Source organism: Sorex araneus, chromosome 6, assembly GCF_027595985.1.
Source record: "Sorex araneus isolate mSorAra2 chromosome 6, mSorAra2.pri, whole genome shotgun sequence".
Taxonomy (NCBI): Eukaryota; Metazoa; Chordata; class Mammalia; order Eulipotyphla; family Soricidae; genus Sorex; species Sorex araneus.
The window spans coordinates 161,434,866-161,506,954 of record NC_073307.1 but is presented as its reverse complement, the minus strand read 5'-3'; the positions used below and the strand labels follow the sequence as shown (position 1 = coordinate 161,506,954).

Sequence of the window (72,089 nt, the reverse complement as noted above, 5' to 3'; positions counted from 1 at the left end):
TAAAAACCTTCAATATTTCAACAAAAACTTACTGTTATTATTTGGAGTTCCCCCCCCAAGTCAGACCTGTTCAAATGGAACCGTTTCACATTGCTGACAATTATAAATGTTAAGTCGCAGCGTCCGCGTGGTTTTGGATTTCTGTATAAAGTCCAGGGAAAATTCTGCCAGAAATTACATAGCCCAGCTCACAGTCCCAGTGTATTGCTGTAAGAAGTCTCTGAATTCAAAGTCTTTAGGCACAGAGTGTCCGATTCGCTCTCAGTGGCTCCGGATTTATCTGGGCCGAGGGCATGCCGGTTACGCCCCCTTCCCATGAGTTCCTGGGAGCCCCAAAAGTAAAAACCGAATACCTGTGGGTTTGGAGTCACGGAAGATGGCGCCTGCCACGTGGGTGCCGCCAGGCCGCTGCTTTCCGTGCAGGAAGACAGGGTGGGGAGGAAAAAAATCCACCCCCGGCAGCACAGAGTTGTAGCCCAGTTCGGTGTCCCAGTGCATCGCTATCGGATGCTGCGCTGGATGCCCGAATGTGTTACATCTCTGGAATCAAAGTCTTTAGGCGCAGAGGGTCCTTGAGGAAGTTTATTGGGTCACTTAGTATCTGCAATCCTGTGTCCTCACAGGTGGGCATCATGAGTCTTGGCACTCTAGCTCTATCGGTGGCATTGCAAACTCTGGAGCAATCTTGATCATCTTTGTTCTTGAACAATTGCAACCAGGTGCACGTTCCTGTCAGCATCAGGATACAAGGAAGACAGAAATCAGTTCCTTGGGTTATTGTTCTTGAAGTCAGAGCACTGACAAAATTCCCACTTCTCCCCCCAACCCTGACCCCGCCCTGCCCTGAAAAAGACAGTAGTTGAAGGATTTTCTCCAAACCAAGTTTTATCGTGTAGACGTTAAGAACTCTGCATGGATAGAATAGAAAGTTCCATCAATTTTTTCTACTAGGAATCAAGTGGCTTAACATTTGCACGAGTGCAGAAATCTTTTGTTAGGGGCTAGGCATCCCAAAAATATTTCACAGGATCAGGGTTTTGTCTCAAATCAAGGAGTCTCTATTAGCTGGCCAGCTACTGCTCTCTTAAGCCCATCCTAGTTGAGAGAGGTTGCACTGGGAGCTACCAGTACCTCATAAAGCAAGGCCTCTTTTTTATGGGGCAAAACCATATCCTGGAATTCCACTAAGCAAGCAAGCAAGCAGGCAGGCAAGCAGGTTACAAAAGCAAGACAGAGGGGCTGGAGCGGTAGCACAGCCGGTAAGGAGTTTGCCTGGCAAGCGGCCAACCCGGGTTCGATTCCCAGCATCCCATATGGTCCCCTGAGCACTGCCAGGGGTGATTCCTGAGTGCAGAGCCAGGAGTAACCCCTGTGCATCGCTGAATATGACCCAAAAAGCAAAAAAAAAAAAAAAAAAAGAAGCAAGAAAGAATAGCAGTTAATGAAACATACTTATTTAAACAACTCAGTTTAAATAATTATTCAAACCCTATTTTGCAAACAGGCACTGAAGGTTCTTTTGTTCTGGGAACAGGGCATAGCAAATTCCAATTCCTCTTTGTGTGTTAATTTCCTCCTTGTGTTTTTGTGTTATTTTCCTGATTTAACACTTTGAACTTCTTTCTGCATTTCTCATAGAGAAATTTGAAACATTTATTGTTAAGGTTGTGTCTTTGTGAAGAAAAGAGGGCTTAAAAAAATTTTTTTTTCGGGGCTGGAGCAATAGCACAGCGGATAGGGTGTTTGCCTTGCACGCGGCCGACCCGGGTTCAATTCCCAGCATCCCATATGGTCCCCCGAGCACCGCCAGGAATAATTCCTGAGTGTATGAGCCAGGAGTAACCCCTGTGCATCGCTGGGTGTGATCCCCCCCCCCAAAAAAAAAGCAAAAAAAAATTTTTTTTTCCTTAAGGCTGGAGCAATAGCACGGCGGGTAGGGCGTTTGCCTTGTACCTGGCTGACCCAGATTTGATTCCCAGCATCCCATATGGTCCCCCGAGCACCACCAGGGGTAATTCCTGAGTGCATGTGCATGAGCCAGGAGTAACCCCTGTGCATCGCTGGGTGCGACCCAAAAAATTTATTTATTTATTTATTATTGATTAACTGTGAGAACAGTTACAAAGCTTTCCGGTTTAAGTCTTGGTCATACAATGATCAAACACCCATCTCTTCACCAGTGCACATGTTCCACCACTAAGAACCCCAGTATACGCCCCATCCTGCCCCTCCCCCTGCCTGTGTGGCAGATGATTTCCACTTTACTCTCTCTCTACTTTGATTACATTCAATTTTTTGACAGAAGACCCACTACTATTATTTGGAATTCCCCCCAATAATCAGACCTTCCAAAAAGGCATCATTGGATAATTTGTTTTCTATTGCTGATAATGAATAGCATATGAGGTTGCACAGCCACAACAGTGGCCACGCAATTTTGGATTTCTGGCATTTTAGTAATTAAGTTTGGAGGAATTTCTTCCAAAAGCCGTTGGGTTCTGAGATTGGTTTGTGTGCCTCTGGGATCATGGCCGTTCAGGAGCCAGAGGAGGCATTTGTGGGCAGCAACTCAGGGTCTCATCAGGGTGGGGAGAGGGACCGGTTCCACCCCCCGCATCCCAAGAGGCCCCGCCTGCCTCGTCACTGTAAGCTCGTACCTCTGTCCAATAGGCTCTGAAAGATGGTGGTCACCATGCTGCCACCAAGGGGAAAAGGCAGAAGGGACCTTTCCCAACCAGAGTGGTGCGGGGCTGTAGCTAATTCACAGTCCAGGAGCATTTCTTCCAAAAGCCACTGGGTTCTGAGATTGGTTTGTGTGCCTCTGGGATCGTGGCTGTTCAGGAGCCAGAGGAGCCAGTCGTGGACGGCCTTTTGTTTTTTAAGTTTTCTTATCTGGCTGATGCTACTCTCAGATCCAGAACACTTTAAATAAATCCATATGGGCAGAACCACTGCTACTTTGCTCAGAAACTGACAGAGACTGAACAAAATAAAATGAGACCATCAAATCACCCACATTCTACTTTCAATAGCAGATTGACAAATACAGAGTTTTAACCACAAACTAATTTCAAAAAAGAAGGGTTTCTTGTGAGGAGAACTCAGAGTCCAAAACTTGAGCCCAACAGCCCAATAGCCATGGTGGGTGGGCTGGAAGGTCTTGGACTCTTTGATTGTGGTGAGGTGCGGTAATAATATACATCGAAATCATAAACTTTAGTACAAATAAATGTGTTATCGAGAGAGTCTCTTGCCCACACGCTTGGCTGTCTTCCCCGGGGCCCCTTGGAGGGGCTGGACTCCAGCTTCCCTCCCCACCTCGAGCAGAGCTCCCGGCGGCCGAAGACCACAGGAACCTAGCTACAGCCATGCTCAAGGCCCCTCTCCACACATTTGGACAAGCCTCACGCATGAAGGTACTGGCAGAGGAACCCAGGTGTATGTAATCCCATCAATGGCCAACATCCAGAGACTTAAAAGCAAGCTCCCAGAAGAGAGCGATGCAGAGAGCCTCTTTCCCACACACCTGGCTGTCTTCCCTGGGGCCCCTCGGAGGGGATGGGCTCCAGCTTCCTTCCCCGCCCCGAGCAGAGCTCCGGGTGGCTGAAGACCACCGGAACCTAGCCACAGCCATGCTCAAGGCCCCTTTCCAGACGTTTGGACAAGCTTCAGGCATGAAGGTACTGGCAGAGGAACCCAGGTATGTGTAATCCCATCAACGGCCAAGATCCAGAGACTTAAAAGCAAGTTCCCAGAAGCAAGTTCCCAGATATATTATAACCTACTTCTCCCTCTGGGAGAAACTAGCAAGCTGCTGAGAGTTTCCTGCCCACAGGGACAGCCTTGCAAGCTTTCCATGGTGTATTCATATGCTAAAGTAAGTAACAAGCTGGATCTCATTCCCCTGACCCTTAAAGAGCCTCCAATGTGGCATCGGTGAGAAGGCCGAGTGGAGAGAGACTTCTAAAATCTCAGGGATAGGACAAATGGAGAGGTTACTGAGCCTGCTCTAGAAATCGACGATCAATGGGATTTCGTGATTCGTGTGATTCATGTGAAACGTGTTATCTAAAATATAATAATTAAAATTTAAAAAACCTAACACATAGACTCTTCATCAAGAAGATCCAGCATTTCCCAGTTGGATTTCTGAACTTCTATGTAGCAATGACTTTTGTTTACCTCTTGCTTCTCACTTAAGAATGAGACTGTTTATATCAGTTATGTAATGGCTGTCTCACCACTGTATGATTAATTTTTAGGAGGCAGAAACCTTGTCTTTTGTTTCACAGGTCTCAGATCAAGAGAAGCTATTCAAAAGACTTATTTAAGGAAACACCGTGATCAGCCTCCTCCATTCCCTTAAGCAGCTTTAGGTGATAAAATTCTAGGCTTTGAGATAATTCTTTAGTCCGTCTGATGAAAATTTAAGGATTCTAAAAGGTGAATATAGTTCCCAAATAAGTAGAATGTAAAGTATGAGTGGTGAGAGGAAATGATGTTGTGGTTTTAAAATTCCCATAGATGTTGTATTCCTCCTTCTAGCAAGAGGTGGGGGCTAATTCCACTTCTCTTAAGTGTGGGCTGAATGAAAAGGTTTGACATTGAAGAAGAGAATAAAGGAGATATTATATGCAGGACTTCGGAGATTAGACTCTAAAAAAAGATGCCATAGCTTCCCTTATTGACACACCATCTCTCTTGATTGCACCCTATCTTGGGGGTGGAGGGATACAGCGACCACCTGGTAGGAATCTTCAGTTATCCCTTTGAGAGGAGTGTCTGATGAGAACTTGATGTCTTTTTTTTTTTTGCTTTTGGGGTTACACCTGGTGATGCTCAGGGGTTACTCCTGGCTTTGCACTCAGGAATAACTCCTGATGGTGCTCAGGGGACCATATGGATGCTGGGAATCGAATCCTGCTAGGCTGCACGCAAGGCAAATGCCCTATCTGCTGTGCTATTGCTCCAGCCCCGAGAACCTGATGTCTTTTACAGAAGGAAAGGTACTATGATGTCTCTTGCAAAGTCATGGTCTATCTTGGAAACAGATTCTCAAGCCTCGACGTTTTTTGGAAACACACCTTCCATATGACCTTGAGAGTTTGGCCAGGGCTGTGAGTTTTCTCTGCAGAGTTTGGCAGAGAAAAACAGAAAATCTTTAATAAAATTGCAATTGTAGCTCGAGATTTCTGGGTAGAAGAGGCCCAAGGTGGCTCAGTAATACGGAGTCTGAGCATAATCATCTTATGCATGTGGCGTGCTCTGTCGTGGTGCTCTGGGGCACTGGGTGAACACTCCCAGAAATCCTTGGCCTAGCTGTGCTGGAGGTTTGATGGTGGTTCAGGCTGGCTGTGCAGTGCTTCGCTTCTCAGGCTTGAAGTGGAGAGTCCACCAGCGTCACACAAAGACCTGGAAATCCTGGATAACAAGACAGAGCTGTGGATCACCGTGATTATGCTGAGTAGTGCTCAAGGGTCAAACTCAGGGTCTCAAGCAAGCGAAAGATAAAAGCAATGTATATGTCCCTGGGAGATAGCTCTGCAGCTCTGCATTAAACAGGCCATTTTCACCATCAGCCTATGGTCCCAGTCTCCCCTCTCTCTGTCTGTTTGTTGAGGAGCCCTGGGAGGGAGGTGGGAGGCGGGAAGGCAGCTCAGGGCGCATCAACAGCAGCAGCCCCTGTGATTTATTTTGTGAACTCACAGTCAAAGGCTATAGTAAAAATTTTTGGTGGGAATGTTGTCTGGTTCAGTATCTATGACAAACAGTATGGAGATTTCTCCAAAGAGCAAGAAAAAAACTTCCATATCTCAGTAATTCTGCTTCTTGAAGACATCTACCTCAAAATACAAAAACAATTAATTAGAAAAGCTATATACATGCCTATGTTTCTAGCAGTGCTTAGTGCAGTAACCAGGATATGGAAATAACCCAACTATCCACGGGTACATGTGTGGAAAAAGAAGTTGTGGCATATATGCATAATGGAATACTATGCAGCTACAAGAAAAGATGAAATCTTAGGGGGCTGAAGCGATAGCACAGCAGGTAGGTTGTTTGCCTTGCATGTGGCTGACCCAGGTTCGATTCCCAGCATTCCACATGGTCCTCTGAGCACCACCACGAGTAATTCCTGAGTACAGAGCCAGGAATAACCCCTGTGCATCACTAGGCGTGACCCCCCCAAAAAAAGGAAAAAAAGATGAAGGAATAACCCCTGTGCATCACTAGGCGTGACCCCCCCAAAAAAAGGAAAAAAAGATGAAATCTTACAATTTGCTGCATATTGGCTGGAACATAGGGTATTGTTTAATGAAATTAATCAGAAGAGAAGGACTACTACCAGATAATCTCATTTTGTCATATAGCAAAACAACAGCAAAAAATTGGAATAGAAGGGGTCAGATTAAGACAAACCATTGACCCTGGATTATTGAACTAAATATACCAAGCAATGGTGGAGGAAAGTAGTAGAAGGAGTGATGAGATGGGCTGGAAGCAACCTCTATTTCATGCTTAGCATGTAGAATTTCTGATCAGAATGAAGATAACTATATAGTGATATCTTTGATTGCTATCTGTCCTTTAATATTTTTCTCTTTTGTTGACTTCTGATAATTTTTAAACAATGTATCCTATAAAAATTGTTGCTTTGGGGGCCAGACAGTACAGCACATAGGATATTTACCTTGCATGAAGCCTACCTGGGCTCAATTCTTGGGACCCCATATAGTCACCTGAGCATCACCAGGAATGATTACTAAGTACAGAGCCAGGGGTAAGGCCTGAGTGCTGCCGGCTGTGACCAACACTCCCCATCCCCCCTGCAAATAAACATGACATATAAATGGCTTTCCCAGATATGAATCAGAAGTCCCTATAAGAAAAAATTCTTCAACATGTAAACAAAAAGAGAAAAAATCCAAAATTCTGAGCAATTTTGAGCAACTGATAGGTATCCAGAAGCATAAATAATACTAACATAAACCAATAACTCTAGTTTTTTAAGCAATGTGAGATGAATACTGTAGTGTTCATTGTAATATTCTCTTCAGGGGCTGGAATAATAGCACAGCAGGTAGGGTGTTTGTGTTGCACATGGTCAACCTGGGTTCAATCCCCGGCATCCTATATGGTCCCCCAAGCACCACCAGGAGTGATTCCTGAGAGCAGAGAAGGACCAACTCCCTGAGCATCGCTGGGTGTGACCTAAAAAAAGCAACAACAAGAAGAATATTCTGCTCAAATTTTTATATCATCATCATCATCATCATCATCATCATCATCATCATCATCATCATCATCCCATTGTTCGTCAAATTTCTCGAGTGGTCTCAGTAACCATCTCCATTCATCCTAGCCCTGAGATTTTAGAAGCCTCTCTTTACTTGTCCTTCCCAATGATGCCGCATTGGAGGTTCTTTCAGGATCAGGGGATTGAGACCCAACATTGTTACTGGTTTGGGCATATGAATACACCATGTGGAGTTTGCGAGGCTCTCCCATGTGGGCAGGAAATTCTTGGTAGATTGCCAGGTTTTCCCAGAGGGAGAACTAGGCTATGAGAAGTCACTTTCGGGAGCTTGGTTTTAGGTCTCTGGATGTTGGCCATTGGTGGGATTACAAGGCACTGGGGGCAGTCCCTGGGTGTGACTGCCTAGTTACTGGAGAATGGGAAATCTGCTTGGAAGAGGTCCAGTCCCGATCTGAGCAGGCTTGGAGGTCTCAGTCCCAGTTCCCACACACCTGGGTTCCTCTGCCAGTACCTTCATGCATAAGGCTCATCTGGACATGTGGAGAGGGGCCTTGATTAGCATGGCTGTGGCTAAAGCTCCAGAAGTCATCGGCCACATATATAAATTTTTATATATGGAAGATTATATATAATTAGAGAGTCTCTTGCCTGTGTGTCTGGCTGTCTTCCCTGGGGCCTCCTCAGAGGGGATGAGCTCCAGCTTCCCTCCCCGCCCCAGGCAGAGCTCCCGGCAGCCAAATCCGGAGCCTAGCCACAGCCATGCTCAAGACCCCTCTCCATATGTTCGGAGAGCTTCATGCATGAAGGAACCGTCAGAGGAACCCAGGTGTGTGGGATCTGTGGCTGAGATCTCCAAGCCTGCTTGGCTCAGGACTGGGCCTCCTCCGCCCAGATTTCCCATTTCCCAGTAGTTAGGCAGTCATATCCAGAAACTGCCCCCGGCGCCCCGCTGTGTAATCCTGTCAATGGCCAGCTTCCAGAAACTCAAAATCAAGCTCCCAGAAGCGCGTGGCCAAGAATATCTTATAGCCTACTTCTCCCTATGGGAGAACCTAGCAAACGACTGGGAGTTTCCTGCCCACATGAGAGAGCCTCACTAGGTCCCCATGGTATATTAATATGCCAAAACCAGTAACAAGCTGGGGCTCATTTCCCTGACCCTGAAAGAGCTTCCAGTATGGCATCGTTGGAAAGATGAGTAAAGAGAGGCTTCTAAAATCTCAGGGCTTGGACGAATGGAGACGTTACTGAGACCGCTCGAGAAATTCGACAATCAACGGGATGATGATGATGATGATGATATGGAAGATTAATTCATAAAATGATATTTTGTTTTGATTCTTTGTGCCATACCTAGTAGTGCTAAAGGGGCTACTCCCAGCTCATTGTTTGGGGTACCATATGGTGCTGGAAGGTCAAATCTGGGCCTCCTGCATGCAAAGCATACTTTCACTTTATTGAGCTCTCTGCAGCCTAACATAGCAAAACGCTAGAGGAAAGAAAGAAAAGGACAGGCTCTCTGAGGTCAACGTTGACAGATTGATGGCAGCGCAAAGTGTTATCTACTTTTTAAATTAGTTTTCAGATAACGTAATATATAATGGTGTTAATATTTATACTTTATGTATGAAGTTACTGCACCATTACAATCACCAAAGCACTTCACCAATGCCCCTAGCTTTCTTTGAGTTGTGCCCCTTTCGACTCTCCCTTTTATAGAGTTAGAATCCAAAGGTTTTTCAATGAACACTCGATTCTCTTGCTTTCTTTCCAGACATATAAATGAGATAATTGGGCATTTATCCTTCCTCTGACTTATTTTGCTTAACACAACATCCTCCAGTTCCAACTTCGTGGATGTATTTTCATGGATTCTGGTCTAATCTCAAGGTCTTTAATTAACTTTTGTATATGGTATGAGACAAGGAGACAATTTCATTTTTCACATGTGATTCTCCAGTCTTTCCTTGTTGAAGAGTTTTTCCTTGATCTAATTTCATGTAGTCATACTCCTTTGTCATTTGTGATTTATATGTAAATCTGAGGGTTCGTTTCTGGCCTCTTATTTCTATCCCCCTGGTATTCTATTATCACACAGTTTTGATTATGATTACTTTATACCTGCTACCCTCCACCACTGTGCTTATGCAATCTCTAGTCCAGTCAACATTTCTTTCCCCTACTGCTTGATAATAAATGTTGTACCCAGGTTCAAGGTTTTGTTGTTGTTGGATATTGTCCTGTGAATTCAAACTGTGGGTGCACAACGTTTGTGTTCAGGGTCAAATCACCGTCTGCCCACCCCAGTCCCAGTGACGACAAGGTGAACGAAGGAGAGAACAAGGGCCGCCAGGCTGGTTGGTAATCAGTTGCCGTTTATTCAAGTCTCCAGTTTGTAGACTTGAATCATGAAGGGTTGGGATAGCAATTACACATAGTTGTGTGTAAAAAGCTAAAGGCACACCGACTGGCGTGTGCACTCGCAGGCTCTCCGGGCGGCTCTGTCTTACCGCCCGTGTTCAGTGCTCTGGAACCGCTGTGTGTGGCTGTTGGTCAAGGGCAGGTGACGGAAGGAAGAAGGCCAAACTGTTTGCTCGATCAGTTTATTTCATTCTCTCTCTACTGCTTCTCTCCCGGTTCTGGATCTCTCTCTCTGGATCTGTGGATCTGGCTCTGCAGTTTCTGGCCCAGTGGTTTCCCTTCTTACACCTGGGACAGGGCCCAGGAGGTGTTCTCACAGTAGCACTGCCTGGAGGTGCCCTGCAATTTTTCCGAAAGTGGTCTGGTTCTCCACGATTAAAACCTCCTTTCTGATCTTGTCCCTGTACTGTACAGGTCTCAACAGTCCTAGTCTGCACCCCATGCTAAACAGAACCAACATTCCTGCATGCTTTCAAGTATCCCGTTATGTCTTCCTTCTCCTTAACAGAGCACAGAATGGCCTGGCAATCCTCATTAGCATTTTCAAAGGCCAATTGTTTAGTCAACAATTTCTGAGTTTCCTTACCCTTAACCTGTCTTTCAATGACTTCCATCAACCTTCCTATGAAATCTGCATAAGGTTCTGAGGCTCTCTGGACAATCTTTGTAAAACTTCCCTTAAATTCTGCATCTGCATCAACCTTCTCCCACACATGCAGGGCTGCGTCAGGTGTGGTTGAATGTTAAGTCCTTCCTTCGGGGGAAGCTCTTCTAAGAGATATTCATACTCATGGGTGAGGCTTGGCCAGAGTGTGTGGAGAGTGGCCGTGGGCATGGCAGCGGCTGGGTTCTGGGGGTTTTCAGCTACTGTGGCTGGGTCCCTTGGGGAAGGCAAGGGTCTCACCCCCCCACCCCCCGCCCTGGGGCACCCTGAGTGAAACAGCCTAGTGCGGGGTCTGGTGGCATGGTTATGGTGAGCGTCATGTTATACTCCCTTCCAGGAGAGAAGGACGTGCAATGAGAACTCTGGATTTTGTATGTCAGTGAAATATTGCTTTTCTCTTTTCTTTATGTCTTTTGCATAGTTTACTTTAGAGCAATGTCCTTTTTGCATAGACACAAGAAGACAGCTAATGCTATGCTTTTGTAACTTGGGAGTTAATTGACTCTGAATAACATTTACTCCTGGGCATCTGTCATATTTATTCCACTTAAGCTTCAGTTGCCCTTAGTTCCTAATACCCCAAAAGGAGTGTCCCGGTGAGGGACTTGGATGGACCCAGGGCAAGCTGTAAGCTACCTTGGCACGAAAAAGGCACAGGCTAAGCACCATAGAAAGTATAATAAGTTAAGAACACTGTCATGGAACAAACTCGGTCATGATCCAAAAAGAAGTAACTGAATAAGGACCCTGTTGGGGTTAGGAAAGACTGACCTGGCCTGAGGACTGTAGTCTGGGATATATAGTGAGAAGTCCCCAGGAAGAGCCACCCTTTAAGCTTAATATGTCTCTTAGTGTGTCCATCCACAATTACTGAAAATATTATTAAGAAGTAATTTTAAGGGGCTGAAGTGATAGCACAGCAGATAGAGTGTTTGCCTTGCATGCGGCCAACCCAGGTTTGATTCCCAGAGTCCCATATGGTCCCCTAAGCACCGCCAGGAGTAATTCCTGAAGAATGAGCCAGGAGTAATCCCTGTGCATCGCCAGATGTTAACCAAAAAGAAAAAAAAAAGAAGAAATTTTAAGATGACTGTTTAAATGGATATGGAGTAAAGAAAGGAGATAGTAATACACCCTTAGATGGTATTCTACCCTTGGGCAGATCTCCCAGCAGAATGAGATTTTGTCCTTGAATATCTCTTAGAAGAGCTTCCCCCGTTGATTTACTTGAGCTGGCACCAGTAACGTCTCTATTACATTCAGCCCTGAGATTTTAGCAGCTTCTCTCTACTCGTCTTTCCCAATGGATTGGAGGCTCTTTCAGGGTTAGGGGAATAAGACCTATCGTTACTATTTTTGGCATATCGAATATGCCACAGGTAGCTTGCAGGCTCTGCCATGTGGGCGGGATACTCTTGGTAGCTTGCCAGGCTCTCCAAGAGGTATATATGTCTTTTACTGTATTTGGGATACGAATACGTCACGGGGAGCTTGCCAGACTCTCCCGTGCGGGCAGCAGAGTCTTGGTAGCTTGTCAGGTTCTCTAAGAGGGAGAACTAGGCAGGGCAAAGTCAGAAGAAACTCTGGTGGAGGTCCGTAGTGGTCCTGACGTGCAAATCAGTCGTCCGACCTGGGTATAAGAGCGAAAGACTAGTCCAGCCATCTAGTAGCTGGTTCCCTCTGAAGTTTCCCTCAGGATAACTGTCACTCTCGCACAACCACCCACACTGTTTTATCCGGTAAAGTGAATGATTAGAGATCTCTTATAGAAGGGCTTAATAACCCCTGAGTGAAATAAAACAATATCCACACTCTTTCCTCTAAGGATACTTTTTTGTAGCATTTTCAGTGGTTTCTCATAACAAACAATACAAAATATATTATTTCGGTTCTGCTTTGGGACAGGTATTGGAGTTCGGGATGAAAACATCCAAAATATGGTGGTGGGAAGGTATAATGGTGGTGGGATTGATGTTTGAATATTAAATGTAATGAAGTATTGTGTACTACTTTATAAAATAAAAAATATTTTTAAAAAGGGGCTGGAATAATAGCACAGCGGGTAGGGCATTTGCCTTGCACACAGCCAATCCAGGTCAGATTCCCAGCATCCCATATGGTCCCCTGAGCACTGCCAGGAGTAATTCCTGAATGCAGAGCCTGGAGTAACCTATGTGTATCACTGAGTGTGACCCAAGAAGCAAAACAAAAATAATTATTAAAACAATCCAGAGTTCTCCTAGAACTAAAATAATATTGCCTGAGTTCTACTTATATCTATTTTCTCTGTCCCTGATAAGTGAATATGACAAACTTATCCCACAACATCTGTAGCACTGCACTGTTATCCTGCTGTTCATCGATTTGCTCAAGCAGGCACCAGTAGTGTCTCCATTGTGAGACTTACCACAAGATCACTATCACTGTCACCCTGTTGCTCATCAATTTGCTCAAGTGGGCACCAGTAACGTCTCCATTTTGAGACTTGTTATTACTGTTTTTGGCATATCGGATATGCCATGGGTAGCTTGCCAGGCTCTGCCGTGCAGGCCAGATACTCTTGATAGCTTGCCGGGCTCTCCAAAAGGGGCAGAGGAATTGAACTTGGGTCGACCACGTGCAAGGCAAATGCCCTACTGCTGTGCTATCACTCCTGCTCACCACAGGATCATAAAGTCAAAATATATTAACAGGGAAGAGGTTGATTTTTGCTAGCAGTAGATATTTTCTTATATACCAGACACAAATGTCATCAATACAGCCTGTATACAGCTATGATATTCTTTTATTCTTTTATTTAAATGTGTAATATTGCAAACAAGTAGTCTTTATATATTTTTTATCAATTTAGCAAATAATGAGAGCATATAAAATGAGTAATAGCACAAATGACTACGACAAATACTACACAAATTCAACTGTTAGAAGTTGGAATGTGTCTCTATGCCTTTGGTGGTTATCTGGTTTGGCTCCAAAATAGTGTACTGTGGGATGGAAATGAGGTTTTATATAGAACCCACGTGTTGCCTGAATCTTCAATGGCCTTTTCATTTATATTTACTTACGTGTGTGCATAAATTACTATACATCTCTATCTAGAGAATGTATTTTGAATTCCTGATCCTCATTTCAATAGGTAAACATACAAGACACGTTAATCATCAACAATTAAAAGCAAACCAAAAATTTAAATCTCATGTTTCTCTATATTTAAACATTTCCTGACAATAGTTGTATTAAATATTACTTGAAAATTATAATTTTAAATGTGTTATTGTGTTCATTTTAATAAAAGAATGCCCTTTAATAAAAAAAAATCCAGAGTGATAAGAACAATTTGACTTTATAATTCACAGGGTTTGCTTGGGGGATATTAGTGATTAACAGATAGAGGAAGTAGAGCACAAAGGAGAGGTTAAAGATAAACACAGAGGATTAAGAGTGCCCGATGGAATTGAGAGTGTCTCGGGAGCACTGTGATGGGTGTAACTCAAAAAACTTGAGCTCCTTGTGGGGGAAGAAAGGACAAACCAATATTACCCAACATTGTCCTTTTTCTTGTTTTGTCTCTCTATATTCCATAGATGAATTAGATAATCCAGTATTTGTCCTTCTTCTGATTTATGTAGCTTAACACGATACTCTACAGTTCTATTTATGTAGAGCAATGTTGTGTGAATAGTTGGAGGCGCTGAGACAAGGAACGCAAGAGAAATTATTTTTCACAGAGGGCCCGGATTTGCTCAGACCCTGTGACAAAGGCAGTAGTACATCCTGAGATCTCCTTTTATTACCATCCTACTACCCTACACACCTCTAAAGGGTTCAATATAGTGATGTCATTAATAAAAAAGTTACAGGAAGAACATGCAAAGCCAAAAGCTTTTTTTTTGGGAGTGGGGGAAGAGGAGGGACCTATAAGTACCTGGGAACAAACAGGCTAAGTACCTGAGATCTACATACTGAAAACGAACAGGCTAAGAAAGCACCTGGGGTCTGTGAGAAGAGGAAGACCGACTGTTTCGGTATAGTGAAATTTATGTTATTTAACTGAAGCCAGCTTAAAGAATGAGATGTTCGGCCTCATCCAAACCAGTCTGGACACACTAGTAATGTCGCCCATTTTAGTGGGTTCCGTGTTCCTGGATATTTGCGGGACAGTCTACACAGGCTCATCCTGATGGCCTAGTCCAGTCCCAACAAGCAAATTGTATGATCTCATATTTTCTTAGAACTACATAGTATTTCATGGTGTTTACAAAACATAACTTCGTTATCCATTCATTTATTGTTGTACGTTCGGGTTGTTTACATATTCTCGCTATGTATTTACTGATCTAATGAGCATTGGTTCTTACTACTTAGGTCTTTTTGAATTAATACTTTGATGTTTTGGAATCTGAATGAAGAAATTTTTGGCAGACATAATTATGTAGGGATATCCCCTCTTCTACACCATCATCATCATCATCATCATCATCATCATCATCATCATCATCATCATCATCATCATCCCATTGATCATTGAATTTCTCAAGCCGTCTCAGTAACATCTCCATTCATCCTAGCCCTGAGATTTTAGAAGACTCTCCTTACTTGTCCTTCCCAACTATACCACGTTGGAGGCTCTTTCAGGGTCAGGGGAATGAGACCCAGCATTGTTACTGGTTTTGGCATATGAATACGCCACAAGGAGTTTGCGAGGCTCTCCCATGTGGGCAGGAAATTCTCGGTAGCCTGCTGGTTCTCCCAGTGGAAGATGTAGGCTATAAGATGTCTTCCAGGAGCTTGGTTTTAAGTGTCTGGAAGTTGGCCATTGATGGGATTATAGGGCACTGGGGGGCAGTCCCTGGATGTGACCGCCTAGCTATTGGAGAATAGGAAATCTGGGTGGAGGAGGCCCAGTCCTGATCCGAGCAGGCTTGGAGGTCTCAGCCCCGGGTCCCACACACCTGGGTTCCTCTGCCAGTACCTTCATGCATGAGGCTTGTCCAGATGTATTGAGAGGGGCCTTGAGCATGGCTGTGGCTAAGGCTCCGGAGGTTTTCGGCCACAAGCGCTCTGCTTGGGGTGGGGAGGGAATCTGGAGACCATCCCTTCCGAGAGGCTCCGAGGAAGACAGCCAGGTGCACAGGCCAGAGACTCTCTGTGTCGATCTTTTCTGGGAGCTTGGTTTTAAGTCTCTGGATGTTGGCCATTGATGGGAAATCTGAGTGGAAGATTTCTTCTTCTACACCATTATTGCTAAATCTCCAAGGCAGAACCTCAGACTATGTTCCTGATCCCAGTAGACAGGGATGCCATTTGCTGTATTGGTTTGCAATCCTAGCAGAATGTTTTAGGTGTAGAACCTAGTCTCAGACATTTGAATTACTCCTTTTCTCCTTGGAATTCCACTGGGGCCCTGGATGGAAGTCTGGGTACGCCTACAAGTCCTGCTCCTACCCTGATTAATCTGCAATTCTCAATTCAGCAGCTTCAACCTCCTCTGTCTAGGCAACAGTAAAAGGTCTTCATTTTGCTAACACCACAGGTTATTAGCTACCTACTTTCAAATGTATTGGTGCTTTGATGCTGAACTTATGAGTGCTTTATATATTTTGGATATTAGTCCTTTATCTGATATATTATGTGCAAGTATATTCTCTGATTTGGTAGGGTATTTTGGTTTATTTTTATTTTTTTGTTTTATTTTGTTTTGGCCACACCCTGCAGTAATCAGGACTTATTCCTGGTTCTGTCCTCAGAGATCACTCCTGGTGGGGCTCAAAGAACCATATGTGGTTCAATTTAACCTACATCTGCCCACATACAAGGCAAACACCCTACCCATTGTACCATCACTCCTGACCCAATGGTAGACTTTTTCTTTTCAGTTTGAACTTCATTTGCTTCATAAAGACTTTTTAACTTTATGCAGTCCTAATTGTTTATTTTTTGTTTATGTTATCTTTGCCAGCAGAATCAAGTCACTGAAAACTTTGAGTTCCAGATTCTTTAGAGCTCTGCCTACGTTATTCTCAACGTATTTTATGGATTCTGGTTTAATATTGAGGTCTTTGATCCACTTTGGATTAACTTTTGTGTAATAAATAAGAAAAGGATATATTTCAGGTTTTTATTTTGGTATGTGGTTAATCGGTTTTCCCAACACCACTTATTGAAGAGACTGTTCTTGCTCTGCTTCTTGAATCCACGTCCTTTGTCATCGGCCGCTGTCCATAAAGATTTACCACTGGACTTTGATTCTGATACATTGCTCTGATAGTCTATCCTTACTCCAGTATTGTGCTTTTTTGGATTACATTATCTTTACAGCATAATTTAAAGTGAGGAAAAATAATGCCTTCCAACTTCTTTTTTCCTGAGATTGTCTTCTACTATTTAGAAGTTTTTAATGCCATGCAAATTTTAATAGTGTCCTTTTTAAGATATTGAAAAGTGTTATTGGATTTTGATGTGAATTGCATTGAATCTATATGATGCTTTGGGGAGGATGATAATTTGACAATGTTAATTTCTCCAATTTATGAACATAGAATACTTTTCCAATTACTAAAGTCCTCTTCTGTTCCTTCATAAGTGAGTCATGGTTTTCAAATTACAGGTCTTCCATGTACTTTATTTAGCTGGTGTTTGGGGATCCTATTTTAAATTAAGTAATCTACACCATCTCTTGTTTGTTTTCACATAGAAGTTTTTATGTATTAATTCTGTGGCCTGCTCTTTGGCTAGTTAAATATTTCTAAAAGTATTTTATCAAAGTCTTCTATATATTACCACATCATCTGAAAACAGGAATGATCTAACTTCTTTTCCAATTCAGATTCCTTTGATTAATTTTTCTTGCCTAATTGCTCCAGTGAGGAATTCAGAGACAATATTGAAAGCAGTGTGAAAGTGACCTCATCTATTTGTCACATAGAAAGAAATAGATCAAAGGCATAGACAATACATATCAGACTCTCTGCACTGGATTAAAAAACTGATAATAGAAGTGTTTGGAGAGGGGCTGGATCAATAGCGCAGAGGGTAGGGCGTTTGCCTTGCACGCGGCCAACCCGAGTTTGATTCCTAGCATCCCATATGGTCCTCTGAGCACCGCCAGGGCTAATTCCTGAGTACAGAGCCAGGAGTGACCCCTGTGCATCATCAGGTGTGACCCAAAAAGCAAAAAAAAAAAAAAAGTGTTTGGAGGAAGTTGCTGGGAAAATGACAAGATGGATTAGAAGTAACAAAAGGGCATTAGTGGAGGGTGTTGGTCACTATGGTGATGGTGAGCATTTATATTAAAATATTTTTAAAATAATATATTACATAAAATATAAATAGAAATATAAGATGTACATAAATTTATATATATGCCTACACTAGTGTAAGCATATCATCTAAACTATAATGATTTAAAACTTCAGTGGCTCAGTGACATATACAGTTCAGAAAATCACAGCATATTATTTTTTCAAGTATGTATATCTAGAACATATTTGGAGAAAGGAGAAATCGAAGAGAATGCACCTTTTAAGGGGCAGGATGTAACTCGCATTCCAGGAGGGTAAGGGAGAAAACTTCTAATTGCCAGGGTCCCATTTGTGAAGCAACAGGCAGTTATGTTCTCTCAGCTGCCTCCTCCTTTCCCTGGTTAATTTAAATTCATTTTTACGGCGGGGAGGGGAGGGTGTCTTATGTGCATAAAACTTATTAACTTTAGCTTTGGGTATCCTTGGAATGGGGTGAGACAAACCTCCGACCAACTCCCCACCATCAGAAAACCCAGAAGCCCTCGTACACACTCACCATCTTGTCTGCAGAGAAATGGCCCAGCTGCATACTAATTTCCATAAAAACATGACACAGACAAATCTCCAGGGCTGAGAACTCAGAGCCTTTTCGGAATGGTGGTGGGCAGATTTCCCTTTCTGCCTGAAGGGACAGCAGCCCACATCCACATCTGATGCTCTCTGGCTTAGAAACAGCCTGACTTCACAAATGAACGTCATCAAACTGTCAAGCCACCAAACTGTTCCAGATCTATAGGTCTTGTATTGTGCGACCACACATGTAACCACATGACACCTCAAAAGTTCATAGTCAGCCCTGAGTGATCAGAGCAAATCTGATGGGAAAGTTGCACCAAAGACCACCAAGCTCAATGAGCATAAACAATAACACAAAAGGCTCAACTAGCACTAACCAGCACAGTAAATCCTCAGACAATGACTGTTAGCAACACTGTTAAATATAACTGTAGGATAACATAACCTCAGGTAGTTTAGGTTTATTGGGTTACTCCCATCACAGTGCTCCCATTCCTGTGCTTATTTGTAACTTCTTTCTTTGTGTGATGTTGACTTGTAAATATTGTTTTTCTCCTTTCCTCAGTCCAAAAACTCTATCAACATCTCAATACTAGTTATTTTTGTATGGTCAAAGTAAGAGATACATTGAGGCTTGCAGGGCAGCTCTCCTGGGAACATCTTGCAGACTCAGACTATAGCACTCGGGCCAGATTAATCATTCCTAATCCTAGCAGGGTCCAAATCTAGTTATTATTTTTGGATCATGACAGCATTTGTCCACGACCCAAGCTCTTAACTTATAGTTAGGCATTAGGCACTTTGGCCAGGCCCATCTCGATGCCAGGGTAGCACATAACTCACTGCTTGCCCTGGGTCCATCTCATCCCTCGTCGGGACCCTGCTTTTGGAGATACTAGGAAGTAAGGGCAGCTGAGGCTAAGGTCAAGAGAACAGATGCCCAGGAGGAAAATAGCATGTAGAGTCAAATGGCTCCCAGGTTACAAGAACATAGCATTTGCTAGTCTTCCTGTGCCCATACAAAAGGACATGGCTCTGAATAAACTATGCAAAGGACTCAAGGAGAAGAGAAAAACAATATTTATAAGTCAACAGCACACAAAGAAAGAAGTTACAAATAAACACAGGAATGGGAGCACTGTGATGGGAGTAACCCAATAAACCTAAACTACCTGAGGCTATGTTATCCTACATATGACAATATTTTATATATTTTATATAAATATAACAAATATAACAATCATCACCAATTGACTCCTATTGATCTAAATTTTGATAATTCTTTTTGCCTTTGTGTTGTAACAAACAACATAAAGTAAATTTATTTGTCCCTGCAAGGGGGAAGTGTGGAGTGGTGGGTGGGAAACTGGGGACATTGGTGGATATGAAGTTCACACTGATGGTGGGATTGGTGTTGAAACATTTAATGCCTGAAGTGTAGTAGAAACAATTTGGTAAGTCATGGTGTCACAATAAATATAATGTCAATTTTAAGCATACATAATGATCAAATATTTGTGTATATTGTGAAATGATTATCATGATAAATTTAGCTAACATCTGTTCCCATGTGTAGGTTGTGTGCCAGGGATTTGAACCCTGGGCCTCACATATGCACGGCAAATATTCTACACATCCCCAGTCCACAAAAAATTACTGTTATTATGATGAAATCTGTTAAGATTTGTTATTTAAGCAACTGTCAAATATGTAATATGATGTTGTTAATTATGACCATCACACTGTAAATCTCTGTAGTTTACATATTTTTGTTTTTTGAGCAACACCCTCCTGTTTTCAGGGATTACTCTGGTCCTGTGCTCAGGGACCACTTCTGATTGAGTTCAGAGGACCATGTATGTTTCAGGGGTTGCCGCATGCAAGGCAAATATAATATAGAGTATTATACTCTAGCTCATATTTATTTTATAACAGGGAATATATACCTTTTATTCTTCACTCATTTTACCCAACTCTCACCTCACAATCTTTGACAACAACAATTATAATCTCTGTACTAAGAGTTGTACTTTTTTGCTTTGTTTTGTTTGATTCTTAGACTCCACATATAAGATTAGACGATATTTATCTGTCCTAGTTGATCTGTTTCTCTTAAAATAAAGCTCTCATGGTCCTTCCTTTTTATAACAGATATTTCATCATTTTTCTTGACTGAAAAGTATTCTATTATTTATTTGTGTATAAATATGCATAAATACTGCATATACGTATATATACATTGTATATGCATATACATGCTATAATGAATTTTATTATCATTATAATGTTACTATATAGCAATATGTATGCTATATGCCTTAGGACTACAAATCACTGTATCTTACTATTTATTTATTTTTATGTATTCTTTTTTTTCCCAATTGAATCACTGTGAGATACACAGTTACAAAATTGTTCATGATTGGGTTTCAGACATATAATGTTCCAACACTCATCCCTTCACCAGTGTACATTTTCCACCATCAATGTCCCCATTTCACCACCCCCCATGCCTGCTTTTATCAAAGGTACTTTTCTTCTCTCTCCCTATTCTCCTCCCTCCCTCCCTCCCTCCCTCCCTCCCTCCCTCTCTCTCTCTCTCTCTCTCTCTCTCTCTCTCTCTCTCTCTCTCTCTCTCTCTCTCTCTCTCTCTCTGTGTGTGTCCCCTTCCTTTTGGGCATTATGGTTTGTAATACAGATACTGAAAAGTTATCATATATATCCCTTTACCTACTTTCAACACTCGGTTCTTGTCCAGGGTGATCATTTCTAACTATTATTGTCATACTGGTCCCTTCTCTATCCTAACTGCCCTTTGCCCCACACACACTTGTTGCAAGTTTCCAAGTTTGCAAGTCCTCTGGCCCATTTTTCCTGGCCTTGGATATTAGTCTCATACTATTTTTTCTGACTTAGTATATTTAGATAACATTGGTTTACAAATTTACGTGTTTTAGATGTACAATTTCATATCTCTTCCAAACATATGGAATGTTGAGTGCCACACCATACCCACCACCAATAACCTTCCATCACAGACCACAGGACCCCTATTTGTTCCTATCTGCTCTTCCATTCTAGTAATCTTTGTTCTGCAATCATAGTTCAAAGGGTTGGATATTAACCCTAAGTATTTTAGGCTTCATCAGAGAATTTCCCTTTTTTGTCTGCCCAGAGAAGCTCACAGTCCTCTTGTGAGCATCCCTAATCCTCTGAGTTAGTCTTTAACCTTTCTTTTGTGTTTTGCACCTCATTGTCACAGTTACCCAAGTCAATCTTGATTGCTTATAAGCCAAACCTTTCTGGTAATTCTGAACTTTGTATTAGTACTGCTTTGTATTTGAAGTGCTGTGTATTTGTACCTGCTTTTCTATTTCCCCTATAGCCTTATATTTTACTATAAAGCAACGTTCTTTTGGTTAAACAAAGAAAGACCATTAAGGCTATGCTCCTAATATTTGAGAGTTGATTGCCTCTGAAATATATCTACTCCTGGGCATAATTACTTGGTCATAATTACTTGACTCAGGATTCAGTTGCTATAGTTCCTAAACACCCCAAAAGGGAGGTCCTACCATGCAACTGGGATGGACCCAGGGTGAGTGGCAAAGCTACCCCAGCATCAAAATGGAACATTCTAGAAAGCATAAATGCATGATCTTGATGCAAACTGTTATGACTTAAGAGACAGGACCCTCATGGGGAAGGACAAGCTGAACTAACCTGAGGACTTAGTCTGGGATTTGTGGTAAAAGTCTCTCTTGCTCTCAGAGCCCAAAGAACTAAGTGTTGATATCTTTATCTCTTACTGTGTTTATCCAAACAACTACAAGTATTGTTAAGAAGTAGAATTTATTGTTTAACTGTTTGACTTAATTGTCTGATACATATGACTAGAAGGAAAGAGAAAAGCAATATAGGTATCCCTGGGAGACAGGGCGTCTCCTCGAGTTTATCTCCCCCAGAGAATTACCTCTGCTGGAATAGTTTACCTCTGCAAATCACACGGACATGCAGTCCTACACCTCTGACCCCTTGAGGTGTTCTATAAGTATGCTAGCAGCTCTGCATTAAATACACCGTTTTCCCATCAGGCTGTGGTCCCCATCTCTCTGTTTCTTTTCTGGGGAGGCCTGGGGAGGATGGGAGGTGGTTCTCAGTCACCAAACACACACGCGTCACAGAAGCATCTGCACGCTGCTTGTGAACTCACAGCAAGGAATTGCTTTGGTTTGCTTTCTCTGTTCCTTTCCTTTGTTCCTTTATATTCCACCCATGCTTGAACCCATTTTGTATTTATTCTTCTGCTTTATTTTATTAATTATAATGTTGGATAACATTGGTTTGTCCTTGCTCCTCCCGCAGGGAGCTTATGTTTATTGGGTTACTCCTACAACAGAGCTCATGAGGCACACCCAATTCCATTAGGCGCTAATGATCCTATATTGCTTTTATCTTTCCTTTATATACTTTGTGTGGTTTAGCAATGTACTTTTTGTGTAGACACAGGAAGACAGTAGATGCTATACTTTTGTAAATATTTACTCCTGGGCATCTGTCATATTTACCTGACTTCAGCCTCAGTTGCTCTTACTTCCTAACATCCCCAAAAGGAGGGTCCCAGCAAGGGACAAGGATGGACCCAGGGCAAGATGTAAGCTACTCTGGCATTGAAAAGGGACAAGCTAAGTGCCATAAGTAATATAAGTTAAAAGCATGGTCATGAGACAAACTCTGTCATGACCCAAAGAGAAGTAACTGAATAAGGACCTTGCTGGGGTTAGGAAAGACTAATCTTGCCCGAGAACTATAGTCTTGGATATATAGCAAGTTGTTCCCTGGAAGAGCCACCATTTAAGCATAATATATCACTTACTGTGTTTATGCAAAATGATTAGAAATATTAGTAAGAAGTAAATTGACTATGATTGTTTAAATGGATTACTAACGGAGGAAAGGAGAAAGCAATATACCCTAGATGGAATCCCGCCTTTGAGCGGATCTCCTACTAATCTAGAATGCTGAACCCTCAGATGAGATTTTTTTTAAATTTATTTATTTTTAATTAGAGAATCACCGTGAGGGTACAGTTACAGATTTATACACTTTTGTGCTTATACTTCCCTCATACAAAGTTTGGAACCCATCCCTTCACCAGTGCCCATTCTCCACCACCCGTAAACCCAGTGTCCCTCCCACCCTCCCCAATCCCATCTCCCCCCCACCCCACCCTGCCACTGTGGCAAGGCATTCCCTTCTGTTTTCTCTCTCTAATTAGCTGTTGTGGTTTGCAATAAAGGTGTTGAGTGGCCGCTGTGCTCAGTCTCTAGCCCTCATTCAGCCCGCAACTCCCTTCCCCCACATGGCCTTCGACTACAATGTAGTTGGTGATCGCTTCTCTGAGTTGACCTTTCCCCGGAACGTGAGGCCAGCCTCGAAGCCATGGAGTCAACCTCCTGGTACTTATTTCTACAGTTCTTGAGTGTTAGTCTCCCACTCTGTTATTCTATATACCATAGATGAGTGCAATCTTTCTATGTCTGTCTCTCTCTTTCTGACTCATTTCACTCAGCATGAAACTTTTCATGCCCATCCACTTGACTACAAAATTCTTGACCTCCTTTTTTCTAACAGCTGCATAGTATTCCATTGTATAGATGTACCAAAGTTTCCTCAACCAGTCATCCGTTCTGGGGCATTCGGGTTTTTTCCAGATTCTGGCTATTGTAAACAGTGCTGCGATGAACATACATGTGCAGATGTTGTTTCGATTGTACTTTTTTGCCTCTCTGGGATATATTCCCAGCAGTGGTATTGCTGGGTCAAATGGGAATTCAATATCTAATTTTTTGAGAGTCGTCCAAATTGTTTTCCAGAAGGGCTGAACCAGTCGGCATTCCCACCAGCAGTGAAGAAGGGTCCCTTTCTCCCCACATCCTCTCCAACAGCGGTTGCTTTTGTTCTTTTGGATGTATGCTAGTCTCTGTGGTGTGAGGTGGTATCTCAAAGTTGTTTTGATCTGCATCTCTCTGATGATTAGTGATGCAGAGCACTTTTTCATGTGCCTTTTGGCCATTCGTATTTCTTCCTTGGTAAAGTTTCTGTTCATTTCTTCGCCCCATTTTTTGATGGGGTTGGATGTTTTCTTCTTGTAGAGTTCAACCAGTGCTTTATATACCATTGATATCAACCCCTTATCTGATGGGTATTGTGTAAATATCCTTTCCCATTCTGTGGATAGTCTTTGTATTCTGGTCACTGTATCTCTTGTGGTGCAGAAGCTTTTTAGTTTAATGTAGTCCCATTTGTTGATCTCTGTTTTTACTAGATTGCTTAGTTCCGTGTCACCTTTGAAGATACCTTTATCTTCAATATCGTGGAGGGTTTCGCCGACCTTGTCTTCAATGTACCTTATGGTTTGTGGTCTAATGTTGAGGTCTTTAATCCATTTTGATCTGACTTTTGTGCATGGTGTCAGGTCAAGGTCTAAACCCATTTTTTTGCATGTGGTTGTCCAGTTGTGCCAGCACCATTTGTTAAAGAGGCTTTCCTTGTTCCACTTCACATCTCTTGCTCCCTTATCAAAGATTAGATGGTCATACATTTGGGGTTGTGTGTAGGGATATTCCACCCTGTTCCATTGGTCTACGGCTCTGCCTTTGTTCCAGTACCATGCTGTTTTAATTGTTACTGCTTTGTAGTAAAGTTTGAGGTTGGGGATGGTGATGCCTCCCATCATCTTTTTCCCAAGAATTGTTTTAGCTATCCTTGGACGTTTGTTATTCCATATGAATTTTAGGATTGCTTGATCCATTTCTTTGAAGAATGTCATGGGTATACTTATAGGGATCGCATTGAATCTGTATAATGCTTTAGGGAGTATTGCCATTTTGACAACATTGATTCTCCCTACCCACGAGCAGGGTATATGTTTCCATTTCCTCATGTCCTCTTTGATTTCATGGAGTAGCGTTATGTAGTTTTCTTTGTAAAGGTCTTTTACTTCCTTGGTTAAGCTGATTCCGAGGTACCTGATTTTCTGGGGCACGATTGTGAATGGGATTGCTTTTTTCATGTCCCTTTCCTCTGCCTCATTGTTTGCATATATGAAGGCCATGGATTTTTGGGTATTGATTTTGTAGCCTGCAACTTTACTGTATAAGTCTATTGTTTCTAAGAGTTTCTTAGTAGAGGTTTTAGGCTTCTCTAGATATAGTATCATGTCGTCTGCAAATAGTGAGAGTTTGATTTCTTCCCTTCCTATCTGGATGCCCTTAATCTCTTTTTCTTGTCTAATAGCTATCGCAAGTACTTCCAGTACTATATTGAAGAGGAGTGGTGAGAGTGGGCATCCTTGTCTTGTGCCTGATCTCAGAGGAAAGGCCCTCAGATGAGATTTTGTCCTTGACTTAATCTCCTAGAACTTCCCCTGAAGGAGTGGCTTTACCTCTGTTTGTTGTTAGGACCATGCTCAACCCAACCTCTGTGCACCCTCACCCTTCACGATTTCTATATAACTATGTTGTAAAAGGGAAAGAAAAATAATGACAGTGTAATAGGGGGAGAGGAGAAATAACTATGTTATAGGGGGGAATAGATCAAATTGTGCTGGGGGGAAAAAATAACTCCGCTGTGAGAGAGAGGTGCAGGAGAATGAAGTTGTAAGAGAGCAGGAGAAGAGAGAAATAAGCAGTCACTGACTACCAACCACCCTGGGACCCTGTTCTTCCGTCCCCGCATAACCCCAACCTCCATTCACCCGTCACCGTGGGCGGGCCAGGGGACGGTTCTCGGCCACCAAACACTCGCATCCTGCACGCCCACGCTCTTTGAACTCATAGTAAAATTCCCTCCAGTTTCAGCCAGGTGCAAGTTTATCTTCTAACAATTTTTTTTTTGCTTTTGTTAAAATTCAGGAAGGATCAACAAGGATTTTGACAAGAATTCTAGTACCGAAGCAGATTCCAAAAGGCAGTTTTGAAAGTTGATCCTTTCATTTGATTTCATTAGATCTCTGGCCAGTGACACCTTTGAAAAATCAAGAGATGGATTAAAAAAATCTTAAAGGACTCCACAGCATTTGACAAGAGTTCAATTGTGTCCTGAAAAATTTCCACATGAATATTATCACCCAATATTTCAGAACCTCTGTGTCAAGATTAGGAAAAGTCCCAGGCAAAGAACTGGTGTCTTAGATTCTAAAGCACTCCAAACCCTTTGTTCTGAAAACTGATGAGCTCCCAGGACTTGACTAGAATGTGAGGGATTCACACGCAGGACACTGACCACGTCTCACTCTTGTGCCAGGAGACTCTGCATGGGAAGCTGCCACCAATATGTGACGACCTCCTGGACATACCACAGATAAGGACAGAAATATAACCAGAGGTATTTTCTCTCTCTCTCCTCACCCCCACAGGGCAGTCTATTTGCTTTCTACTCCCTTATTTATTTATTAATTTTACTCCCTTATTTATTTTACTCCCTTATTTAATTAAGGCATAGTCACCTTGATAGTCATACATTTTGCTCTTTTTTATTTTATTTTTTATTGAATCACTGAGATACAGTTACAAAGTTTTCATATTTGATCCACCACCAAACCCCCGCATACCCCCCTCCCACTCCCCCATCTGCCTGTGTGGCAGGCATTTTTCACTTTACTCTTCCCTTACTTTGATTACATTCAATTTTCAACAAGGATCTCACTATCATTATTTGGAGGTTTTCCTCCAGCAGGCAGACATGTTGGATGGCAATAAAAGATTGTATGTTTTCATTTTTTGCTCACCAGAACGCCCGGATTCTTCTCCTCATACATTTTGCTCTTAAGGACATGATTTTATCCCTTTTTAAATAGCAGAGTAGTATCCCATAGAGTATATGTACCACAGCTTCTTAATTCAGTTTTCTGTTGATTGGTATTTAGGTTGATTCCATGTTGTACCATGGATAATGTGTCTATAAACACAAATGTGCAGATATAATTTGAATCGATGTTTTTTCAAATCTTTTGGATCCATGTCTAATAATGGTATTACTAGATCGCCTAAAATTTCCAATTTACTTTTCATGGTTGTTTTTTGTTTTGTTTTGTCTTCGGGGCCACACCCTGCCATGCTCAGGCTCTGCCCTCAGGGATCTCTTCTGGCAGGGCTTGGGGGGACCACATGGGATGCCAGGCTTGAACCCAGGTCAGCTGCATGCAAGGCAGGCGCCCTACGAACTGTACTATCACTCTAGGCTCCCAATTTACATGGGCCTTTTTTTTTGTTTGCTTGCTTGTTTAAGTTGAATCACCGTGAGATACAGAGCTAAAAGTTGTTTATCACTGGGTTTCAATCATACAATGTTTCATCACCCATTCCTTCACCAGTGGAAACTTCCCACCACCACCAATGTCCCCAGTTTCCTTCCTGCCCCTCCTCCACCGATTCTTCTTCTTCTTTCCTTTTGGGCATTCTGGTTTGCTACACAAGTACTGAAAAGTTATCATGTATATCCTTCCAACACTCAGTTTTTGTTCAGAGTGATCATTTCCAATTATCATTGTCATAGTGGTCCCTTCTCTATCCAAGCTGCTCCCTCCCCACAACTACTTGTGGCAAGCTTCCAACCGTGGACCATTCTTCCTGGCCCTTGTTTCTACTGTCCTTGGATCCTTATACCATATTTCATATAGGCTGCACTAATTTTACATTTCCAACCACAGCCATCTCCTGTGGGTTTTATTTTCTTTCTCTGGATGTTGATTGTTTCTTCCAAAGCCTATTCTATAGAACAAGCTATGGAAAATGGGCTAGTAACTGTAGTCATATTCTTACTCTTTAGAGGTGATGCAGAATCAAAGATTAACTTTGTGCTGCCCACTCTCACATAGAAATGTACAGAGATAATTAAAATTGTGGGATTGGACCTAATGTGATTGTCTTAACATGGGTTATGTATTCTTCTCTTGATCTGCTGAACAAAATCTGTTACTAAAAGGATTTATAGGAAAGAAATTTGAGTCCATTCAGACCATAGCCATTAAAATTCCAGTTTAAAGTAAATTATTTTCCCTAAAGAAGACTTTGTAATTGTCACTTGGGATTTACATTCTTCTACCCCATAAGAAATCATTTACTATTCTAGTTAATTCAAGACATGAAGAGGACTTTAGATCATTTTATGTTCAACTCCCTAAGAGACTTGTTGTAGGACCTTAGATTATTTTATGTTCAACTCCCTAAGAGACTTGTTGTAGGACCTTAGATTATTTTATGTTCAACTCCCTAAGAGATTTCTCTCTACATTTTCTTCACTGTTATGTGCAAATAATAATCATATGATCTAAAATATGCTGGGGCTAGAGAACTAGATTCATAGGTAAGACTCTTACCTTGCATGTGACAGTACAGGTTCAATGGCTGCTACACATGGTCCCCTGAGTCTTCCAGGAGTGATTCTGAGCACAGAGCCAGGGGTAATCCCTGAGCACCATCTGTGTCCCCAAACCAAAAAACTTTTTAAAATACTTTATGTGTATGATGCTCAGTTGTGGGCTATAATTTTCTATTGCAAAGATGGGAAATTTTGATTCTCCTAAGGGTAGGTTCAGTTATTTCAAAAAATTGAAAAGCAGGTCAGAAGTTAACATAAATCATCCAACAAAGTATGTTCATTGAAGGACTATTTAAAATAGCCAGAATCTGGAAAAAAAAAACAGAATGCCTGAGAACAGATGACTGGTTATAGAAACTTTGGTGTATCTACACAATGGAATACTATGCATCTGTTAGAAAAGATGAAATCATGAAATTTTCATACAAGTGGATAGCCATGGAGAATATCATGAATGAGTGAAATGAGTCAGAAAGAGAGAGACAGACATAGAATGACTGCACTCATTTGTGGAGTATAAAATAACAAACATAAATTGAGACTGACACCCAAGGACAGTAGATACATGAGCCAGGAAGACTGCTCCATAGTTGGAAGCCTGCCTCATGAGTGGGGGTGGGGGGGAGGAAAGCAGTTGGAATAGAGAAGGGATCACTAAGAAAATGAGAGTTGGAGGAATCGGAAGGGGTGGGAGATATGTGCTGAAAGCAGATAAAGGACCAAACATGATAACCTCTCAGTATCTGCATTGCAAACCATAATGCCCAAAAATAGAGAAAGAGTATAGGGAATATTGTCTGCCATGGAGGCAGTGGGAGGGTGGGAAAGGGGGAGTATCCTGGGGATATTGGCGGTGGGGAATGTGCACTGGTGGAGGGATAAGCACAGCAAGAACAAAGTGTTGTGTAAAGACAGGAAGATGAAACACTAAAATTTCAAGCTCTTCCCCTTGACAATACCACAGCAATGGACTCATCCACATAGAATGCCCCACGGGGGAACAGTTAGGGAGAAAACTTATAAAACCAACACTGCTAAGAAAAGCAGGGTGCTTCCCCGTTCTGGATAAGGACTCTCAGCTCTCTCCCGTTGGAAAAGCCCGTATTCCCTCTTGAAAGAGAAAGCATAATCTCTAAATAAAATTGTTTTCACTGCACAAAGTATTTCAGATTAAAAATAAATTTGAAGAAGATAAAGGAAATTGCAAGAATTTAAAAACAGAGTGAGACAATGTTGTGTTATTCCAAAGAAAATAGGCACACACTCTGTTGGATATTAACCCTAAGTCTTTTAGGCTTCATCAGTGAATTGACCCTTTCCTTCCTCCGAGAGAAGCTTATAGAGCTCTTGTGAATACCCTGAACTTACCTTTAAACTGTCCTTTGTGTTTTACTTCTCATTGTCAAAATTCTCCAAGTCAGTCTTGGCTACTTATAAGTCAAAACTTTCTGGCAACTCTGTTTTTGTTATTAATTTTGGCTTTTTGGGTCACACCCAACGATACACAGGGGTCACTCCTGGCTTTGCACTCAGGAATTATTCCTGGCAATGTTCAGGGGACCGTATGGGATGCTGGGAATCAAACCCGGGTCGGCCATGTGCGAGGCAAACGCCCTACCCGCTGAGCTATCGCTCCAGCTCCCTTTCTGGTAACTCTGGACCTTGTATTTTATTGAATTACCTGCTTTCCTACTTCCCCTATAGCCTTTACATATTTTACTATAGAGCAATTTTCTTTGCCTAAATACAGAAAGTGCTATGCTGATTAGTGCTATGCTCCTAATAGTCAATTAGGAGTTGATTGACTCTGAAATATATCTATTCCTTAGCATCCTTCATAACTACTTGACTCCATTGCCATAGTTCCTAACACCCCTCGAAGAGAGGTTCCACCATGGGACTGGGATGGACCAGGAGCGAGTGACAAAGCTATCCTCGCATCAAAATGGGGCAGTCTGTAAAGCATAAAAAGCACTTTCTTGATGCAAGCGTTAGGATTTAAGAGACAGGACCCCCAAGAGGAAGGACAAGTTCATCCTGCCTGAGGATCTCGTCTGGGATTTAAGGTAGAAGCTCAGAAGCCTTTTCTTGAAACCCAGAAAACTAAGCTTTGGAACCTTATCTCTTACTGTGTTTATCCAAATAACTGCAAGTACTAATAAAGAAACTTAATTGTTTAATAACATCATCATCATCATCATCATTCCGTTGATCGTCGAATTTCTCAAGCGGTCTCAGTAACGTCTCCATTCGTCCTAGCCCTGAGATTTTAGAAGCCTCTCTCCACTCATGCCTCCCAACAATGCCGCATTGGAGGTTCTTTCAGGATCAGGGGAATGAGACCCAACTTGTTATTGTTTTTGACATATGAATACTCCACGGGGAGCTTGCAAGGCTCTCTCATGTGGGCAGGAAACTCTCAGTAACTTGCCAGTTTCTCCTAGGGGGAGAAGTAGGCTATAAGATGTCAGTTCCTGGAGCTTGGTTTTTTTTTTAATTTTTAAAAAAATTTTGAAATTTTATTGAATCACTGTGAGATAGTTACAAGCTTTCATATTTAGGTTACAATCTCACAATGATCAAACACCCATCCCTCCACAGTGCACATTCCCCACCACCAATATTGGTTTTAAGTCTCTGGATGTTGGCCGTTGATGGGATTACAGGGCACCGGGGGCAATCCCTGGGTGTGCCCGCCAAACTACTGGAAAGTGGGAAATCTGGGCGGAGGAGGCCCAGTGCTGATCAGAGCAGACTTGGAGGTCTCAGCCCTGGGTCCCACACACCTGGGTTCCTCTGCTGGTACTTTCATGCATGAGGCTTGTCCGAACATGTGAAGAGGTCCCTTGAGCATGGCTATGTTTAATATGTGCAACTAAAAGATTCTGTCCCTTTCCATTTACTTTGCCATATTAAATCTTTGCCATATCCACCGTTTGATCTACTCCAGAAAAAGAGGTGGAGTCCTTTGCTCTAGCTATATTCCAATAGCCAAAACACTAAAGCTATGCCATATTAATAGAATTGCACCACAGTAAATTACACGCTGCTCACACTTATATTTCCTGTCTTTGGTGAAGGCAAGTAGAGAAGGAAGAGAGCAATCCTCCATATAATCTCTCAGCAAATTCCAGGGAATCTAACTATAAAGACTCACCCCCAGCACAGCAAGAGCACTAGAAAACCAATGGTAAAAACACATAGACGCCCACCAAGTTCAATAAGCATAAATAGTATCACCAAAGGCACAATCAACACCAACCATCTCAGTAAGTCCTCAGACAATAAATTTAGTGGCACCATAATGAAGTAGGGGGAAGTATTAGCAAAGTTAGTCAGCAAAGCACAAGAATGTTTGAGTCAAAGTGGAAAAACTATCACAATAAGAAATGACAGAAATTAAGAGCATGATGGGCAATATTTTAAAACTCAATTAAAAACTATGAGCAGCAGAATAACAGCAGCTGAGTAAAATATAAAAGAGCTTCAAGATGAGAAGGAGGAAACCACTAGGAAACAACAGAAGGTATAAAATAGTCTGAAAAGAAATGAACAGCATCCCAGAGAACCATTGGATGAGTTCAAGAGGAACAACACAAGAATCATCGATCAAGGTAGCATATTGTATTTGTCAGCAAGGCAGTCACTAGCTGGTTCTGTGACTAGACAAGTATATATATATATATATATATATATACATACATATATGTATATATATATTTAAGTCTACAATTGCTCCTGGTTTGCTATTAGACCAGGATACAGGATTTCAGGTTGGGAGATTCAGCTATTACCCACAGTGGGATAGACATAGAGCTTGTGTGTCATACCATGGTTGGTTGGAGCACTGTCTGGTCTTCCTATTATGGAATGCAATCTACAGTTTACAGTTATGAAGAGTCAGTAAACAAAATAGCTATGTTTGGCAATTGGACACAGCCATTTGACATGCTGCAGAGTATGATTATTGTCTGGGGTCCATGACAGAGTGGCACCCTAAACTCTGAGGCATCCCAGGGTCCCTATTCAGCATCACTGGTTATGTGAGGCCAGAGACATAACACTTAAATAGAACTCTGAGTTGGGGCTGGAGAGTTAGTACACTGAGTAGGGCATATGGCTGAACCACGTTTGATCCTAGCAGCCCATATGGTCCCCCCAATCCCTGCCATAAGTAATCCCTGAGCACAGAACCAGGAGTAAGCCCTGAGCACCACCTTTTGTGGCCCAAAAGCAAGCAAATTAAAAGAAATCTGGTTTATTCTTCGCCCAACTGGAGCTTATACTCATCATTCAAGTACTAATAAACCTTATGTGTGAGTACTACTTTCTTCCTTCAGAATCTAAACTTTAAGGAATTAAGTTATTTGGGTTAATAGTATTATTTAAAGTAAAGCATAAATTCAGCAAAAATTAATAATCACACCCCATTCAAATGTGTTCCAGTGGAATATATAGGTTAGATATATCAGTTCTTTTTAATTTACAATTAAACATTAAAAAAATGCTTTTATGCAGATGTTGGTCAAGTTAAAGGTCTATTTAAAAAATGGTGGTAATTAATCAGAGAGAGAGAACAAAAGGGAATTCCCTGCCATAGTGGCAGGGTGGGGTGGGGGGAGACGGGACTGGGGAGGGGGGGAGGGATGTTGGGTTTACTGGTGGTGGAGAATGGGCACTGGTGAAGGGATGGGTTATCGAACTTTGTATGGGGGAAACATGAGCACAAAGATGTATGGATCTGTAACTGTACCCTCACGATGACTCTCTAATTAAAAATAAACTAATAAAAAAATAAAATAAAATAAAATAAAAATAAAAAATAAAAATAATAAAATAATAAAAAATTTAAAATGGTGGTAACGATGTAGCTTATGTAGAAATGTTTTCTAAATCACTGTGGGATCTGTTCATGTAATCATAGATTGGAAAGTGTGTGTGTGTGTGTGTGTGTGTGTGTGTGTGTGTGTGTGTACGTGCACGCAGGGAGGGGGGAGGAATCTATGGGGAAATGCTCGAGATAAAACAAGATGAGATAAGTGGAGAAGGCAAGAGTTGAACTCAACAAAATCTTGGTCATTTATCACATGAATCTTGAACTTTTATTAAATCCTTTGAATTGCTGGGAAAAAGCTTTCATAAAAGTATCATAATGCATCATATTACATTTTTTTTTAATTGACTGAAGATTGTCACAGGATTTTCTTCTTAGTTAATCAAGAGTTAGAGATTCAAGGCTCAAGTTCACCTAAAGTCAATCTCAACTATTTAACAAAAATCACTGAACTCAAACAACATAGAGTCAACCAAGTAAATATTTAAACATAGACATTTCTCCAATAAATGATTTTCTCTATGAGAGTACTAAAGCAATTACTAAATAATGCTTCTTGATTCTGAAAGGATTGGGAAACCACTTACATTTCTTGCTCCAGTAGTGAGATCTTGATTTGACTTGTGTTAAATCACACAGATTTAATGTGAAGTCACATTTTAATGAAAGGATACTTGCAGCCATTGAGTTTATTCTCATAAAGGCCTCGTGCATACTCCTAAGGATCAGCTGTTCACACACAATGGCTTTTGAGGAACTCCTAAATCAAGTTGGCAACTTCGGTAAATTTTATATCTGTCAGACAGCTGTAGCTGTTTTAATATTTATGACAATTTCCCCTCAGTTCGTGTTAGAGAACTTCACTGCAGCCACCCCGGAGCACCGCTGTTGGGTCCACATCATCGACAATGACACTCTCTCTATTAACAACACCGCGGTCCTCAATCAAGATGCCCTCCTAAGAATCTCCATTCCACTGGACTCCAACCTGAAACCAGAGAAGTGTCGTCGTTTTGTCCACCCCCAGTGGCATCTCCTTCATTTCAATGAGACCTTTCTCAACATGAGTGAGCCAGACACAGAGCCTTGTTTGGACGGCTGGGTGTATGACCGAAACAGCTTCCCCTCAACCATTGTGACTGAGGTAAGAGACCCCACTTACCTCTAAATGTTCTGATGGTTTAGCGTAACATAAACTAAGCAGGGTTCAAATCTTCACTTACTAGATAGATATTTTAGTTCCTTTTTCATTTCAGCAAATGGTGGTTACTTAACATTTTAAGTTCCAAGCACTTGCTTTGAATTTGAGACCAATTTAGTTAGCTAACCACATATGAATTCTTCTATCAAAGGGTTTCAAGTCAATTGAGAAGACATGATTGCACAATTACCTACTTGATATTAGGTATATTATTTTCAGAATAATTTAACTAGCTGTACTAATTGAAAATTTATCCAGGCCCATGCTATTTTTTTAAAGAAGCATGTCAATGTATTTTTCTATGATAATGAAGCGTAGACAATAATACTTGAAAAAGATGAAAAATTTTATTCTTGTTTTTTCAGTCACACACGGCGATGCTCAGGGGTTACTCCTGACTGCATCTCAGGAATTACTCCTGGCAGTGCTCAGGGGACCATATGGGATGCTGGGAATCAAACCTGGGTTGGCCGCGTGCAAGGCAAACGCCCTACCCACTGTGCTATTGCTCCAGCCCCAAAGATGAAAAATTTTTTAATTTTTTTAATTTTATTGATTCACCATGAGATAGTTACAAGCTTTCATGTTTGGGTTACAATCTCACAATGATCAAACACCCATCCCTCCACCAGTGCACATTCCCCACCACCAATATCCCAGGTATACCCCCCTTTCCCACCCTCCCCCTGCCTCTATGGCAGACAACATTCTCCATATTCTCTACTTTGGGGCATTAGAGCTTGCAACACAGACACTGAGAGGTCATCATGTTTGGTCCGTTATCTAATTTCAGCACACATCTCCCATCCCAACTGGTTCCTCCAGCCATCATTTTCTTAGTGATCCCTTCTCTATTCCATCTGCCTTCTCCCCTCCACTCATGAAGCAGTCTTCCAGCTATAGGGCAATCCTCCTGGCCTTTGTATCTACTGTCCTTGGGTGTCAGCCTCATGTGATGTTATTTTATGCTCCACAAATGAGTGCAGTCCCTCTATGTTTGTCCCTCTCTTTCTGACTCATTTTACTTAGCATGATACTCTCCATGTTTATCCATTTATAAGCAAATTTCATCACTTCATCTCTCCTAACATCTGCATAGTATTCCATTGTGTAGATGTACCAGTTTCCTTACCCAGTCATCTGTTTTAGGGCACTCGGGTTGTTTACAGATTTTTGGCTATTGTGAACAGTGCTGCAATGAATATATAGGTACAGATGTTATTTCTACTGTGCTTTTTTGCATCCTCAGGATATAGTCCCAGAAGTGGTATTGCAGGGTCATATGGAAGCTCAATTTCTAGTTATTGAAGGACTGTCCATATTGTTTTCCAGAAAGGCTGGACCAGTAGGCATTCCCACCAATAGTGAAGGAGTGTCCCTTTTTCTCCACATCCATGCCAGCACTGGTTGCTTTTGTTCTTTTGAATGTGTGCCAGTCTCTGTGGTGTGAAATGATATCTCATTGTTGTTTTGATTTGCATCTCCCTGATGACTAGGGATGTAGAGCATTTTTTCATGTGCCTTTTGGTCATTTGTATTTATTTTTTGAGGAAACTTCTGTTCATTTCTTCTCCCCATCTTTTGATGGGGTTGGAGGTTTTTTCTTATACAATTATACTAGTGTCTTGTATATCCTTGATATTAATCCCTTATTAGATGGGTATTGGGTAAATATTCTTTCCCATTCTGTGGGCTCTTTCTGTATTTTGGCCACTGTTTCTTTTGAAGTGCAGAAAGTTCTTAGTTTGATGTAGTCCCATTTATTTATGTTTGCTTCCACTTGCATGGTTAGTGCTGTTTCAAAGATGAAAATTTTTAACGTGCCTCAAAGATTAAGAATCACATTGATCTATGAAGTCCTAACTTGACATATATTTTCCTAAGAAAACTTAGAAAACTTAGTTGAAAATTAATTTCTTGAGAAAACCATCCTTATGCTGAGACTAGAAGAATATTAGCTAGTAAATGTAGTAAAGGATGCCAGGGAATATTTTCACTAAGGAATGAGTAAATATTTCACTAGAATGAGTAAATATTGCACTAGTATAGCCTGCTAAGAAAGCCCTCAGTCCTGTCTTTCTTCTTTTCCAGTGGAACCTAATATGTGGTAATAAAGCAAAGAAACAAATGGCTCAATTCTTATATTTGATGGGAATGCTCATTGGAAGCGTCATCATTTGTCCTCTTTCAGATAGGTGAGTGTCTCCAGACCACTATGTGCCCTTACTCTATGGTGTTTTATCAGCTTGGTCAGTTCTTCCACAGAGAAGTTTTTAGTGATTCCAGTGTGCCATTTACACCATTGTAAGTGGCTGTGGTTCCCAGGGAGCTAAAGATGGGAATGGAGAGTTAGAGTCAGGGTGATGAACGCCTGTGCCAGACATAGAAATGACATCTCCATAAGCTCTGGGGGATTTCAGTACAATATTTAGAGAGTATGCCTAAATACTTTATTTAGGAAGGAGAGGATAGGCATCCTGCCACAACATAGTAGACACTCCCAGACAGAGTTCAGCCTATTTGAATACATAGACAAGGTGCACCACTGTAGGCTGTATAAAGGTTTAGTCCCAAGGATCAGAATAGAAACCATAAGCCTAATTGGCTCTGCCAAGGAGGATACCCAGAACAACCCAATTCTGAACTCCTTGATTTCGATGGTCCAACTTAAGACTCCCATGTATGCAGTTAAACTTTCCTTTGTTTGAAGGTAGAGTACAAGACCAGGGAAAGGGCTGGAGTGATAGCACAGTGGGTAGCGCATTTGCCTTACATGCGGCCGACCTGGGTTCGATTCCCAGCATCCCATATGGTACCTGAGCACCTCCAGGGGTAATTCCTGAATGCAGAGCCAGGAGTAACCCCTGTGCATCGCCAGGTGTGACAGCCCCCCCCCCAAAAAAAAAGACCAGGGAAACACTGTAACTCCACCTTCTGAGGATTCAGGGCATGTGCAGGACCCTAGGTTTACTCTGTGACCTCAGGCCAGAAAGGGTCATGAATATACTTTTCTATAAAATTTAGTGATCATTGGAAATGATCACTCTAGATAAGAATTACATGCTGAAAGTAGGTAAAGGAACAAACATGATAACCTCTCAGTACCAGTACTACAAATCATAATGCCCAAAAGGAGAGAGAGAGAGAAAGAGAGAGAGAGAGAGAGAGAGAGAGAGAAAGAAAGAAGAAAAGTATCTGCCACAGAAGCGGGATATGGAGGGTGGAGGGGATGATAGAAGGAAAACTGGGGACACTGGTGTGGGAAATGAACACTGGTGGAGGGATGGGTGTTGGAACATTGTATGACTGAAACCCAACTATGGACAGCTTTGTAACTGTACTGTGGTGATTCAACAAAAAAAAATGAAACTGAGAACACCAAAGTAGTGAGGAAGTAGATGGACTGGGGGTGACTGAGAGGCATATGTGGGAGTTCTTGGGGTCTTAGGTGGTGGTGATGCAAGGTAACTGCAAATACCAAGACCATAAATGCCAGCATATTATAAACAGATAACCTTAACTATAATAACTTTAAAGCTAAGATACATAGGAAGGTAGTCGCTGAAGCTGCATTAAGAAATAATATTAAATAATAGCTCTACTTGGTGATCTATACTGTGGATAAAGAAAGTCTTTATCTGCCAAATAGGTCTGTAAAAATTGTAAAGATTGTCTGATCCTTCAAATGCAGAGACACAAATAATACTAGATCATGAAGAATCAAGTAAACATGATATCTCCAAAGGAAACAAAGCCCCAAGGACTGAAGTTCTTGAGAAAGAATTAAAAACAATGCGGCACTGCCCATCTCTACTCAGGAAGCCAAGGGTTCACTCCCCATGAGAGTATAAGCCAATCAAAATATTCAACGTGAGGGTGCTTCTGAGAGCCTGTGGGACTGAGAATTTCCAAAACCGGGACCCCAGTGGTGCTCAAGGGCGATTAGGATCACACCTTGTGAACCTTGTGGTATATGGAGGCTGTCAGGACCACACCCAGTGGTACCTAAGTGAGAAAGAATCAGCTCTTTTCTAACATTTTTTTATAGATTGATTGGTTCTGTGATTTATGGTACTGTTAACGACAACTTCCTATGGACATAACTCCAATACCATACCCATCACAGTGTACCCACCTCTCTTCCACAAGGTCCCAAGTGCTCCTCTCATACAGCTCCCCCTACCCCCTATACGCACACTAACTCAGTTTCGGGGAATCCGTTCTCTCATTGTGTTGCCATTGCCCTTCATTGCTTCCATGCTGAGTACCGTTAAGTCTCATATATGAGATAATCATTCTGTATCTGTCTCTTTCCTTATGATTGACTTCACTTGGCATTATATCCTTTAGTTCCATCCATGTCATAACAAATTGTATGATTTTTTTATTCTTAAAGCTGCATAACATTCCATTGTGTATATATACCACAATTTCTTGATCTGTTCTCCATAGTTGGGCATATGGTTTGTGTAGAAGAAACATCTCAGAGAAACTCTGTGAACTGCAAGAGATCACAAACAGTTCAGTTAAAAAAAAATAAAAACAGGGAACAATAAATGACCAAAAGTTTAACTTAAAAAAAAGTTTAACTTAAAAAAAAACCTAAACACTAAAAACTATTCAGAAAAGATATTTGCATGCCTATGTTAATTGCAGCACTATTAACAGTAGCCAAAATATGGACATACTCAAAAACAAATGACTAGATAAAGAAACTATGGTACATATACACAATGGAATACTACTCAGCTTTAAGAAAAGATGAAATCATGCTCCTTGCTGCTACATGGATGGATCTGGAGAATAATCTGTTAAGTGAATCAAGTCAGAAGAATGGGTCAGACACAGAATTATCTCTTCCATATGTGAGATATAAATAAAGAAAGAGAGAGAGAAAGATAGAAAGAGAAAGAGAAAAAGAAAGAGAGAAAGGGAAAGAGAAAAAAGAAAGAACAGAAACAGACAGGATTATCTTTATTTTTTAAAATGGTTGCAGGGATTTTTTTTTATTTTTTTAATTAGTGAGTCACCATGAGGGTACAGTAACAGATTTACACATTCCCATACTTGTGTTTCCCTCATACAATGTTCGAGCACCCCTCCCTCTACCAGTGTCCATTTTCCACCACCAGTGAACCCAGTATCCCTCCCACCTCCCAATCTCATCCCTCCTCTCCCCCCACCATGCCCGCCTCTGTGGCAGGGCATTCCCTTTTGTTCTCTCTCTCTCCTTTTGGGTGTTGTGGTCTGTAATAGGGGTATTGAGTGGCCATCATGTTCAATCTATAGTCTACTTTCAGCACACATCTTCCCTCCCAAGCAGGTCCTCCAACCTGAGTTTACTTGATGTTCCCTTCTCTATCTGAATTGCCTTTTCCCCCAGCATGTGAGGCCAGCTTCCAAGCCATGGAGCAAACCTCCTGGTACTTATTTCTACTATTCTTAGGTGTTAGTCTCCTACTTTGTTATTTTATATTCCACAGATGAGCGCAATATTTCTATGTCTGTCCCTCTCTTTCTGACTCATTTCACTTAGCATGATACTTTCCATGTTGATCCACTTATATGCAAAATTCATGACTTCATCTTTTCTAACAGCTGTATAGTATTCTATTGTGTAGATGTACCAAAGTTCCTTTAACCAGTCATCTGTTCTCGGGCACTCGGGTTTTTTCCAGGTTCTGGCTATTGTAAACAGTGCTGCAATGAACATATAAGTGCAAATGTCATTTCGACTATACTTTTTTGCTTCTCCAGGATATATTCCCGGAAGTGGTATTGCTGGGTCAAATGGGAGCTCAATTTCTAATTTTTTGAGAAGTGTTCATATTGTTTTCCAGAAGGGCTGAACAAGTCGGCATTCCCACCAGCAGTGTAGAAGGGTCCCTTCCTCCCCACATCCCCTCCAACAGCGGTTGCTTTTGTTCTTTTGGATATGTGCCATTCAACAGAGCAGTATCTTGAACTCTTATGAGACCTGTCAATTCTATTCAAGATGATTCGAGTGAATAACTTATAGACGGACAACAGGCAGATCGGGTGATAGTTGCCAATGTCATGGATGTCTCCCTTCTTGTACAACAGGATGGTCCCGCTGGTTTTCCATTGGGGCGGAACTTTGCATTCAGACAGGCAGCGTGTGAAGAGCCGAGCCAGTGTATTGACGAGTACTGGCAGCTGATTCTTCAGGTGTCTGGGTCTGATCTTGTCTGAACCAGGTGCTGTATGCATCTTTACCAACGAAATGACATATCGGATTTCAGAAGGGAGAACGCTGGGAATTTGGTATGTGGGCAGGTGAACATGGCTCTCAAAGAGATCTGAGTAGAAGTCATGGATAACCTTTTCCATCGCCCTTCTGGAAGATGTAATAGATCCATCAGGACGTCGGAGGGCAGTCATTTTGGTCTTATAGTTGGTGAAGGACAGGTGGGCGTTGCGAATACTTTTTCTGGCTTCCGCCACATCAGTCAATACTGCTGCTCTTTTCTCTTTGAGGTCTTCCTTTATCGCTTCTTTGCACAGCTTTGTGAGCTCAGACGTTAGCTTGTGATTGCCTGAGGCTCACGCAAGACCACGTTGGCAGATGAGCTCGAGAGTTTCCGAAGACAGGCGAACTTTTGTGGCTTTCTCTCTGTTTGCATTCCTCGCACAATCATGGAGGTGTTGAGTCAGTCAATCATATTCCTTGTTGATGTTGTCAACAATAGCATCTTCCCATATTGCTGCAGTAGAGCTAAAGAGCTCCCAGTTGGTGGTCGTTATGGGAGATCTCTTCTTAAACTTTGTAGCCCTTTCTCCTCACTCCGTGAAGTAGAATTTCACATGAAGGAGACAGTGGTCTGACCCTGTTTGAAATTTGGGGACAACAGCGACATCGATCAAGCAAAATCGTCAACTGAATATGATGTGATCAATTTCGTTGTGGAACAATTACAAATAAATTGCCATAATTTAATTATAGATCATTTGAAAGAAGCAAAAAAAAAAGTGATATGTTACACAGCCGGGGGTTCCTAAAAGACCGTAATTAGATTTTACAACAGAAAGTTTGCAGGCCAGCAGGGAGTGGGAAGATATATTCAAAATATTGAAATTTTTTAAATCTGTCAACAAGAATACTTTATCTGGAAAAACTGTCCTCGCATAAAGAGAAATAAAGTCTTCATGGAATGAGAATGAAAAGAATTCATCACCAATAGATCCTCCCTACAATAAGTACTAATGTTAATTCTTCTAGTTGAAAAGAAAAAGATACCAACCAACATGAAAACATATATCTCACTGCTAACAGTAAACAAAAAGAATATTATACTACTGTACAAAAAAATTTTCAATTCTCCTGTACAAATAAAAAGGCAAAATTAGAAACTAGGCCATGGAAGTAATACACAAAGAGCTAAAATTTTATATAAGCTACTGAATTATGTGTGAAAAATGTTGAACTTGAGCCTGTGATTTTAGTTGTATAAACTTAAAATGGGCTGGAGTGATAGTACAGCGGGTAGGGCATTTGCCTTGCACGTGGTCGACCCAGGTTCGATTCCTCCACCCCTCTCGAGAGCCCGGAAAGCTACTGAGAATATTCCACCCACATGGTAGAACCTGGCAAGCTACTCGTGGTATATTTAATATGCCAAAAACAGTAACAACAAGTCTCACAATGGAGACTTTACTGGTGCTCACTCGAGCAAATCGATGAACAATGGGACAACAGTGCTACAGTGCTAAATTTAAAACAGACTGCCTAACTATAAAATATTATGTGTAAGCCCATGGTATCCCCCAAAATGTTACAGTAGATACATAAAAATAAAATAGTGAAATCACAATACCACAGAAATAATCAAATCACAAAGAAACACTATAATAGTAATGAAAGCAAAAGGAACTACAAAACACATACAAAAGAATTATTAGCCAGAGAGAAAGTATAGGGGTTGGGTAAGGCTCTTGCCTTGCGTGTAGCCATCCTGGACATGAAGGGTCTCTTGAGTACAGCCAGGAGTGACTCAGAGCACAACATGGGAAAAACTCCCTGAGCACCGTCGGGGTGTACCACAACCCTCCCCAAAAGAATGGATAGAAGAGCAATACTAAGTTCTTACCTAATAATACTCTAAATATAAGTGTATTAAAATTTCTAATCAATAGTTACAGAGTAGTGGAACTGATATATAACCAGATCAAAATTTATGTTGTGTAGAAGAGATTTAATCCCATTAATAGCCAAGATCCAGTGACTATAAAACAAAGCTCCCAGAAGAGAGCAACGATGCAGAATCTCCTATATCTCCTATATCTTCTACCCCTTATGGTCTAACCCACTGATATACCTAAAGCAGCAAACATGTGTTTGGTTTTAACATACTTGCCTATATTCTCTTATATACATTCTCCGTCCCTCTCAGAGAGCCCAGCAAGCTACCGAGAGTATCCCACCCACACAGCAGAGTCTGGCCAGCTCACTATGTGTGAAAAATGTTGAACTTGAGCCTGTGATTTTAGTTGTATAAACTTAAAATGGGCTGGAGTGATAGTACAGCGGGTAGGGCATTTGCCTTGGCATATTCGATATGCAAAAACAGTAACAATAACGGCTCTCATTCCCCTGACCCTGAAAGAGCCTCCAATATGGCACTGTTGGGAAGGACAAGTAGGGAAAGGCTGCTAAAATCTCAGGGCTGGGACAAATGGAGACGTTACTGGCTCCCACTAGAGCAAATCGATGAACAAAGGGATAACAGTGCTGACAGTGACAGTGATGATAATAGAAGAGATTATATACTGAAAGAAGATGTAGAGAAAAGTATTTCATACTGAGGCCAGAGCAATAGAACGGATAAGGTGCTTGTCTTTCATTCAGCCGAGATTTGTTTAATCCCTAGCACCGGATATGGTCCCCCAGCACTGCCAGGAGTGATTTCTCAGTGCAGAGCCAGGAGTAAGCCCTGACCATAACCAAATGATGCTCTTGGTGGTGTTTTGGATATAGCACCAAAACCGAATATATATATGCATACATACATAAATATATACATATAAATATATATTCCATACTTATAGTAACTCAAGGAAGAATTGATTGTCCTGGTATAGCTGCTCTTCTATCAAATGATGTAGACTTTTAATCAAAGGTCAAATAGCATTTTATAGTGAGAAAAGGGTCATCAACAAGATGATATGTACCTCACACGAGTGAGAATGGCCTACTTCAACAAGTCTGGAAACAACCTGTGTTGGTGGGGATATCTCAGGATTAAGGAACTCATTCACTATTGGTGGGACTGTTGATTAGTACAGTCTCTATGAAACATATCTGGCCTGTCAAAAAGTTAAAAATTGAACTTTCAAATTATGCATAAGTTACACTCATTGTCACCTCTCCAAAGAACACAATGAAATAAATTAATGAAGATACACGGACACCTATGCTCATTGCAATGCTATTTAGGTAATTAAGATCTGGAAACACTCTAAGGTCCCTATAACAGATGAGTAAATAAATCAATCTTGGAATATATACAAAACTGAATGCAACTCAGTCATTAGTAAAGAAATATTGCAATAATACAATCAGAGGGCATCATGCTAAGTGATAAGGACAAATACAAGATAAAGGAAGGAAATATAAAATGGTCAATGGACCCACATCCGAAAGAACAAAAGCAACTGGTGTTGGCACGGATGTGGGGAGATAGGGACTCTCCTTCACTGCTGGTGGAAATGTGACTGGTTCAGCCCTTTTGGAAACAGCATGGACACTTCTCAAAAAATTAGAAATTGAGCTTCCATTTGATCCAGCAATACCACTTCTGGGAATGTATCCCAGAGAGGCAAAAAAAGTAAGTATAGTCAAAATGACATCTGCACTTGTATGTTCATTGCAGCACTGTTTACAATAGCCAGAATCTGGGAAAAAACCCAAGTTCCAGAGAACAGATGACTGGTTAAAGAAACTTTGGTGCATCTACACAATGGAATACTATGCAGCTGTTAGAAAGGATGAAGTCATAAAATTTGCATATAAGTGGATCAACATGGAAAGTATCATGTTACGTAAAATGAGTCAGAAAGAGAGGGACAGACATAGAAAGATTGCACTCATCTGTGGAATATAAAGTAACAGAGAGGGAGACTAACACCCAAGAGTAGTAGAGATAAGGACCAGGAGGTCTGCCCCACAGCTTGGAAAGTAGCCTCACATGCTGGGGTAAAAGGCAGCTGAGATAGAGAAGGGAACACCAAGTAGAGGATGTTGGGAGGACCCATTCGGGTTGAAATATGCCGAAAGTAGACTATAGACCAAACAGGATGGCCATTCAATACCTCTATTGCAAACTACAACACCCCAAAGGGGGGGGGGGAGAGAGAGAGAGAGAGAGAGAGAGAGAGAGAGAGAGAGAGGGAGGGAGAGAGGGAGGGAGAGAGAGAGAGAGAGAGAGAGAGAGAGAGAGAGAGAGCAAAAGGGAATGCCCTGCCACAGATGCGGGGCAAGGAGGGTGGTAGGGTGGGAGTGGTGGGAGGCATACTAGGATCATTAATGGTGGAGAATGGGCACTGGTGGAGGGATGGACACTTGATCATTATATGACTAAAATGTAACAACAAAAGTTTGTAAGTCTGTAGCTGTACCTCACAGTGATCCATAAAAAAAAAAGGAAAGGAAAGGAAAGGAAAGGAAAGGAAAGGAAAGGAAAGGAAAGGAAAGGAAAGGAAAGGAAAGGAAAGGAAAGGAAAGGAAAGGAAAGGAAAGGAAAGGAAAGGAAAGGAAAGGAAAAAAGAAAAAAGAAAAGAAAAGAAAGGAAAGGAAAGGAAAGGAAAGGAAAGGAAAGGAAAGGAAAGGAAAGGAAAGGAAAGGAAAGGAAAGGAAAGGAAAGGAAAGGAAAGGAAAAAAGAAAAAAGAAAAGAAAAGAAAGGAAAGGAAAAGAAAAAAGAAAAGAAAAGAAAAGAAAAGGAAAGAAAAGAAAAGAAAAGAAAAGAAAAGAAAAGAAAAGAAAAGAAAAGAAAAGAAAAGAAAAGAAAAGAAAAGAAAAGAAAAGAAAAGAAAAGAAAAGAAAATGGCCAATGGAAACAAATGCTGAGAGTCTTCTTACAGAACTGAGTCTGCCAAACAGAATCGTTGTGAGAAAGTCTTTAGAGAATGGTGGAGGAACGTTGCCATTCTGCTGGTGTGTGTAGTGACATATTATGTCTGAAACAGTAATAGTAATGCTAGGACTGGAGCGATAGCACAGCGGTTGGGCATTTGCCTTTCACGTGGTCTACCCGAGTTCGATTCCTCCACCCCTCTCGGAGAGCCCGGAAAGCTACCGAGAGTATCGAGCCCACACGGCAGAGCCTGGCAAGCTACCCATGTGTATTGGATATGCCAAAAACAGTAACAATAAGTATCTCAATCAGAGACGTTACTGGTGCCCGCTTGAACAAATCGATGAGCAACGGGATGACAGTGACTGTAAATCATAATATCTTAGTAAAAATAAAGTTGAATAAAAGTATACACAAGTATAAATATATATGGCTCAGTATCAAGGCACTATAAATCTAGAGAAAAAGATCTAGAGAGAAGATAGCAAGGCAATGATACAGACTTTTTTTTAATTTTTATTAGTGAATCACCGTGAGGTTCAGTTACAAACTTATGAACGTTTCATGTTTGCATTTGGTTTATATACCTCCACCAGTGCCCATTCTCCTTCACCAATGTTCCCAATATTCCCCCCACCACCCCCACCCCAACCCCCACCACCCCACCCTGCCTCTACGGCAGGGAATTCCCTTTTGTTCTCTCTCCTGTTGGGTGTTGTAATTTGCAATAGAGGTAGTAGAAATGACATCTGCATTTATATGTTCACTGCAGCACTGTTTACAATAGCCAAAATCTGGAAAAAAACAGAGTGCCCCAAAATAGATGACTGGTTAAAGAAACTTTGGTACATCTACACAGTGGAATACTATGTAGCTGTTAGAAAAGATGAAGTCATGAAATTTGCATATAAGTGAATCAACATGAAAAGTATCATGTTGAATGAAATGAGTCAGAAAGAAAGAGCTTGCACTCATATGTGGAATATAAAGTAGCAGAATGGGACACTTACACCCAAGAGTAGTAGAGATAAGAACCAGGAGGTCTGCCCCACAGCTTGGAAACTGGCCTCATATGCTGGGGGAAAAGGCAGCAGAGATAGAGAAGGGAACACGTAGTAGAGAATGTTGGGAGGACCCACTTGGGTTGAAAGCTGCGTACCAAAAGTAGACTATAGACCGAACATAATGGCCACTCAATACCTCTATTACAAAGAGACTTTAGTGCTAAACTTCCTATAATAGATAGGCCATCCAGACAACAAATTAATCAGGAAAGATTGAACTATAACACCATCATAGACCAAATAGACCTACCAGTCACCTGCATATTATTCCACTCAACAGACATAGCATATACTTTCTTCATGAGCATTCAAAGAATATTATCCAAGATAGATATACTTGTTAAGTAACAAAACAAAACCTAAGAAACTTAAGATTACAATTATTTCGGAGGGCTGGAGAGAGAGTACTACAGGTAGAGAGCTTGCCTTGCACACAACCAGTCTGGGTTCGATCCCTGGAATCCCATATGATCTCCCAAGCAACACCAGGAGTAATTTCTGAGTGAAGAGACAAGAGAATCACTGGGTGTGACCCCAAAACAATAAATAAATAAATAATGGTTTTGAGTCTCTTCAGACCACCATGAAATCAACAGGAAAATAAAATCAATATTCGTGAGAGGAACACCTGAGATACTTCATAATAAGCAGCAAACAATAAGTCTTCATTCACTTTAAGAACACCCAAGTATCATAATTCCGACTAAATTAATAATAAAAACCACAAGAGCAAGATAAGAAAACAAAGCAGGTCTTGAAGTGATAGTACAACAGGTCGGGTATTTGTTTTCCATGTGGCCTACCTGGCCGTTCCATCTGACCCCTGAGCCTGCTAGGAGTGATCCCTAAGTGCAAAACCAAGGGTTAGCTCTGAGCACCACTGCATATGGCCCAAACCCCACCCCACAAAAAGGGAAAGGGAAAAAAAAGTATTCATAAAGGAAGAATGCATACATGAGATATATACATGCGTTCACATATATACATATATATGCATACATAAATGAATGCTATTCAGTTATAAGAAGATAAATTCTATTTACAAGAAAATAATATGGCATTTTACTTAATGTCAGACAGAGAAAGACAAATTGCAAGAGCTAAAGCCATAAAACTTCCTTCTCTTGGTTTTGGGGCTCCAGCTTACTCCTGGCTCTGGATCAGTCTTGGCAGGGTCTTGGGGACCCTATGGGATGCTGAGGGTTGAATGCATGTCAGCTGCACAAGGCAATGGCCCTACTCCTCGCTGGACTATCTCACAAGCCCCTATTCTTTTTGTCTTATCTCTCTCTCTCTCTCTCTCTCTCTCTCTCTCTCTCTCTGTTTTTCACTGTTTGAGCCAGCTGTTCTCTGTGCTTACTCCTACATCTGTGCCTATCTGGCATTTGTTCTTGTCCCTGTAACAAATTTCCTTTGAACATGGAGCTACAGTACCCTCCAAAACATAGCAGTTACATCCAAGTTGCATAAAACGCCAAGATTTTATCTCTTTTTGTGATACCTTTTTGTATATGTATTTAGCAACAAATTCTTTTTTCAAATTTTTTAAATTAAGTCACAGTGATATACACAGTGATATACACAGTGATATATACATTTTTGTGTAAACACAAAAAAAAAGGGGGGGCACAGCAGGGCTCTATCTCTCCCACCGCCCACATTCAGTGGTCTCATGCCGCTTCCCCCACCCCAGGGAGGCCAATGACGATGGGCAGGCAAAGGAAGGAATGAGGGCCAGGCTGGTTGGTCTCAGTTGCAGTTTATTCCATTCCCATCTCCATTCTCCTCTGATTCTCCTCCTGCTTCTTCCTCCCCCTGCTACTTCATTCTCCTTCTCCTCTGGATCTGGATCTCCATCTGGCTTCTCTGGATCTGGCCCACTAGCCCACTGTTACAGCCTAGTTAAATCCCCCAGCATGAGGGGTTGGGGCTTACACATAGGTGTGGTCACAATCAATAGGGGTAAAGTTCTTTCCCTCAGGGGATGCTGCTTCTAGGACAGAGTCTCTTTCAGCAGGACGATCCACCCAAGAGCAGAATCCCATGAGTGTATTTCTCCTCTCCTTGTCCAACTAACATATATGCATTCATAATATTAATCATTTTGTATGGACATAGTAAGAGATGCATTAAGCTTATAGAATTGCTCTCCTGGGGCCATCTCGATCTCAGACTACAGTGCTCAGGCCAGATTAGTCTTTCCTATCCCTACCAGGGTCCTAATCTCATCGTTGTTTTTGGATCATGACAGCATTTGTCCATACTCAAGCTCGTAACTTATAGTTAAGAATCGTGGTGCTTTCGCCTGGCCCATATCGATGCCAGGGTAGCTCACAGTTTGCCCTGGGTCCCTTCAGTCCCTCCTCAGGACTCTGCTTTTGGGGTGCAAGGAACTAAGGGCAACTGAGGCTTAAGTCAAGAAAGCAGATGCCCGGGATTAAATAATATTCAAAGCCAATTAAATCCCAAGTTACAAAAGCATATTAACAACTGTCTTTCTTTGTCCATACAAAAAGGACATTGCTTTAAAGCAAACTATTCAAAAGACACAAAGAGAGGAGAAAGGCAATATTAACTTACAAGTTCAGTGTCCTAGAAAGTCTGACCTTACAAATTAACAGAGTCTGATTAAAGGGAAAGCTGATTAACTGGTTGGGGAAGAAAGCATAGAGAAGAAGTTATAGACAAACAAAGGAATGAGAGTGACTAGGGAGCACTGTGATGCATGTGACCCAATAACCCTAAGCTCCTTGTGGCAAGAGGGAATGGACAACCCAATGATATCCTACACACAGTTATAAAGTTGTTCATGATTGGGTTTTAGTCATATAATATTCCAACACCCATCTCTTCACCCGTGTACACCCATGGTCCCAGTTTCCCTCCCACCACCTCCTCACCCCCACACCACAGCACCTGCCTCTATGGCAGACACTTTTATTCTCCCATCAACAAATTCCTAAAAAATAAAACCAAAATCAACAAAAGAAAAACAGTTAAATTGAACTTTATCAAAATGAGAAACATTTGTGCATTGAAAGATGTTATCCAGAAAGTAAGATCACCTATATGGATGAACATTTAGTAAATCATATATGTGATAAAGGTTTAATGTCCAGAATATATAAAGAGCTCATAAACTTAATGACAAAGTTATTGCCCAAGTAAAAATTGGTTAAGGACCAAGATACATATTTTTCAAAAGAAGAAGACCTATAAACACATAAAAAGATCCTCATGATCAATCGTTAGGAAAACTCAATTTAAAACTATTTATGAAATCAAACCCACCTACTAGGATAGTTATAACAAAAATAAAAATTAAAAAATTGAGGTAATAAAGAACATTTGGAGAAATTAAAACCATTATATGGTTGTGATGAGATAAAAATGAAGTGACAGTTTCTCCAAAATTAAAATAAAAACTTTCACATGAATAGCAATTACCCCCAAAATTGAAGTTAACATTCATTATAGCATTGCATAAACCAAAGGTTAAAAAAAAGCCAAGTATCAATAAATAGTTTATTGGGTAAACCAAACTAGTTAGTTTGTGTAATGGAATATTGTTGACCCAGGAAAAAAATAAGAATTTTGATATATGGTACAATGTAAATGAACCTCAAAAAATATGTTAACTGAAATGGTCCAGGAATAAAAAGACAAATATAGTATTAGTCCCCTACATAACATCTAAAAAAGACAAGTTAATGTAAACAGAAAGAAGATTGAAGGTTATCAAAAAAGGGAAAAGGGAATGGGGAATTATTTTATAATAGGTTATAGTTTGTTAGTGTAGTGGTCCTGCAACCACAGGAAGACCTGGGAGCACAGAGATGCTTACACGATGTAGAGCTAATGACTCAAAGATCCCCACACCACGGATAAGCTGGGAGATACCATCACTCGGGTCACAGACTGATGGATATATGATGAAGTTTAGTGGGAGAGACTGCTAAAAACTAAGCTGCCAAAATGAAGAAGGACTAAAATGACTATCTGCACTTTTAACGTATGTACGCTGGCATCAGAAGCATTCATTGAGGACCTGATGTTGCAAGCGCAGAAGACCAAATACGACGTCATTGTATTGACCAAGACAAGAAGGCATCGATCACATAATGCCATTTTTTGGCACTGGAGAAGAACTGTTACTCAGAACATGCGACAGTAGAGGCGTCGGTAGTGTCGGTGTCACCAACACGAACTTGGCCATGAGCATTGATTCGTTTGAATGCCTAACAACCTGAATCGAACGCTTACTTTTGAATAGATGTGGCTCATTGCTGAGAGTTTCTATTTTCGTCATCTACGCACCAACATCCAACTATGACTAAGAAGAAATTGAGAATTTCTACATGGAGCTGGAGAAGTTCTAGAAAGAAGACCACACCTTCTATAAGATCATTGTCAGTGATTTTAATGCCAAGATTGGATCGAGAAGGTCACCTGAAGAACTCCACATTGGGTCCCATGGCCTAGAATGGAACGAACAGGGTGAGAGACTGTCTGAGTTCATCATGTTGACCAAGACCATCCATGGTAATTTGCAGTTGCAGAAGGCCAAATCTAAACGTTGGACATGGGAGTCTCCCAGTGGACAGTTCCACAATGAAATTGATCACATCATATTCAATTGACAGTTTTGCCTGACTGATGTCACTGTTGTCCTAAAATTCCAAATGGGATCAGACCACCGTCTCCTCATGTGAAATTCTACTTCACAGAGTGGGGAGAAAGGGCTGCAAAGTTTAAGAAGAAAACTCCCAGAACAACCACCAACTGGGAGCTCTTTGGCACTATTGCAGCAATATGAGGAGATGCCGTCATTGACAACATCAACAAAGAATACGATCAACTGGTTCAGCATCTCAGTGATTGTGCGAGGAACACCAAGAGAGAGAAAGCCACAAAAAGATGCCTGTCTTCAGAAACTCTCAAGCTCATTCACCAATGTGGTTTGGCGCGAGACTCGGGCAATCACAAGCTAACGTCCGAGCTTGCAGAGAAGCGATAAAGGAAGATCTCAAAGAGAGAAGAGCAGCAGTGTTGGCTGATGCAACAGAAGCCAGGAAAAGTATTCACAACGCCCGCCTGTCCTTTGCCAACTATAAGACCAAGATGACTGTCCTCCAATGTCCTGATGGATCTATCACATCTTCCAGAAGGGCAATAGAAAAGGTTATCCACGACTTCTATCGAATCCCTTCAATAGCCATGTCTACTTGCCCACGTACCAAATTCCGCAGGAGGGTTATGTCATTCCCAGAGTTCTCCCTTCTGAAATCCAAAATCTGAAATCCAACATGCCATTGTGTTGGTAAATAAGCATACAGCACCTGGTCCAGACAAGGTCAGAATCGAACACCTGAAGAATCTGCCGCCAGTACTCGTCAGTACACTGGCTCAGATCTTCACACACTACCTGTCTGAATGCAAGGTTCTGTCCCAGTGAAAAACTAGCAGGACCGTTCTGTTGTATTAGAAGGGAGACATCCATAACATTGGCAACTATCTCTTGATCTGCCTGTTGTCTGTCGTATACAAGTTATTCATTCGAGTCATCCTCAATAGGATTGGCAGAACACTAGATGAAGGACAACCATGGAGCAAGCCGGGTTCCGAAAAGAATTCAGCACGATTGACCATATCCATACAGTGACCAAACTCATTGAAGTGTCACGAGAGTTCAAGATGCCGCTCTATCTAACGTTCATCGACTTAAAGAAGGCCTTTGATTCTGTTGAGACTGAAGTGGTCATCGAAGTCCTAGTCAAACAGGGCATTCAAACTCAGTACATCAGGATCCTCCATGAGCTGTATTATGGATTCACCACCAGAATCTCACCATTCTACAGGGAAGTGATCATCAACGTAGAGAGGAGTTCAACAGGATGATACCATTTCACCAAAACTCTTCAGTGCCACCCTTGAGAATATCATGCAACGACTGGAATGGAAAGGAATGGAAGTGATATATGGTCAGCAACTATACCACATCCACTTCGCTGATGACATCATTCTAATAACACCAAATATCAGCTGATGACATCATTCTAATAACACCAAATATCAGCCAAGAGGCACGAACGCTGGCCGACTTCAACCATGAGTGTGGAAAGGTCAGACTGCAGCTGAATCTCATGGAGACAATGTTCATGAGAAACGAACTAGTTCCTAATGGTTCCATTTGTTCTCAACAGAACGAACATCTCTGAATGCAGCAGTTATGTGTACCTAGGTCGAGAACTCAACATGACAAATGACCTGGCACCTGAACTGCACAGGAGGAAGACAGCGGCGTGGAATGACTTCAAGAGCATCGAAGAAGTGGTTAAGAGGATGAAGAACCTCTGGCTCCGGGCACATCTTTCTGACTCCACCATTCTTCCTGCACTAACATACGCCTCAGATTGCTGGGCCCTATGAAAACAGGATAAGAACACTATTCGGGTATCCCAAAGAGGAATCAAAAGAGCTATGCTTGGAATATCACATTTCACTCAAGTGAGAGAAGGAATCCAGAGTTGTGACCTCCATCAATGATCAAGAATCAGGGACACTGTCTCGTTTGCCAAGGCATCAAAAGTCAGATAGGCCGGACCCGTGATGTGGTTTAGAGACGACCGCTGGACTAGAACTGTTACTGCCTGTATTCCACGAGATGTCAAAAGAATGAGTGGCCAACCACCTATGATATGGTCAGACTTCTTCATCAAGACCCTGAATGAACGAGTTGAGGCTCTTCGTGTTCCTAGAGGAAGCAGTCTATACTAGCACTCGAAAGGGACAAATGGAATTGTTATTGGCGCCCACTCAAGCAAATCAATGAACAATAGAATGATAAGTGATTTGACACTTTCTATACTCTTTCTATACTATTTTTATCAAAATGTATTTTGGTTCATCTTGATACATAGACTAGTCTTCTATCATTTGGAATGGCAGTCAATTCCTGTCCGTTTGTCTTCAATTTCACTATTTTAAGTACAATTATTATCATTGCATATGCTGGTAAACAGCATATATTTATGTTTTTCATCTATTTTGGTAGCATCTTTTGTGGAGAGAGTGATCAGCCTATTATCAATTGGTTAGTCTGATGTCATTGTGGTTTTGTTTTGGTCTGCCATTTTTTGTTTTTACATTATTTCTTGATTGTAACAGTAAGTATGATTATAACTAATCTGTGTTTCTGTGGTCTTTATTTTCTGCCTTTGGGAGGAATTATTTAAATGTTTGTAGAATTCTATTTTAATTTTTTAAGACAATTCCCAATTCCAAAGTTCATGTATTTATTTTTATTAGTAGGTCTATAGAGGGGAGGGTTATAGGGGAGGGTTGTGGGGGATTTTAGGGGTAGGTTTCTGGGAGAGGGCTATAGGGGAAGGTTTGGGGGGAAGGTTACAAGGGAGGGTTATGGGGGAAAGTAAAGGGGAGGCTTACAGGGGAGGGACTGGAGTAATAGCACAGTGGGTAGGGCATTTGCCTTGCATAAGACCAAGCCGGGTTTGATTCCTCCATCCCTTTCGGAGACTCCGGCTAGCTACGGAGAGTATCTCACCCACACGGCAGAGTCTGGCAAGCAGAGCCTGGCAAGCTACCCATGGCATATTCAATATGCCAAAAACAGTAACAAGTCTCACAACGAAGACATTACTGGTGCCCGGTCGAGCAAATCGATGAACAACAGGATGACAGTGCTACCGTGCTAGAGTGCAATAGGTCTATAAACTAGCACATCCTCTTAATTCCAAGTTGTCATTACATTTTCTTGAGACCCAATGTAACAATCCCCATTCCTTAGTTTTCTCTTCAACTTCTTTCTTTCTTCGTCTCATGTAATTCTTTCTTTGGAAAGAATTTTTTTCTTCTCCTTCTTTTATTCTTCTTTATTCCTCTGGGTTGTAACTTAGATTCTGTTCTGTAACACATGACTTGAGTTCATATATTCACAGTCACAAAACGAGTTACACTCCTATCCTTAAGGAACTATCACTTCACTGATGTTTCTTTCGTATCAGTTTAGCTTTTACTCTGTATGGCCCTAGAAGCTCAGGTACGCAATTAGCTCTCTCATATTCTCAAGGTGACACAGAATCTCTTCTGTGTTAAACATGACATTAGTACAGTGGATGCAGAGGCCATTGCAAGTGTAGGCTCTTTGACATGGTATTACTAGTGTCAAAGACCTCCTGGTATTTGATTGGACATTTTGGTATTGATGAATATTTGGGTGTTTGTTTTATAAGAAGTATTACTTTTTTTTTTTTTTTGCTTTTTGGGTCACACCCAGCGATGCTCAGGGGTTACTCCTGGCTTTGCACTCAGGAATTGCTCCTGGCAGTGCTTGGGGGACCATATGGGATGCCGGGGATCGAACCCAGGTCGGCCGCGTGCAAGGCAAACGCCCTACCTGCTGTGCTATCGCTCCGGCCCCAGAAGTCTTACTTTTTGAGGGGCGTATTATTGTTGGCTTAGCTCTCAAATCTTCCAGCTTTCTCACGCAAAGACCACCTGTAAAACTACCTCAAGTTTCAGAAGTGTTCTGAAGTTGTTACCCAAAATTATTATTGCCCCCCCCCAAGTTCTAACCTGACTCTTTGTTTCTTAGGCTTGGGAGAAGGTTTGTTCTCAGATGCTGTTTGCTTACGTTTGCCCTCTGTGGGATCTGTGCCGCCTTTGCTCCCAAGTTCCTCATTTACTGCTCACTGCGCTTCTTGATGGGCTTTGTAGCTACCCCCATCTTAACAAATTGCGGCCTCCTCGGTAAGTCAACACTTGATTTTCTGTGTGGTCACATACTTGAATTGAACCATCAATTCTCACCTTTACCTGACATTAATATCCACTCCCCCACCCTTACCCTCTTGTTTGCTGTTGTTTCAGTTTCAGAATGGACAAGATCTCAGTCAAAACCTCTCTCAGTAATACTACTAACCGGTGCCCTTAGTTTTGGACATATCCTCCTAGGAGGACTAGCCTATGTTTTTCACGAATGGCGCACTCTGCAGCTCATATTGTGTGTTCCTTTTTTTGTCTTCTTTCTCATCACAAGGTATGTGCTTCTCTCTCACTTTGTCCTATGGGAACCTGACAATAAGCTGAATATTGAATTGGGATTTATTTATTTCCCTATTCCCTGAATATTTGCTTATCATAGGACCTGATTCCCATGTCTCTCATTGTTTCCTTCTATGCAGTTTGAGAAGCGCTCAAAGAATACCACTGACCCTTCTGCTTCACGGTATTATTCATTCCCTGTCATTTTCTTCTTCTGTTTTCCCACAATAATAGCAATAGACTTATTATTATAATATTTTTCCTTAATAAAAATGTAAATTTAGATATTTTTATTTATTTATTTATTTTTGCTTTTTGGGTCACACCTGGCGATGCACAGGGGTTACTCCTGGCTCTGCACTCAGGAATTACCCCTGGCCGTGCTCAGGGGACCATATGAAACGCTGGGATTTGAACCCGGGTCGGCCGCGTGCAAGGCAAACGCCCTACCCGATGTGCTATTTCTCCAGTCCCAAATTTAGATATTTTAAAAAGAACAAAGGCTTACTTTTTTTCTTTTGTTTTAGAATGAATTGTTATGGTAACATGGTGGGGATGGATAGTCGATATAGTTAGTTGACAAAAAGCAACCATTTGTCCAGTGTCAAAAAAATTGGGGATGTAGGAGCAGGAGCAATAGTATTGCAGGTAGGGCACTGATCTTTCACATGGCCAATCAGAGTTTGGTTCCTGGCACCCCTTATGGTCCCCTGAGCCCACCAAGTGTGATCCCTGAGTGTAGGAGTGATCTTAGAGCATTCTGCCTATATCTTCTGCATGTCTCTTATAGATTCTGGTCTAAGCTCAAGATATCTGATCTGCTTTGAATTAACATTTGTGTAAGGTGTGACTTATGGATCCAGTTTTAATTTTTTGCGCATGGTTATCAAATTTTGACAGCACTATTTGTTGAAGAGGCTACCTTTACTCCATTTCATGCCCTCAGCTCCTTTGTCAAATATTAGCTGGCCATATATGTGGGGAGTTGTCTTGGATAGTATATTCTGACCCATTGATCTATCCTTATTCCCATACCATGCTGTTTTGATCATTATGACTTTATAGTACAGTTTCAAGGTTGGTAATAAGATACAATACACACACACCCCAATTTTTCAGTATGGTTTTCTTATTTTGCAGTTCTGGGTCTTTTATGATCCCATACAAACTTTATTGTAGATTTTTCTAAGTCTTTGAAGAATGTTGTCTGATTTTTTGATAAGGATTGAATTGAATCTACATAGTAGTTTAGGTAAGATAGTCATTTTGATAATATTTATTCTTCCAATACAAGAGAATGAAATAGTTTTCCATTATCTAAGGTCTTCTATTTCTTTCTTAAGTGTTTTTGAAGTCATCATGCTATAGATCTCCTGTTGATCCTGAAAATCTTCCGAAATATCAAATAAACAAGAATTCTTCCAAACACCTTCTATAAAGCTAATATAACACTGATACCCAAAGCAGACATCCCTTAACCAATATGTAATGTCTATCCTTAGCTTTGACTGTATTCTTTACCTTAAAAAATATTCAGTTCGATACAAATGTGACTCTCTCCATCCCTACAATCTACAGTTAGCCAATATGATTTTTCCCAGTCTTTACTCTGTGCTGGTGTTTATCCATGAGAAGTCAAATATGTTTCTTGAAGACAGAAAAAAGCTAGATTTTAAACTTTGTTTCCTGATCCATCCAGTCACTTTGTGCCTTTTGATAGGGAAGGTAAGTCCATAGAACTTTCGAATAAGTATTGATATAACAAAAATTGTTGCCATTTTTATATGAAGATTTTGGTTGTTTTGCCATTTTACTTTTTTATAGGAGACCATTCTGTATTCCTTTAGATGCAGCAAATGTCCTCAGCTGCTGTTTATTGGGAAATATTTTTATCAGTCCCTCAGATCTAAGTAATATCTTTGCGGGGTTGCAAATTCTTGGGTGCAGATTCTTTTCATTCAATACTTAGAATATATCATTTAATTTTCTTTATGCTGATAGTTTGTTTCATTGAGAAATCTGATGTGAACTTCTGTTGTTTCTTTCTTTTTCTTTTTTTCTTTTTTTGATTTTTGGGTCACACCCGGTGATGCACAGGGGATACTCCTGGCTCTGCACTCAGGAATTACTCCTGGTGGTGCTCAGGGGACCATATGGGATGCTGAGGATCGAACCCAGGTCGGCCGTGTGCAAGGCAAATGCCCTACCTTCTGTGCTATCACTCCAGCCCCTCTGTTGTTTCTTTTGTATTGAAACTTTGCTTCTCCTCCTTCACTTTAAGTAATCTAACTATCTTTGGTTCTTGCCAGTTGATTACAAATAGCATTTGTCATTCTTTTGTTTAGATTTATTTTGTTTGGCAGTCTTATGGCTCCTAGAATAGTTCACAAGTTTTCTCCTCAAACTGGGAAAGTTCTCAGATATTTTCTCCTCTATCAGTCATTTTTCCTTTCTCTCTTTTCTCTCCCTTAGAAATTCTGATGATGTATGAGTTGTTCCTCTTCCTGCTGTCAATTAAAATCTTAAATTTTTGTATTCTTTTATAATAAAATATTTAATGACCTCTTCTTTATTGATAATGAATACTTTGTCTTCAGGGTTGCTAATTCAGTTACTAATTCAACTTCAACTTTTTCCATTCTTCTGCTGAATGAGTAGTCCTGCTACTGAATAGAGTTCACTCTAGTCTTTAGCTCCTTCAATTCTGCTTCAATGAATTCTTTAATTTTTCTTTAACTTTCTTGAATCTCTCTCCAAATCTTTCCTGAGTTCATTAAACATTAAAGAGTGTTTCTCTGCCATTCTCAGGCAGTTTCAAGAAGTCTCATGTACTTGAGGGCTTTTCTGTCCCTATCTCTTAATCTAACAGAATTCCTTCATTTTTGTATCTATATTCAAATTTTGTATCTATAAACAAATTCATATTTGTTTCCTGGCATTTCATGGGAACTAAAGGTGGAATTCCAGGGGCCAGAGCGATATTACAGCCAGTAGGCCATTTGCCTTACACGTGGCCAACCAGGTTCAGTTCCCAGCATCCCAGATGGCCCCCAAGCACTGCCAGGAGTAATTCCTGAGCGCAGAGCCAGGAGTAACCCCTGAGCATTGCTAGGTGTGACCCAAAAAGAAAAAATAAAGGTGAAATTTCAAGTTCCAGTTGTTCTGAGAAGATATTTGGATTTCCTTTTCACAAACGGTGGTGTGAGCTTCTGATCCTATGAATTTCTGGTGGCCACCAATGCCCTATGATGATTTCTCAAATGTTTGCAAGATTAATCTTGTGCCTATGGCTCTGATTTATATGTACCTGATTGACAGTTGAATTTGTGGCCCCCAAGTTCAGTAGCTGCTTTAGCACCAAAGTCTAGCTGGCCTGAGCTCTGACCCAATGCTTATTCTTACTGGTATTGGCAGTTGAAGTGGTTTAACAATCCAACTGACCTTGGCAGTGATTACAGATTGTTATTACGTGTACTCAATCAAAGATATTCAGCAAGCTGATCTTTGCAGCTATGAAGGGAGTTTTTTTGTCAAAGAACCATGAATTTCAAAGTTATTCACAGTTGAGTTTTGAACATAAAGTATTCTAGTAATAATCTTACTTCCAGGGTCAACTTCCTTCTGTCAGTGTTCCCCAGCCTGGATCTTGATGGGCACCATTTTAAGTTTGGTTGTTAAAGTTTGCGTCTTTCAATGTTGTTGACTCTGTGGTCTAGATTTTGGGCTATGCCATTCCCCACCACAGTCAATGTACCTGAGACCCCTTAACCTTTGCCCCCCATTGCTTCTCATCTGTCTCTTCTTCCCCCTTTCCCACCTAATCCCCACTACCTCGATTTCTTTCTCCTTAGAAAGGTTTTGGGTTTTTTTGGTTTTGTTTTTGGAGGGATGGTGGGGTTTTTTGGTTTTTTTTTGTTAGTCACATCCAGCGATGCTGAGGTGTTATTCCTGGCTCTGCACCCAGAAATTACTCCCCATGGTGCTAAGGCGACCATGTGGGATACCAGGGATTGAACCAAGATTGGCCAAAAGGCAACGCCCTACCTGCTGTACTATGACTCCGGCCTCTTAAAGAGGTATTTTTTTAATTTGTTGGCACCTGTTTCCGAACCAGCACCTCATGGGTAGGGGTTCATTAGGGTGTCTGCTACCTGTTGAACATCAGAGGTGTATCAAAAAGAGACTGGGAATTGCAGTATATACATATATACATATATTATATATATACATATATATATATATCACAGACACAGTACTACAGTTGTCTCCTGGCCACAGGTAAGGGAAGACTGAGAAAGCAACTGGGTGCTGAACCTCAGACAGAAATCCTACCTGATGTGACTTACCTTGGAAATGACAGCTCCCAGCCAGGCGTGACACATTAAAAAAAAAAAAGCAAAGTTAATAATAATAATAATAATAATAATAATAATGTGATATGTGATATAACTCTAAATTCTATATTTCTAACCATAAGTTTATCTTCCCAACCCAACAAGGAGAAGATATGAGATGGGTGGGGGGAGGGAAACATCTGTAGTCATTGATCGATGGCGAGTACCCAGAGAGCTGACTCCACTTCTATACTGTCTTTCAACAGATGGATGATAGAATCTGCTCGGTGGCTGATTGTCTCCAATAAACCAGAAAAAGGCTTAAAAGCACTTAAAAAAGTAGCACGTATAAATGGTCTGAAGAACGCTGAGGAAACTCTGAACATAGAGGTGAGCAAGATAGCAAAGGCAGGGGGCTGGAGCGATAGCACAGCGGGTAGGGCATTTGCCTTGCATGCGGCCAACCCGGGTTTGATTCCCAGCATCCCATATGGTCCCTTGAGCACTGCCAGGGAGTAATTCCTGAGTGATCCAGAAGTAACCTCTGTATATCACTGGGTGTGAACCAAAAAGAAAAAAAAAAAAGAAAGCAAAGGCAGTTCCTGGGACTGGAGCAATAGTACAGTGGGGATGTCAGGCTGTCTCATTCGGGACATCCCAGAGCAGGAAGGGTGAGTTTCCCTCCCCACTCCAACAGATCCCCAGCAGCCAAAAACCTCCAGAACTCAATCACCATCATGCTCATAGCTGATCTTCACAGGCTCGGAGGAGCCTCATCCATGAGTGAATCTTCTGGAAGACCCAGGTATGCAGAACTTGTGACTGAAACCTCCAAGCTCGCATGGAATCAGGAATGGGCGACCTCACCTCATCTCTTTGTTCTTCTGGGAGCTGGAAGTCACGCCCATGTACTGCCTCTGGCACCATATAAACTCAGCAACAGCTATGGTGTCACAAATAAATCTCTAGGAAGAGAGCAACACAGCAACACACTGCAGAGATGCCTCCAGACCCCAAAGCCACCATCTAGTCAAAAAAAAAAAATTAACCTCTGCTGTATAACCATGTTTAAAATGTTAGAATTCCTGAAGCATGTGGCTGAATTTGAGACATCTCATTCTCTACACCACTGATGTGGAGCTGAAGCCATAGCACAGCGGGTAGGGTGTTTGCCTTGCACACAGCTGACCCGGGTTCGATTCCCAGCATCCCATATGGTCCCCTGAGCACCGCCAGGGGTAATTCCTGAGTGCAGAGCCAGGAGTAACCCCTGTGAATTGCTGGGTGTGTCCCAAAAAGAAACAAGAAAAAAAAAAAAACAAAAACATGCACCACTGATGTACCAAGAGTAGCATACCGTATTTGATGGGGTGTAAGGTAGAAAGTAACCAATCTCGGGGAGAAAAGAATGTGTGTATGTGTGTGTGTGTGTACATACACATGTGTATATAAAGGCTCAACCTTTAACAACATGTTAGTAATCTCTTCTACAAGGGCTTACTGGCTCCAACCATCTTCACACACTGTCCTCTAAGAAAACTTTTCTGGATCATTTTTAATGGATTATTCATAACAAGCAATACAAAATAAATTATTTAGGCCCTGCTTTGGGGTAAAGATTTAAGGGTCTGGGTGGAAACATTTAAAATATGGTGGTGGGAAGGTGTAATGGTGATGTGATTGGTTTTGGAATATGTAATATATTATTGTGAACAACTTTATAAAAATTAAATCAAATTAAAAAAATAGTGCAGCAGGGAGGGTGCTTGTCTTGCACACAGTTGACCCAGGTTTAATCCCTGGCATCCCACATGGTTCCCCTGAACACCACCAGGAGTAATTCCTGAATGCAGAACCAGAAGTAACCACTGAGCATCACTGGGTATGACTCAAAAACTGAACAAACAAAAACCAAACAAACAAAAAAAGCAGTCCTGGTTTGGAGGGAAGATAGAAACTGATATCTGCCTTCCCCTTATTGAGATAGACAAGCTACTTTTCCAATGCGGTCTAGATGAGACTATAAATTCACTTCCCTAATTTTCCTTACTGTCTTACACAAGAAGCTCTGAGCAATACACAGCTACCTCTTCCTTTAATTCATTTCCTAATCTGAGTCTCTAACCTACGCACTTGCCTGGGTGCTGTGCACCCTTCTGTTGCTCATTTTTAAAGTGTCATTGCTGCTCTATCATTTCCTAGCCTCTCTAACTCCTTATCTATTTTTTTTCACAGCTCTTGCACATCTGTGATTGCTTATAGACTATGTTACAAGACGGAAGAAAAGGAAACACATTTCTTGTCATACTGTGTGCTGAGGCTCTTGACAGTACCTTGTACTATGTTTGCAAATGATACGTATTTGTTGTGCTTCAAGGTTGTGAGTGTCACCATGCAGCAGGCTCTGGAGGAAGCGCAGGAAACAAAAACTATCTTTGACTTGGTCCGAACAGTGAACCTGCGTAAGAGGGTCTGCATCATGGCCTTTGTGAAGTAAGCATTATACCAGGACTGAAATAATAGGGGAGTGGAGACATGAATCTATTCATTCCAAGAGCTAAACAGGGTTGTTAGGATGAAGACTGTTTTGGAGATATGGAGAGAACACCCAAGATAATTGCTCTATTTGGAAAATCCAATTGGTTTTTAAAAGACTCACAGAGGAAGCTGGGGCGATGGTCCACAGGAAAGATGCTTTTACCTGCAATCTACCTGGGTTCAATCCTAGGCATCCCATATAGTTCCCCAAGCGCCACCAGAAGTGATTCCTGAGTGCAGAACCAAGAGTAACCCTGAGCATTGCTGGCTGTGGCCCCAAAATGAAACAAAACAAAAATTAAGACTCACGTAGAACTGCTTAAACAGTGAGGCATAGATCAGGTAATATCATGTACAGTCTCATCACTGAAGACTGATGTTGGGAACTCCCATCGCAATAAGGAATTTTGGTGATTCATTTTCTTTATTTTTTTCTTTCAGAGTAAGTGGAAATAAAATATTCCAAATAATAAATAATATCACAAACAACAAAGAGAAGAGATTCTGAAAATATATACAACTCAGTGAATATTTCAATATGCAAAAATGCAACCAATTCTCAGATCAATATTGAAATATTCTAATTCCTTAGAATCTCCTGTCTCCAGTGCCCATTATGACAGTAACCACCACTAACTCAACCCCACCTCACTGTCTTGTCCCATGACAGATCAATGGCTCTGATCTCCATGACCACAGAAAGGAGATGGCATATCTTTTTTTTTTAACTTTTACCAGTTGTGAACTTTTTTTTCCTTGGTCACAACCGGTGATACTCAGGGGTTACTCCTGACTCTGCACTCAGGAATTACTTCTGGCAGTGTTCTTGGGACCATATGGGATGCTGGGGATCAAACTCGGGTCGGCCATATGCAAGGCAAATGCCCTACCTACTGTGTATCACTCCAGCCCAGTTGTGAACATTTTCATCAGAACAAGGGTTACAAATCACCTGGGAACTGTACCTTTTAAAACCGTATATTATAATGCGATATTTCAAAAGTTTAAATGGGAACAGGAAGATTTTTATTGAATTAAAACTAAATACTAGGACAAAAGAGACATCTAAACAACACAAGCATGAGCAAAGCAAGCTTTGCATTTGAGAGTTCCCTGGCAGGATATCGTGCCCTGAGCAATGCCGGTACTTGTGCACAGTTAGTAGTAGCCCCTGAGCACCACTAAGTATGGCAAAAAAAATAATAATTAAAGCAAAAGACCAATAGTATCATTTAACTATATGGAATGTGTTAAAACATGGAAATCCGTAAGAAAAAAAATAGAAATGTTTAACTACTGTTGGAAACTAATTTTAAAGAAAGTCAGCTTCAGTCAATCAGTTGAAAAACTAGAAATGTTTCCTGGCTTTGAGATTTTCCAATGAGAAAGCTAAATCAAGGTAATAATGAGATGTCTGATCTTGACCTTCATATAACACAAGTAATAAAATGATTCTGTGGAAAATCCTTTTCCTTAAGATTGTCCATAGACCATTTTTCCATTTTGCTCCTTGTAATCTACTGTGCTATATAGTCTTTAACACTGTTTGGGCTATGGGACTTAACAGTTTAGCCACAGGCTTTAAATCTTCTGATATGCACACATCTCTTATTCTCCACAGATTTGCAGGCATCCTACCATATTATGGCATTATGATCAATCTACAGTACTTTGGGAACAACATTTTCCTGTTCCAGACACTATTTGGAATTATCAGTACCTCAGCTCGATTTCTTGGATATTATGTACTGCGTAGGACAGGCCATCGATCAAACCAGATAGTTCTCCTTCTCCTGCTTGGAATTTGTATTTTTGCCAACAGTCTTGTGCCACGAGGTAAGAGAAGATTTTTGAGAAAAGTCTCTTTTCCTCATTCTTCAAGGATTGTTTTATCTGCACTAGTCTGAAGCCAGAAGTAAAGAACAGTGCCAAATAAGGAGGAAATATTCCCCGTCAAACCAAACTGTTTAGAACAAATTTTCCTAATAAGTTGTTGGTAAAAGAGCCAAGAATCAGCAGGGGGAAGTTTAGCCCTATATTTCTTTTGATTGTATCCTGGATGTAGCTGGAAACTGATGCTATTTTTTTCTGGACAGTTTCTCTAGAACAGTAATTGATCACTTTTCCCCTCTAGCCCTTTATACGTTTTATAACAATCATGGAACCCTAGACCTTACAATCGTACCCAATGTTAGGTCACTAGTTTTTTCCAGGCCTTTCATTACCAGTTTTGATAACCAGACTCCTTCCCAGTCTCCACGTACATGTAAGCATGCTTTTAAGACACTGGAACTGAAGCCCTCACTTCTAAGAATCTTCTTGGCTTCCAGCGGCCAAAATCAACACTCATTTCAGGTATCAAAAGATGTTTTGTGTAGGGATAAGAATTCAAGCAGCTTGAAGTTGCGTTGGGGCTGGAGAGATAGCACAGCGGGTAGGGCGTTTGCCTTGCACGCGGCCGACCCGGGTTCAGATCCCAGCATCCCATATGGTCCCCTGAGCACCGCCAGGGGTGATGCCTGAGTGCAGAGCCAGGAGTAACCCCTGTGCATCGCCGGGTGTGACCCAAGAAGCAAAAAAAAAAAAAAAAAAAAAAAAAGAATTCAAGCAGCTCAATGATTATTCCTTGTTACATTATTTTATAAATTAAAAAATAATGGTGATATATATAGTAATTAGAAGAAACTCAATGGGCACAATGCTTCCCAAGCAAATTTTTAATGCATTTTTATTAATAAATCACCGTGAGGGTACAGTTACAGGTTTTCATATTTTTGTGCTTGTGTTTCAGTCATGCAATGCTCGAGTACTCATCCCTCCACCAGTGCCCATTCTCCTCCACTGATGACCCCAGTATCCCAACCACCCCCATCCCATCCCCACCCACACCACCCTGCCTCTGTGGCAGGGAATTCCCTTTTGTTCTCTCTCTCCTTTTGGATGTTGTGGTTTGCAATAGAGGTATTGAGTGGCCATCGTGTTCAATCTATAGTCTACATTCAGCACGTATCTCCCCTCCCGAGCAGGTCCTCCAACCACACTTTACTTGGTGTTCCCTTCTCTATCTGAGCTGCCTTTTCCCCCAGCATGTGAGGCTGGCTTCCAAGCCGTGGAGCAAACCTCCCAGTACTTATTTCTACTATTCTTGAATGTTAGTCTTCCATTCTGTTTATATTCCGCAGATGAGTGCAATCTTTCTATGTCTGTCTCTCTCTTTCTGACTCATTTCACTTAGCATGATACTTTCCATGTTGATCCACTAATATGCAAAGTTTATGACTTCATCTTTTCTAACAGCTGCATAGTATTCCGTTGTGTAGATGTACCGAAGTTTCTTTAACCAGTCATCTGTTCTCGGGCACTCGGGTTTTTTTTCCAAATTCTGGCTACTGTAAACAGTGACCTAGCAGATTTTTTAAATAATATTATAAATTAATCTGTGAGACTTGTTACTGTTACTGGTGCCCACTTGAGAAAATCGATGAACAATGGGACGACAGTGCTACATTAATCTGTGATGTAATGTCTTAATGAAGCAGATTTATTTCATTACTATAGTTTTTATCTTATACGGCCAATTGGTATGTGAAAACATGTGAATTGACCCTTGTTATTAGAGAAATACAAATCAAAATAAGAATGAGATGTCATCTCACACTGGTAAGAATGGCATATATCACAAAGACTGAGGGGAGGGGGTGGAGCAATAGTCCAGCAGATAGAGCATTTACCTTGCACAGAGCCTACCCTGATTCGACCCGCAGCATCCCATACCCCAATGTCAATTACCCCAAGCACTACCAGGAGTAATTCCTGACTGCAGAGCCAGGAGCAACCCCTGAGCTTTGCCATGTGTGACCCAAAAAGAAAAAAACGCTGAGGGGCCAGAGAGATAGCACAAGAGTTATTACTCTTGCTTTGCATGTACCTGACCCCAGTTTGAATCCTCGGTACCACCTATGGTTGCTCCTTAACAGAGAGACAAGACTAACCTCTGAGCACTGTAGGGTGTTTTTCACTCCCACCTTCAAAGAGACTGGAAACAGCTAGTATTGGTGAGAATGTGATGGCTTCACAATCTTTCACTGTTGGTGGGAATTTGCCTAGTTTTGTCTAATTTTCTAAGTTAGTCTAACTTTCCTCTGGCAAATAGTATGGAAATTTCTCCAAAAAAGTGATACTAGAGCTTCCATATGATCTGGAATTCTATTTCTTGGCAGCTACCCTCCAAATACAAAAACATTCATAAAAAAATACATGTACACCTTTGTTGATTTCAGTACTTAGTACATTAACCGGGATATGGACAACCCAGATAAATGTCCAATCGCAACTGAGCAGGTAAAGAAGTTGTGGCATATAAACACGATGGAATGCTATGCAGCCATGAAAAAAACCTTGAGCTTCACTATTAGGACAACTAAGAAGGTGCTAGCCACCCCGGGTGTAATCCCAGGCATCCCATATGGTCCCCTGAGCCTGTCAAGAGAGATTCCTGAGTGCAGAGTGAGGAGTAATCTCTGAACATCACCAGGTGTGGTCCAAAATCAAAAAATGGAAAGAAATGAAAAAAAGATAAAACGCTGCCATTTATTACAACTTCAATGCAGTTAAGAGGGCATCCTGTTAAGTGAAGTAAATCAGAAGAAAGACAAGTGCTGGATGATCTGCCTCATCTGTGTTATATAGATAATAGAACAACAGAACAAACAGCATCAAATGATACCAGCTATTGGCCAGGAGTTACAGAACTGAGAATGATAAGGGGTCGGACAGTCTGTGTGGTGGGAAGTTGGTAATCAGGTGAACTGCAAATAACAGAAGAATATACTGGTACAAAGTCTTGAACATTTTACTGCTTGGGAGGTGAGGAAGCCATGTGTATCAATTCCATGAATGCTAATACTATTGACCTAAACCATAAACTTTTTTTTCAAGTTTTATTAAATTTTTTTGGAGTTTTATTTTTTGGAGTGGGGGTACGGTCACACCCATCAATCCTCAGGGGTTACTCTTGGCTCTCCACTCAGGAATCACTCCTGGTGGTGCTTGGCGGAAGCCTAGGGGATGCCAGAATTGAACCCAGGTTGGTTGCTGATTGTAAAGCAAAAGCCCTACCTACAGTACTATCTCTCTGACCCCGACCTAAACTGTAAAGTAACATATAGATCTACGTATATGTTTTTGTATATTAAACTTATTTGCTAAAAGTGTTACAGTGATTCCCAAACTGTGTCATTTTTTTCCAATTAGAAGTCTCAATCTTTAGTTTCTAATGCTTAATATTGTTGTTAGATACAGCATTTCTTCCTGTCCACTAACAAACTAGTTTAAATGTTTTATTACTCTCTTACACATACCCAGCCCATAAAAATATAACATAAACACTAAATTCACTGGTTCATTCAGGTTTACCTCAAGCATTCCTGGTTCTACAATAAAAAACTGTACATCATAAAATCCCCCAATTTCTAGGAAAACCAGGATTTATTTTTTTGCTGTTCAGAAATAGAATTTTTATTGATATACTGTGATTTACACAGTATTTTTTTTACTGCGGAATTATATTTTTTACTGCGGAAATATATTTACTGTGGAATTATGTGATGGTTTCTCATACACATAATTCCAATCATGTATATTGAAACTAATCGCTCTTTAAATTCTACTTTAATTGCCAAGTTCTCAAGTTTGCACTGAGTCTTAGACTCCATCATCCCCTTGCATTACATGGAAAGGAACATGTAGGTACATTGCAGATAAAATAAAAACAAATTTTTCTAGAACTGCCTTTCTTCTCTGGCAAATGTCACATATGCAGATACATTCTTCTCCATTAGGCCAGGTAATGTTAGGTACTTTTACCATATGTTTCAATAATTTAACATTTCTCAATTTTTTTGAAGGCTGGGGACATACCTGGCAGTGCTCAGGGCTTCCTCCTGGCTCTACAGGAGCCTGGTGATGCTCAGGCAACTGTACGTGGCCCGTGGACCAACCCTGAGCTGGCCAAGTGGAAGATCAGCGCCCGACCCACTCTCCTATATCTCTGACCCAACATTTCTCAACTTATTAGCCATGCCATGGTTTCTACCACCATACAAAATTTTGGTAATCAAGTTCAAACAAATAAGTAGCCTATAAAGTATATTTTCTGGCCCGATTTTGTGGATAGTGTTTCTTTCAGCCAGATTTCAGTCTCTCTGTCTTTCTTCCTCCAGAAATGCAGGTCCCCCGTGTGACTTTAGCGTGTGTGGCAGTAAGTTTATGTTGTGTTGCTTTTAGTGAATATGGAATGCACTTCCTTGGACTCATCCCTACTGTCCTCAGGTAGGAGTTAATGGACGCTCTGCCAGGATCCCAAATGGATTTTTCCAACTGCATGACACTTAATATGAAATAAGTATAATTGAAGTCAGGTGCTATAAAAGCTATCAATTGCAATAGTGATATTAATAGACGAATAACACGATAGACAGGTTAATTGCTGAGCACTTTATGCCAAGCACTTCTTAATCTTGAATGCACTGTCTCATCCATCATTTGATACTCTGCAGGAATGGAGCAATGAACAACATTTTGTTTTGTTCTTTTTTTGTTTGTTTGTTTGTTTGATCTTTTACGTAGTATTTGGACTTTGCTATTCATGTGATAGCCACGTTTCTATGAACATTTTCAGGGATTTGCTATATTTGCACACCAGAACAACTTTTTTGTTTTAAATGATGAACATGAGTGTTTAAAGACCATAGAAGAAAAATCTCAAAAACAAGTACTTGTGGAGCTGGGTGGGTAGGGCGTTTGCCTTGCACGCGGCCGACCCGGGTTCGATTCCCAGCATTCCATAGGGTCCCCCGAGCACCGTCAGGAGTGATTCCTGAGTGCATGAGCCAAGGGTAACCCCTGTGCATCTCCAGGTGTGACCCAAAACAAACAAACAAAACAAGTACTTGTTACCAAAGTCCACAACCAGAGTCCATTAAAAAAAAAGTGCCATATTAACTTATAATCAACACAGAATGAAATATCATCAAATCCATATGTGTATTTTTACTGGATTGTGATGTGTTGTTGTTTACCCTCTAGGGCAAGATCTTCTGTGGTAGATTCGATATCTGCCCGAATCGGAGCGGCACTGGCTCCCCTCTTGATGACCCTAGAGATGCATCTTCCCATCTTGCCCTGGATCTTATATAGCATCACCCCGATCCTTGCTGCTTTTCTTATTTTCTTCTTACCTGAAACCAAAAATCAGCCTTTGCCTGACACCATTGAGGATGTGGAAAAGAAGTGAGTAACCTGATTTCTTTCCTGGGAAGAGCTGTGCAACTTAGGTCTGGGGCGAGGACAAAAACACAGAATGGACCTCACAGGTCACAGGCGAGGGTCACTCTGGAATCCTTCTGTCTCGGGCCGTGAACGTTTTAATGATGAAAGTTATGGTATGTATTCCTTTCCCTCAAGAGAAAGCTTCAGGGGTCTGGGGACTCAAGTGGTAAGTCATATGTCTTGCATGTGGGAGGCCCTAAATTCAATCTCAGACCCAAAACACAGGCCTCTGTGTGTTGCCTAGAGACCCTAGTGATCTCCAGCAAGACTATGAACTAACTGGCTCTCACAAAAATGGTCAAGAATGATAGTATAGTATAACTGTTTACACACAGCAAACCTGGATTCTAACCCCCACCCTTCATCTGATCCCCTGAGTCCCACCAGGAGTGAACCCCCAACACAGAAACAGGAGTAATCCCTAAGTACTACTGAGGGTGTTCCTAAAACTAAGAGAGAGAGAGAAGAGAAATATATTCCTAACAATATTTTATGAATCTCAGAAAAATGACGTCCTAGGGTCAGAAGGATAACTCTCCAGTCCCACTAATTCTTAATAGGTTAAAGTATCGGAAGTCTTCATCATAGCAATGAGGCAAGAACAAGATGTTAAAGGCATCCAGATTGGAAAAGTAGTCAGATTCTCACTATTTGCAAATGACAGGAAACCATCCTTAGAAAATTCTAAAGACTCCAACAAAAAAAGTTCTGGAAAGAATAGACTTGTACAGTAAAGTAGCAGACTCCAAAGTCAATGTGCAGAAACCCGTGACTTCTCTATATGCAAGTAATGAAATAGAAGAGAGGGAAATTTTAAAATAAGCCCATTCACAATCGTGCCTCAGAAAAATCAAATACCCAGGAATCAGCTTAACTCAAGAAAAGACTTACAGGGGAGTGGGGGGGTGCTGGAGACATAGCACAGGGAGATATGTGCCAAAAATAGATAATGGGCCAAACATGATGACTTCTGAGTGTCTGTGTTGCAAGCCATAATGCCCAAAAGTAGAGAGAGAGAGAATGGGGAATATTGTCTGCCATAGAGACAGGGGGAGGGCGGGAAAGGGTGTCAATTTTTTGGTAGGTTTTACTGGATTTTTTTTTAAGTTGATGCAAAAAGCAGGGGTGGGGGAGTATATATTATTCAAATACATAAATAAAAATGATTACATTAGAAGTTGACAGGGGATTTGAGAAAAACTTATTTTAGCTTTTTTGCTTTTGCAATGTCTGTCTTTGCTGATTTATTGTTTCTGTTTCTTTTTCAAGTCACAAAAAATCAAGAAAAGAAAATGCAAAAGATTCCTGCATCCAAGTGACAAAATTTTAAGTTTTCGTCAAATAACTGGTGAGGAAAATAAAATTCTGAGAGAACAAAACAAGATTTTCCCTATTGTTGTTTACCTACAAACTAGCAAGAAATATATGAGGGTGAATCACATTTCAAAGTATGGCATTGGTTTGAAATTAAATAATTTGTGGGAACATGTAATTCTATGAACAATACTTTTGCAAAGTAGTTGAAAAGATGAAGCAAGTCATATAAAATAAATTTTCATATTACTCTCAAGTGGGTAGGCTGGGAGGTCCAAGAAAAGCTGGACACATTGGTGGTGGGATTGGTGTTGGAATATTGTATTCCCAACACAACTCTATCTTGAACAACTTTGTAAATCACGGTATCTGAATTTTAAAAATAAAATTGTTTAGAATAAAATAAGATTCCGTTTAATTTTAAAAAATAAAATGTATTAATCATATGTTAATGGGCATATAATTCAGAAGCAAAGGAAAACCAGGAAATGAGACTGTAGCTGACAATAGATGCTGCACCGTGTGTCTATCAGACATATACAAAAATCAGAATATAAAGCACTTGCAGCCAAAACTCAAAAGAAATTCATAAGCAGATACCAATATAAATACAGTTAACTCATGATCCTTTGAGGTCATATTACTAGTAATTAGAAATAATTTGTTCCAAGAGACAGACATAGGAGGACTGCATTCATTTGTGGAGTATAGAATAACATCACATGAGGCTGACACCCAAGGACAGTAAATACAAGGGCCAGGAGGATTGCCCCATAGC

The 72,089-nt window shown here is 41.1% G+C and overlaps 1 protein-coding gene across 1 annotated transcript; it reads left to right on the top strand.

Moving 5' to 3' along the window:
• Positions 1-34,097: 34,097 nt before the first annotated feature.
• Positions 34,098-69,962, top strand: LOC101558397 (solute carrier family 22 member 10). The gene is made up of 9 exons (XM_004621498.2): positions 34,098-34,521; positions 36,670-36,773; positions 55,348-55,502; positions 55,623-55,791; positions 60,397-60,520; positions 62,508-62,623; positions 64,290-64,504; positions 68,890-68,998; positions 69,755-69,962. The coding sequence occupies exons 1-9, from the start codon at positions 34,120-34,122 to the stop codon at positions 69,960-69,962; spliced, it is 1,602 nt and encodes a 533-aa protein (XP_004621555.2). The 5' UTR covers positions 34,098-34,119.
• The last annotated feature ends 2,127 nt before the right edge of the window (positions 69,963-72,089 follow it).

Bases quoted from the DNA above. Each gene is read 5' to 3' on its own strand.
- LOC101558397 (XM_004621498.2), top strand. From the start codon at position 34,120: ATGGCTTTTGAGGAACTCCTAAATCAAGTTGGCAACTTCGGTAAATTT. The intron at 34,522-36,669 runs GTAAGAGACCCC...CTTCTTTTCCAG, and splicing joins CCTCAACCATTGTGACTGAG to TGGAACCTAATATGTGGTAA. The intron at 64,505-68,889 runs GTAAGAGAAGAT...TTCTTCCTCCAG, and splicing joins CAACAGTCTTGTGCCACGAG to AAATGCAGGTCCCCCGTGTG.